Raw genomic sequence first — 60752 nt, 5'->3', positions numbered from 1 at the left:
GGGGCCCTGTGTCCTGCCCCGGCCCTGGGGCCCTGTGTCCTGCCCCGGCCCTGGGGCCCTGTGTCCTGCCCCGGCCCTGGGGTCCTGCAGCTCCCAGGATGGGGCAGAGGATTCGATCCACAGGTAAGCCCGCCAACCTGGGTGTCCCGCTGTCTCCAGGGCCTGGAGTCGCTCGGCTGCATTAAGAAGTGCTTGCTGAGAAAGCCCGCGGCCGTCTCTCTCTTCTCCAAGCCCCGGGTCCAGGAGGCCCAGACGCCCTCCAGCCTGAGCGACAGCCCCACGGTGTTCTACGAACCCACGCTGGACTGCACCCTGCGACTGGGCCGCGTGTTCCCCCACGAGGTCAACTGGAACAAGTGGATCCACTTATGAGGTGCGTGTGGTCACCACGACCCCCCCCTTCGCACCACTGGCTCCTGAGGAGGGGGTGACCGGTGTGGGGGAGGGCTCCACTTCGCCCCCGCGCGCACCCCACCCCGTCCAGCGCACAGGGGCGGGTCGGCGCCAAGCCTCCCCTCTGGCCCAAAACTCAGAAGAGGGCCACTCGCCTGCCCGCTCCGGGGCTCCCTCCGGCTGGCCTGACACCCCGCTAGGTCCCAGCAGGAGCTGTCAGGGAGCAACTGCCAGGAGACTCCGGCTCCCACTCTCCCCCTCTTGTTCCCAGGGCATCTCGGCCCTTGCTGCCCGCACAGACACTGCCCTCGGCGCTGCAGCCTGCCTCCTCTGGGGAGGCCGGGTTGTGGCGAGTTTGAGCGGCCCTCGTGGGCCTGGACTCCGAGGGCTTCCGAGTTGTGGCCGCCGTTGGGGAACAGAGCCGCCTGCCCGGGCCCCTGGATCTTCGGTGTGGACCTCGGCCTCATTGTCCTTTGGCCAGCGAGAGATCGGGAGCCCACGCCGCTCATGCCTCCGATGCAGATTACAGCCACCGTGGCAGAAAGCCCGAGTGCCCCTGAGTGGCAGGGCCCCAGCGGGGACTTCCTCCGCTCCGGGCAGGACATCTGACCCAGCCCCCCAGAGAGGACCCTGCGCTTCCCTTTTTATTAGCCTGGCGAGCCGCCCGGCAAGCCTGCAGCGGGATGGGCGCTCCTTCCTGCTGGCTGCAGCCCAGCAGCCATGGAGGCCTTGGATTTGTTTGTTCTTTTCACCTCTTTTCTCTTTAAAAAAAAAAAAAAAAAAAAAAAATCTCTTGGCATTTTTTTATTTTGGTGTTTGTTTTTTTTTTTTTTAATTAAAGTGAAGTCAAATGCATTTAGTTTGATGTGTTTCCTAGAGACTCTCTGATCCCCTGGGGGATCCCCTGCTTCCACTCGCAGGACAGCCAGGAATAAATGTTCCCAGTAGAACCAGAGGAAGAGGGGGTGGCCAGCCCTGGGCACCGCCTCGCCCGCCTGCCTCTGCCCTGAGAGCCTTCCTCCTCCTCAGCTGGGCCCGGTCCTGTCCTTGACAGAAGTGACTGGAGGTGTGCCAGGCCAGCAGGCCGCAGAGGTCACAGGCCTGTAGTGTGGGTTTAGGGAATGAAGTTCTCTTTCGCTCTCTTCCCTCCACTCCCCTTCCTTCCGTGTGTGTGTGCACATGTGTTAATTGCCAACATTTTTTAAAAATTGAGCATTTCACATTTTTTAAAAATCCAGAGTTTTACTTTCTTAAAAAAATGGAGAGATCCAGCAACAACTGTATCCACAGCCAGAAGTGTGGCACGTGCCCCCCTGGTCCCCAGGGTCCTGGCCCGGGCCCGCCCATATGCCCAGAAGCTTCTCCAACTTAAAAAGCAGCCCATCTGGGCCATGTCTGACCTGCAGCACCTGACCTGGCCCAGCTCATGGCCCAGTGTCTCTATCCTGGGACCTGGACCCTGGACCCTAGTCACTCCGGGCCAGACTCCAGGGTGACAAAGGGCAGGATGGGGCACAGGGTGGGGAGTCAGGGTGAACCCCAGCACAGCCAAGAGCGGGCCACGTCTTACCATCATTTTTTTTTTCTTTTCTCATTTTTACTCAAATGTAAAAAATAGCATTTAGGGGGATTTTTTGAGATCAAATAGAATAAGAAGTGTTATCTGCTCTACAAACAGAAAATACTTTACAAATGCCAGGTGCTTCCTTTGGGAACACATCATGTGGTAGAAGGAAGGTGGGGTCATGGGAACCCAGTGTTGACATTCGCATCTCAGAGCCTTAGTTTTCTCACTTGAAAAATGGGGTAGACTACCTCTCTCATGGGAGGACCAGATACACTGAAGAACTCCCAACTGTGAGCACATGGTAGGGTTCAGCAAAGTTTATCTTCTCTTTTCTTTCTCTCCTGCCCCCTGCCCAGATGAATGATGGTTTGGGCCTGTGTTTGGGGGTTAGCACATAGGGATGAGGGGTGCAGCCCTCTGGTGGAGAGATGGGCTTCTGTGACCACTATTCCACATTCCACAGCCAGCCATTCTGTGCAAGGATGATCTGTTCCTCCTACTACCTACCTGTGCATCTGTCCATCCACCCATCCACCCATCCATCCATCTGTCCACCCATCCATCCACTTGCCCACCCACCCATCCATCCACCCATCCACCCACCTACCCATCCATCCATCCACCCATCCACTTGCCCATCCGTCCATCTGTCCACCCATCCATCCATCCACCCGTCCACTTGCCCATCCTCCCATCCATCCATCCATCCACCTACCCATCCACCCATCTACCCATCCACCCATCCACCCATCCATCCATCCACCCATCCACCCATCCACTTGCCCATCCTCCCATCCATCCATCCATCCATCCACCCATCTACCCACCCACCCATCCACCCATCCATTCATCCATCCATCCATCCATCCATCCACTCACCCACCCAGTCATCCAGCCACATCCATCCATCCACTCAAGTTCATCCATCCATCCTTCCAAGTTCTACAAAGTGTTCTAGGAACCACAGCAGAGACCAGAAGGTCTGAGCACAGATGCCTTCAGGGGTCAAGCAGGTAACATAAATGACAGGAAGAGGAGCCCTGTGTTAAATATGAGCGCTAGGGAGTGGAAGACTAAAGTGTGTGTGTGAAGGGTGGGAAGAGTTCACGTTTGGACTGAGCAGCAAAGGCGGGGGGTGAGGAGGGACGCTGAGCCCAGAGGGCAGACATCCTGTTCACCCTGGCTTGCCCCTCACTGGAGGCTGGCACCACAGGGCCCGGACACCCGTGCCTCTGTCTTCTTGGTGTCCCCAACCTGCAACACGGTAATCCAGTCTCTTTAAAACACTTAGTACAGTAAGACTTAAGCCTCCGAGTTCCTTTCCCCTGAAGACCTTTTTCTTTGTGCTTCCCTTTTATGTGCCCCTGGAAAACAGGCCTGTGATGCCATTTTTACATAAAATGTCCCAGGGATAAAGCTCACTTTGCTCCCCCCGTGGGCTCCCTGGCACACCCACATCATCACATCTCCCGCTAACCGGCAGGAGTCCTCGGCACAGGCTCCCATGTCCTGAATGTCCCCCCTCCTTTCCCTGAGGGTGAGCACCGTCGTTCCTGGTTTCCCCCACCGAGCACCCTGGCAGCTGCCTCCCCGAACTCCGCCTCCCTTCTTGTCCAGCCCTCCTGGGTGCCTCCACCTGAGTCCTTCCTCCCCTTCCTGCCTCGTTTCTCACCTGGGCTGAGAGTGATCTTTGCCTTCTGACCCTTGACCCACTTCTGCCAGAGATTTTCCAGTTGTGCTTGTATGCGTGGATCTGTGTGCAGACGTGTAGGTGTGTGGACGTGCATGTGCGTGGGTGTGCGTGCACACGTGCGGTCTCCCTGCTTGGTGAGATTTCACCACCCCCACCCTCCAGGGCCCTGTGCATGTCCAGCCGCCCAACGCGTAGCAGTCAGCCCGTATTGAATTAACGAAAGAACCCCATCAGCTCACTTTGTGTCCTCACCACCATATTCCCACTGCGGAGGGTTGCTGTGACCATCGTACAGGGCCATATAAGCCACCTGACCCCAGCCTGAGGCCGCTGTCCTCCAGGGACACGTCAGCCTAGTTCCAGTGGTCACCAGCAGGTGGCAGCACTGCTCGCTGCTCGTTCAGCGGGCTCTCCAGAGGTCTGTCCAGCCTGGGCTGCGGTTGAGATCAAATCTCAGCCTCGAATCTCTTGCCACTAAAGATGGGGGAAAGACCCCATGGTGTGAGCAATAGGGGAGGGTCTCCTGCTCCATTTACAGACTTCCAAGCAGGCCCCTGTCTTCATCTCTGTATTCTGTATTCTGTGGCACTTCCAGGGTCGGGGCCAGGTGGCCCTCTCCTGGTCTCGGTCCCCTCCTTCCTCTCTGCCCACTGCCTTGTCAGCGGATATTCTGCCTTTGATTGATTCACTCACTCACTCATTCATTCATTTACTCAGTATTTGCTGAACACCTGCTCTATGCCAGGTGCTATTCTAGACTCTGAAACATAGAAGTGAATGAAACAGACAAGACCCAGGGCGCCCGGGTGGCTCAGTCGGTTAAGCATCTGACTCTTCATTTTGGCTCAGGTCGTGATCCCAGGGTCATGGGATCGAGTCCTGCGTCGGGCTCCCTGCTGAGCATGGAGCCTGCTTGGGATTCTCTCTCTCCCTCTCTCTCTGCTCCTCCCCCATCCTCTGAAAATAAATAAATATTTTTAAAAACTTGTAAAAGAAAGCAAAAAGCAAAATTATCTTTAACAACAACAACAAAAATCCCAAAAAACAAACAAACAAAAAAGACAAAACCCCTGTGCTAGTGGGATAGACAGTAAAGAAAATAAATCAAAGATATAGTTCAGAGCTTAATAAAAGGTTATGGAAAGAAAGAAAACTACATCAGCGGGGGGTGCTCTGGCTTTGAGTGAGGGGCCCTGGGCAGGTCCTGCTGAGAAGGTGACATCTGAGCGGAGACGTGGTCCCCCTTGTTTCCCATTCCAGGGTTGATGTTTCTTGAGTGCCGAAGATCCCTCTCCCGTTTCCTTCCCGCTGAGAACGCAGCTTGCTTCCTCCTGCCTTCTGGGTGTGATGGGCTCCCGGGACAGGAAACGCACGTGCTGATTCTCCCATGTTTCCTGTCCCCGGTTTTCCGAGAAACGTCCGGAGCAGCTGCGGTTGGATGTGCCCTACACGGTTCCGGTGGCCAGTCCCAGGTGGGAAGGGGGCAGAGGCTTCCCCTGCAACAGGGAGCCTCCAGGGAGAGGCTCTGCCCCTGCTCTGCTTTCTTGTGTGTTGGCCTCATCCCAGGTGAGCGGTCCCTCCCAGCAAGCTGAGGGACTGGTGGCTGTCCCCCACCCCCTGCCCAACGACGACGGGGAAATTGAGGCTCAGAGACAGAGAGCGACAGCCCAAGGCTGTTCGTGAGAAGGGACGGAACCTGGTCCTCTGGTCTCAGGATGGGAGGGGAGTCCTCACGAGGCTAGGACACTCCCCACTGCAAGCGACACAAAACCATCTCAAACCCACGGAGGCCAAAAAGGGAAACTCATGGCCCCTCAGCCCAGTCGGGCCAGGCTGGGTTGTGCTGAGCTAACAAGCAGCCCCCCAATCTTGGTAGGCTACAACAGGGATTTATTTCTCACTCACGACTCGTGTCCCTCTCGGGGGACCTGGAGACTCCGCTCTCCGTGTCTCCTGATGGAGCAGCCACCAGCTCACCCGTCACGGTGGCAGAGAGGAACAGCGCTCTGGAGGACATCACGATGGTCAGGGAAACGCTCCAGTCCAGAAGTGAGACGTCACCACTTCTCCTTACGACTCACTGGCCAGTCCCGGTCACGTGGTACCACACAAGAGGAACCAGAGAGGGAAGAGCTGGAAATACTTGGTCAACAGCATAATGACTTCCGCACCCGTGGTTTCAGGCATGGCTGGATCCAGGAGCTCAAGAGGTATTACCAGGAATCTCTCTCCACTCCCGGCTCTGCTTTCTTGGGGGTTGGCCTCATCCCAGGTGAACTGTTCCTTCCTGGTGCCCCCCACCCTGCCCCGCGGCCCCAGGCTTTGTTTAGTCCGTCCTATCGTTCAGCGGTTCCAGCAGAAAGAGCACACTGAGCTGCTCGGGTCATGTGCATGTCCCTGAACCAGCAGCGTGGCTGGGAGGGGCACAGAATGCTCTGTCAGCCAGGCCCGGGTCATGCAGTGGCCACTCCCAGAGCTGGGGTCAGCAGCCCCACACGGACGCCGCACAGGCAGGAACAACAGGCAGCCTCGGGTGTTTGCTGAGAGTTTGTTACCTCTTGACCTCGGTCCCTTCCAGCAGAGCAGAGCTGTGCTTGGGACCAGGAGACTAGAGCCCAAAGTGGGGCTCGAACACAAGAACCCTGAGATCGTGACCTGAGCCGAAGTCGGATGCTTAACCCACTGAGCCACCCAGGCGCCCCGATCCTCCTGACTCTTAAAAGAGTCTTAGCGGGGTTGAGTGTCTGACTCTCGATCTCAGCTTGGGTCATGATCTCGTGGTTTGTGGGTTCGAGCCCAGTGTCGGGCTCCGTGCTAATGGGAAGGAGCCTGCTTCACATTCTGTCTCTCCTCCTCTCTGCCCCTCGCTTGTTCGTGCTCTCTCTCTCTCAAAATAAATAAATAAACTTAAAAGAGAGAGAGAGAGAGACTCATTGGCAATTCTGGCCTCACCTTCCCCACCTGCAGATGCTCAGGGCTCCAACATACCTCCAGGTCCTTCCTCAACCTCTTCCTTTTGCCTGAAGGGCTGGTGAACCGAACAGCTCCTATTCGTGTTTCAGAGTGCAACAAACACCACCTCCTCTCTGAAGCCCCCCAGCCCCTCCTGATGCCCCTCTGGGCTCCCATCAGTGGGGCGTGCTGCCGGGGCTGGCCGGGCCCAGCCGGGAGAGTCGATGGCACGCCCCCTTTTCCCGATCCCATTTAGAGTTGCCGGGTGAGTAGCTGGGAATCAGCCGTCTACACCATGGAAATTAGCACATGCCACACACTATACAAATCGGGCTGTTTTGAGGGGCTCGGATGTGCCGGGCTGCAGATGGAGCAGTGAACAAAATCGAGCAAGTCGCCCTCGTGGAGCTTAGGGTCGACTTGGCGTCTTTGTCTCCAGCGCCTGTTTCCAGAGTTCTTCCTTCGAGGCTTTCGCTGTCCCTGTCTCCACCCATCCGTGCACCCACCGGCCCCTCTGTTGTCCATCCACCCACCTCTGCTCATCTGTCCTCCCAGGAGGGCCAGCTCTTCCTCTGTTTTGCACCCGAGTTTAGGAGCGGAGTCCCCTTCAGACACAGAGGCAGTGAGGAGCCGTGGCAGGGCCAGGCCCGAGCCCCCCACCAAGCCCCAGGCCTGGCCTCCATGACCCTGGTGCCCCTCCCCTGCACCCCAGCCCAGAGCTCTGTCGCTTGGAGAGCTGGGCTGCCTCCCCAGGGAGCTGGTGGCTCAGGTGGCCCCTGGACCCCATTGCCCCCGAGAGGATGTGAAAACCACAGCACAACTTGGCCCAAGTGTCCCCGGGGGGATGGTGGGGGATGGTGGGGGGGTGGTGGGGGATGGGGAGGGCTGCTCGCACGAGCAGGGCCTCCGGTTTCAGACTCCAGCTCCTGTGTGAGCCTCGCTCACTTTGATCCCGGGTCCGCAGCCCCACGGTTGAAGCCATCAATGTTCTAGAACTTTCAGCACCAAGGAGTTTCATGTGTGACTCTCTCGGGGACTTCCCCACTCACCCCATCTTACAGATGAGTCACAGGGAGGCTTTCAGCAGGACCGACTGACATCTACCAACTTGTAGGTCAGATTCATCCAAGAGGAGAGACAAACCAGAGCTTTCTCCTTTAGAAAATGTCACCCTGCGGCCTGGCCTCTGGGGACAATGGCAGGAGGACGGGCTCAGACAGTTCCAGGCAAGAGTGGGGATGCCCCCAGGGCTCTGAGAGCAGGCCAGCTGAACCCCACTCTCTGCCTCCTTAACCCTGCTTGGTGGTCTTGAAAAAACCGTCTCTAGGGGCACCTAAGGGGCTACGTCTGTTAAGCACCCGACTTTGGCTCAGGTCATGATCTCGGTCTGTGGGTTCAAGCCCCGCATCAGGCTCTGTGCCGACAGCTCGGAGCCTGGAACCCACTTCGAGTTCTGTGTCTCCCTCTGCCCCTCCCCTGTTCAGTCTCTCTCTCTCTCTCTCTCTCAAATATAAATAAACATTTAAAAAAAATTTTTTTAAAGGAAAAAGCCATCTCTAAAGGTGAGCACCCTTATTGGAAAAACGATCTATGTTCTTGTGGGGTTTTTTGTTGTTGATGTAAAAGTAGGAGTTGACTGATACCCAGCTCCCGTGCAAAGCTCATGTTCAGGAAGGTGCCTTCAAACGTGGCTAAGAAGTGTTTTCTTAGCTTCTTAATTCACATTTGAACAGGCTCTCTGATAAATCATCAACAAGAACTTGACTTCCCCCTGAGTCCCCGGAGGGGAACGGAGGGCTACACCATCACTGCCGATTCCTGCCCGCCCCTCCCCCAAGGGAGGTTTCCACCCCCAGCGCTCCCCCCGCCCCGCCGCCCCCGGGTACCCCAGAACCCGGCACGTACTTGTGCCCCATGAATATTTCTTGGGTGCGTTAAAGGAATAACTAAGTGGGCAGCAGGAACCAGAAACAGAAATCTTGGTTGGTGGGGGCTGTTTCTAAGAGACAGGCTGATGTTAAGCCTGGAAACCCCCCGTGTGCCCCTCAGCCTGGTGGGACAGCCCACAGGCGCCCGGGCTGTGGCTGATTTCTCAACCCCGCCCACCTCCAGCACCAGGCTTGGTCTGGGCAGCAGAAGGAAGGAAACTGAGTTTATTGAGGGTCTGCTCTGTCGCACCCTGTACCCTGGGTGACCTCACCCATTTCTCCCCAAGATGGGTCACGCACCCCCCACACCCTAGTCCAAACGGGAAACTCCAGCCCAGAGAGGGGAAGCGGCTGGCCCAAGGCGGCACAGCCCAGAGGCATCACAGTTAGGAAGCAGATCTTGACCCACCAGGCTCCCCCCAAACCTCCCCACACCCAGGATCACGGTGGGCCCCCTCCATCCTCTTCCCCGCCCCGAGAAGTGAAGAGGAACAGTATGGACGTCCTGCGGCTCCTGGAGGCCGGATCCGGAGGGCTGGAATTCGGACGCCGCAGGCAGTGGCCTGGTCCCGGCAGGGCCGTGAGTAACCCTGGACCAGCCCCTCGGCACACAACCTGGGGCCACCCCACGTGTCTGGCGAGGAGCGAGGCTGGCATCCCGTGCACACAGTCACGGACACATGTGCTTCTCACATCCGTACACACGGCAACCTCGTGTGGGCACAGACGTGTGTGGCCTCGGGCACGTGGCTTCACCGAGGCACGCCCTGTGCCCTCTGGCAGCTGTGCTGGTCACACACGGACACAGCAGTGTGCACCTGGGTCGCCGTAAACACCGGGCCCGGGGGCCCCGTCGGGGGGACAGGAGGTTGCAGGCCGCTTCACCCTCCGGCCCAGGGGTCCCCAGCTCTGGCTCAGGGCCGAGTGGCTCGGCCGGCTCCGGACGGCCAGTCGGCCTCGCTAGCTGGCCTGCGGCCCAGACCCCTCAGGTGGAGGGGTCATGACCACCCACTGGCGGAGGTAGCTCCTGGGGGGCCCTGCGTCCCCGGGGCTGGCGAAGTCACACTCCACAGGGCTCCCGCAGTCAGAGCCCGCGAAGCCGCTGTCAAAAGTGTCCATGTCTAGGCCGGCCGGGGGCGAGCCTGCCTCGCTTCCAGGCACCCCTCGGGGTGGCCCGCCGCTCCAAGGAGGCCCCGGGGTCCAACCCGCCTCATCTTTGAGGGGCAGCTTCAGCCTGTCGAGGAGGCTGCCCAGAGGGCTGTCCGGCCCGCCAAGGCCACCAGTCGAGACGCAGCCACAGGACAGGACTGTGGTCTCTGTGTCCAAGAGCGGGTCCCCAGTGCTCGAGCCAGGCTCCAGACTGGCGTCCAAGTTCAGGGCTGGGTAGCCATCATCTCCGCAGGTGCAGGACCAGGCACAGGGCCCCTCGGTGCCTGCCACGGTCACCGTGTCAATGGACACGAGGCCGTATGGCCGGTCCCTCTCCTGGCTGTAAGCTGAGCCACCGAGGCTGCTGACGACGGAGTGGGCTGGGCCCCAGAAGCCCAGCTCGGGCAGCCCGTCCGCCTCCACCAGGTCCGCGGGCTCCGGCAGCTCCGTGGGCTCCGGCCCCTTGCTGGCACCCTGCGGCGGGCAGCCGGTGTGCATCTCCAGGGACGAGAGCGCCTCTGGGCTCCAGGGCACCAGCTCCAAGCTGGAGGCAGTGAAGGGCGTGCCCACCCATTTCTGTACAAGAGAAAAGGGGCCGGTCATGACGGGACACGGGCGAGGATGGTGTGAACAGACACAGAGACCAGACAGAGACAGTAAGTGACGGGGACACCAGTAGATAAAGAGAGTGATGGCGGCCAGAACCCTGGTGTGCACCGTCCAGACACGCTCCTCACCACCGTCCCCTCCTCCGCGGGCCTCGGTCTCCCCACCTGCAGGGGCCTGCCAGACCACTGGTGTTCAGAGGCCCGGGGCCTGCGTAGGGCCTGGGTAGTGGGGGCCAAGATTCCTGAGTGGCGGGGACATGGGGGCTGGAGGGCCTGAGTCCAGGGTGACAGAGCCGTGGCCTCGTCCCCCGGTTCACTTCCTCCGGGACGCTTCTCGATAATGACCATTTTCCTGTTGGTGTCCCCACTAGTGTGGACGCTTCGGGCACCAGCCTCCATTCTTCCGGTCGCAGCTGCGTCCCTAGAGGCTCACACAGCGCCTCGCACAAAGTAGGTGCCTAATAAATGCTTATTAACTAAACGAACGCACAGAGTGAATCAGCGACAAGCCGCTTGGAAAGGCCTCTGTGCGCTTAATGGGTGAAGGATGTGGGGCGATGATAAACCGAGGCGGCAGCCCCCAAGCTTTGAGAATCCCCCTGCCCTCGCTGGCCGGGGGTCCCACTCATGACACAGGGCCCCCACCCAATGGGGAGTGAAAATCCCTGAGGACCCAGGGCTCCCAGTTCGGGCACCTTCTGCCTCAGAAAACCCATCTCAGGACCCGGCTGAGGCCCCCGTGACTGATTTGAAATTACTTTGGCCTTTCTGTGCCTCAGTTTTCTCCTCTGCAAAACGGACCTACCAGTGGCACTGACCCCACGGGGTTGTTGCAAAGAGTGAACGGGTTCCTATCTCTGAAGCTCCTGAGGGTCGGTCGAGGGAGCACCAAACAGGTGCTCGAGCTTCAGGGCAGGTGCAGAGGGGAGACAAAAGTCTCTCTCCTGTGGGGTCGGGGGTGGGGGGGGAGCCTGGGCCGCTCCCCTGCCTCCCTAAGGCCGTTTCCCCACCCCGAGCCTCAGACGGAAGGGGCAGGGAGCAGAGAGCGCTCAGTGCGGTGCCAGCCAGCCAGCAGGGGCTCAGCTACTGCTCTGGTCCGCGTTTCCTGACATCCAGGTTCAGAGGGAGGAGGCGGGCTGCTCCCCTCCCCGCCCCCCCCCCACCCCCCTCCCCGCCAGTCACCACATCCTCTGTGCGGCGGGCCCTCCCACGCTGGGTGGGTGTCGAGCGGTAAATGGGCACAGAGCCCCGTGGGCGCCAGCGGGTGCCGGGTGGGTGGGGCTCAGCGGGAGATCCCCGTGTTTTGCAGGTAGGGCCAGAGGCTCCCCAGAACCCGCTCCCCGTCTACCTCCCTGTCAAGGGCTCCCGACAAAAGACCCAGGAGGCCAGCCTGTGGCCCAGCTGGGCTCCCCGGTCGGGAAATGCCGCCCGGTGTCGTGTCATTCTTACAACAGGTCTGCTCCACCAGAATGATTTCCTGCACTTTGCAGGTGCGGCGACCGAGGCCTGGCTGGGGCCCGGGGGCTCTGGGCCCACACCTGGTGCACGTACGCCCCCAGGGGACGAGAGGTTTCGAGGGGCCTGTCCCCGGGGGCAGGGCACTCACCCTGAAGTCTCCGCTGTGGCTCACGTAGAGGGGCTGGAAGAACTGCTCTGGGCTGGGCACCTGTACCCACTCTTTACACAGCCTGGGAGGGCAGAGACAAGGTGAGAACCCAGCTCCCCAGCCCCCCAGAAGGCAGCCCGGCCTCCCACTCAGGTGCCCCCCCCACTTTGTCCCGCAGGAGACTCAGCCCCTCCCAAAACACACCCCGGCACCTCCCTTCCAGTCCTCTACTCCCGGGCCTCAGTTGCCACATCTGTAAAATGGGGGCAGGGAGTCTCGTGAAAGTGCCCAGGGTTTAAGTGCCTGACTGCTTATTCTCTGCAGGGCTGGTGCTGCCCCTTCTGAGCCTCGACTCCCTCCTCTGCCACCAGGGACGCCGTAGGGGAGTGAGGAGCGGTCGGTGGGTGTCCGCACGGCGCCCCGGCTCCCCGGCAGCCAGACAGTGCTCCGTGCTCTCCGCTGTTACTCGTGTCGCTCTCTCTCCCCCTCCAGCTTCCCTGCCTCTGGATGAAGACGAAGAATTGAACTGCGCCCGGGGCGGGTTGGGGGCTGTGGGGGCGCGGATCCCCTGCCCAGGGCTCGGCACGCGACACCTGCATTTCCTGCCTCTGCCAGCAGCACTCATGAAGGCCAAGGGCGTTTAGGTTTCAACGTTAATCGGTGGCGACCTTCAGCAGAAACCTTTCACCCCCACCTGGCGGCCCCACGTGACCCCCCGCCCCCAAACCCCGGACTCAAAGCTTAAACTTCACCAGACGAGATCATAGCCTACGTCACCGTCAGGAGCACAGGCTCAGCCCCTCTATTTCAGAGCTGTGCGGCTTTGGGCAAGTTCTTTGACAGCTCTGCGCGTCCTCGGTTTCCCCATTTGCGCAGTGAAGGTTGTCACCGAATATCCAGCTCATAGGGCTGCTGTGAAGGGGTGAGTGGGCACCCCAGCTGCACCGTGCCCAGTCAACAGGAGCCGTTTCCTATCTCCGTCACTGTCATTATCACTGTCGCGATGACAGGTTGTGTCCCCCAACCGTGGGTGGGCACAGAGAGGCCGAACCCCTCCCTGCCTCCCCGAATCCCCGGCCTCACCTCCAAGGCAGGTCGATCTTCAGGCCCAAGAAGACTATGACTACAATGACCAGGAAGATATACAGCAGGTAGATGTGGCCGTCTCCCTTTAGCTCTAGGAAGGAAGCAGACCCTGGGTAAAATGGAACCAACCTCCAGCGGAGGCCACAGGGGGCGGGGGAGGGGGGGTGGTGGTCGACGGGTCGGGGCTGGTGTGGCGGGGCATTGGAGGCTGCCGGTGCCTCGAAGTGAGACGGGCTGGCGGCCTGCTCCCACCCCCGCCCCACACAAGCGACTTCATCTCTCTGAGCCTCCGTGTTCTCAGCTGCAAAATGGGCAGATGCCCCTAGCATGGAGTGACTAGGAGCAACCGGATGCCTCACAGGAGTCCTACCCACCTTCCGGCAGGGTGTGAAAGGTGACTGGGTCACTCCACTCGCTCCACGTCCCCTGGAAGGAAGAGCCGGGCTGCGGCCCCGAGCGCACCTGGACCTCGTAGTCCGAGTCAAAGCGGAACTCCAAGGGAAGGAGAGAGACGCTCCTCGCATCCACGGAGACCAGCTTTCTCCCCGGACTCTGCCAGCACAGAGACAGGATGCACCGGGTCGGCCCAGGCCAGCCCCCACCGGCAGCAGAAGCACCACGAGAGGGTCCACGTCTCTCCTGCAGAGTCCCTGCCCCCCTACAAGGACCAGGCTCAGCCTGAGTCCCGGCCACTGCAGGGTGGGGGCAACACGGAGCCACGGGCACTGCCTAAACCTTGCATGTCATACAACGCCTTGTTCTGTTTCCCTGTGACCCCAGCTGTCCTGGCAGGGGACCCTCGCCGCAGGGGCTGGGGACGCCCCAGGAGCAGGGGTGGCCCCCTCTTGGGAATTTTTACGCAGTGGGCACTTTTGGGATTCTCCCACAGAGGGCCTTCTCAATAGCAGGCATTTCTGGAAGCCTTCAACCACAGGCATCCCAGGAACGGATGCCTCTGGACGTCTTCCCCTGGGGACCGTCCAAACTACCGCACGTATGGAATTCTTCAACCGGGACCCCTCTGAAGGGTGGATGATTCTAGAGGTCTTTGGCCGCCATGGTTCTGAAGAGAGGGCCATCTGGGATCTCTCCAACACTCTAAACAAACAAGGACACCTCCAGAAGCCTTCAGCTGGGAAACAATGGTCCCTCTAACACTGGACATTCTCGGTTATTGAAACCTCCAGCGTTCTTCAATTGTGGCTGTTCTAAGCCCAGCGGGAAGGTTCCGGATGGTGCCCATCTCTGAAACTTCCTCTACTGTGACCGGGCTCAAGGTGGAGCCCGGGGAAATGCCAACCCCTTCCTCTCTGGCACGCTGTCTCTAGGAGCCCCCTCCCCACCGCCAGCACCCAGGCTGCTCAGCCCTGTGCCTCCCCTCCCCTCTGTCCCCCGAGAGCCTCACCAGTGCCCAGGGGTCTCCCTGCCTCCTGTACCGCAGCTCATGTTGTAGCTTGCCCTTCAGCGGATAGGAATCGTGATTGGAGTCCCAGGAGACGTTATAATGTTCCGAGAAGGTCACGGTCACATTGAAAGGGGGGGACGGCTTGACTTAAAGGAAAAAGCCAGAAAGATAAGAAGGGGTGAGACTGGGCAGCAGCCGAGGAGGGTGTGGTGGCGGGAAGAAGTTCCCCGACCCTGGCTGGGCGATGGTGAGGTCGGGATCCGTGTCCCCCACACCCCAAATGACTCTGGGGGAAACAGCCCCTGTCTCTGGGCCTCAATTTGTTCCTCTGGGAAATGGAAGGTTTAGACTAGCCGGGGGCTGCAGCTGCAGGGGCAGGAGGGTGACAGGGGTGGGCAAAGCCTGTCTGGGGACTGAGGCCATGTAAAGGGCCCTCCCAGTGTAAAAGGAGATGCCATCACTCAGGCTGGGCAGGACTGCAGACCAGGGTGGCCAGAGAAGGACAACCTGGAATCCCAGACGGGGAGAAGCTCTCTCAAGCCCTGAAGGAGCCACTAATCCAAAACCTTGCCAAGCAACATGTGAGCCAGAGGCACCCGTGCCTAGACGATGACATCATTTGCTCTTAGCTCCAGCTTCCCTGAGAAGCCCAAAGATTCTCCATTAGCATCGATGCTAATGAACCATTGTTAATATTAATTGATGCTAACGTGCGATCGTTAATATGAATTAATGCTAATGACAAAAGCGATCACTTCCGTACAGGAGCAGAGGCACCACCCGCCCCTCCTCCGGGATCTTAGCTGCGTCGGGCAGAGGTTGTCCTCTCCGGGGTCAGTGTTGCGCCCACGGCTCCCAGGACAGGGCAGGAGCAGGAGAAATATTTGTAGATCAACAAATGAAACTTGCAGGGGCCGCAGGAAGGAACTGGAAAGGTGGGTTGCTGCCTCTCGCTCAGAGGCCGGAGGGTGGCCCTGCTCCGTGAGCTTGCCACGCTGAGATCCAGAGGGCCCAATGAGCACGTGCGTGCCCGTATGCATGCATGTGCACGTGTCTGAGACAGTGTCTCTGTCCATGCTGTCCAGGCCAGGGTTGGGGGGACATCTGTGCATTTGAGGGTGTACTTATGACTGTGTGTGTGTGCACGTGTACAAGTGTGGGTGCGTCTGGATACATGTGAAGCTTTGCTGTGTGCCAAGTGGTGCAAACATGGACCCCCAGAGTGTGAATGACGATGGCCTCTTATCTTCTTGTCCCACCGCCGGGAATCTGGGGACAGTAACTCCCAGACCTCAGGGGCTGAGCCTTCCCAAGGGCAGGTCCCTCTTGGCGGTCTGTCTGCACGCCTCTGGGCACGGGGCTCTCACTCGCTCCCTGGACCCTCCACTTTGGGTACACGCGCACGCACACACACAAGCACACGCACACAGCTGCTTCCTATGCCCTTCCCCGCCCCACCCTGGTTCTGGACCCATAGAAACAACGGTTTCCACCAGGGTCCCTCCCTTCCTCCAGGGTGGAGGGAAATTCTGGGCCCCATAAATGGGAGAAATCTCAGGGAAGTTTTTCCCTTGTGACAGTCTCCCCCTCATGATGGGGGCAGAATCCCAGAGAGTTGGGATTTAAAGGGCCCTCATTCTACAAAGAGTGAACAAGTCCAAGGTCACCTACAGGCAGGTCCTGGGCCCCGGGCCAGGCCCATTTCGTGCCTCTGCTTCCTCTCTTTGGTTAAGGCCCAAGCCTAGTTATCAACCCAACACGACTTCACATCTGCAGAACAAACTCTAAGGGCAATAAGGACACAAGACAGGTTGGTTTCGATGATGGGGGAGGGCCGGCCCAGGGGGCAGGGGGACCTGTGCTCCGGGTCCCGAGGGATACTCACTGCTCTTAGCCAGGACAAAGCTGCCACACTCCTGGGAGCGATTGCCGGACTGATCTGTCATGTTGACACTGAAAATGTCGTCGGCCATGAAGTGGAACACATCCATGTGGCACGTGTACTCTGTGTGTGTGGCATTGTGGGTGGACCGGCGGAGGCTGCAGGAGGTGACCTCGTCCACTAGTTCTCCGTATAGGTCTTGCCTTCAAGGACAGAGCAGCCGATCATGGCTGGAAGCCAGCGGGGCTCAGTGCACAGGGCCAGGGTGGAGGCCCCGAATCTTGGGGCTGGGCGGGATTTGAGGCGAGGCTGGGGGTCACCTGGTCTACCAGCACTTTCCCAGGGAAGGTATTCCTTCCCCTGCAGCATCCCCAATGGGCTGTCTCCAGGCTTGGCTTGCATGCCTCCAAGGAACCAGGAACTCACCATCTCACATAGGGCAGCAACGCTCAGCTTGCCTAGACTGAGCCTAAATCTGTCCCTGTCGATTCCATCAACTGGATCACTGTCCTACGGGAAGGAGGCTAAGGGCCAAATGAACCTCACCCCCTGCTCTGGGTGAATTTCCAGGGAGGCTGTGGAGAATGGGGCTGGGGGGGTGGGATGCTCTGGTTTTTTAACTCCCACTGGGCAATAAACAATGGGTCTTGAAGTGTGCATAGGAGTTCGGCAGATGCTTGTTTCCATGCCTACACCTTCAGGCTCTGAACATGACCACCCTTCAGGGCCAATAGGGACGTGTGGACTCTGTTCTTTGCTAAATATTTCTTAGAATAGAAACGTCCGCTCTGGACTCTGCCTACCTCTTACCTTCTTTGCTTGTTATTCTCGCTCACACTGACTCACTCTACTTGGGCCACACTGACTTCCTCACTATTCCTCAAACTCGGCCGCTCTCCCTCCCTCTGGGCCTTTGCACGGGCAGTGCCCTCTGCCTGGAATGCTCTTTCGCCAGCTCTCCGGCTGCTTCCTCATCCAGAGCGACCTGTCCTGACCACCTGCCCCCATGTCACTTGCTCTGTACCCCCGTGGCCCAGGTTCCTGTTCCCTTTCATTGTTATCAGAAAGCAGCCTGACAGTTGTGTGTGTGATTATTGTCTGTCTCCCCAGATACTTCCCACACTGCAGAGCTTCTGGGACCCCATTGGTCTTGTGCTCTGCTGAGCCCCCAGGGCCTGCAGGGGTGTAGCATTAATTATGGCAAGACTCCTGCTAAGTCAGGTGAGCCAGAATCCCCCGGCCCTGGATGTCTGACGAGGTTCCTCACTTCCCACCATCCCCCTGGGCGACACCTGACCAGCCCGAGCTGCCGTCAGCAAGAACCCTATTAGGTCATTTAGCCAGAAACCCCCTTACCCTGGCCTCGTCCTATTGGTAATTTTCTATCCACTGACCCCACCCCTGCTCCTTGGCTCTAAATCCCTGCTTTTCCTGTCCCACCATTCTTAAACGAGTGTCGTCAGTGAGCTTTTTTTTCACCATACGGACGGATGGGGGCCCCGCGGATTTTGGAATCAAGCGGCCTGTGTTTCAACCCCAGCTCCACCAGTCACCAGCTGTGCGACCTTGGGCAAGTTGCATAACCTCTCTGAACCCCGGAGTCCTCGTTTGTAAAACGGGTGCAATAATCGTGAGGACTGGAAGGGATCATTCACAGGAAGCACGGAGCAGGGAGGCACGGAGGGCTCAAAAAAAAATCACGTGGGAGTCTGGTCATCCGCGGGTCTCAAAATTACAATTGGGCATCCGTGGGCGAGAGAGTACAGCCTTTGGAGCTGGACCGAACTGCCCCGTTCATCTCTCAAGGGCATGCTCCGGACACGTCGGTGGGCCCCATGTGGCCGTCCTTAAGACCGGCACGGTGATTCCAGGCTCACAGTCTTTCTTGGGGCTAAACCACATGCTGCTGGTGACATTGCTGACAGGACCGTCCGGAAGTGGCGGCTGTTATTTTAATTGCTAAGCCACGTGCCCGGCACACAGTGGGTCCAGCTCGGCCTGTGGTCTCCCGCGGTCCCGCTCCACCCAGGCAGTCCCAGGGCCGGTGAGGCCCGGCGAGGCCCGGCCACTTACCAGGTAAGGGTGAGCGTGCCGGGGTGGAGGGTCCATGTCTCCAGGGTGCAGGTGACTGTCTTGAAGTAATCGGTGTAGCAGACGAGGTCTAGGCAACCCCAGGCTGGAAGGTTAGGAAGAGAGAGGCCGCGGTGGGGGGCGGGCCGGAGGTCGAGAGGAGCCTCACTCCTTCACCCCCTCGAGGGCTGGAGGGCGAGTGGAGGCGGGGATCCCGGGGTCAGGACGAATATGGCAACCCAGGAGCCACTGAGATGCGGGCTTGGGGAAGGGGGTCCCTGCCACCTAGGAGTCCCTTGTGTGACCCCCGAGTTTCAAGGCTAGCTATGGAGACAGGACACCCTGAATGTGAAACGTAACAAACGAAGCGGCCCCCACCCCCCTCAGCCCTCTCTCCCCTGAGCCCCGTGTCCAGCCACCAGCTCTGTGTCCCTCCTGGCCAGTCCCCTTCTCGGTGGCAAATCCTGAACTCCCCAGACGCAGGGGTGAATCTGCAGGTCCTGCGAGAGGGATTTGTGAGGTCACCGGGAACAAAGCTGGAAAATGCCCCCAAGCCCCCAACAAGGAGGAGCCCTCTGTTTCACAGCAGCTGGTGCGGGACAGGGCACGGACCTCCGTGGGGCCGGAAGGGCGTCGAAGGAGTAAGAAAACATCCCCCCAAACCAAGAAGCCTTCAAAAACTTTGGCCAAAACGTATTATCCTTCTGGCCACACCGCTGCCTCCGCCGAGTGACGTGGGCCGTTTTGTTGGGAGATTCCATGCTCTCCCACCCCCGACATGAATCGCTCCCCTTTATTCTAAAGGCGTAGGTGCAATCGTAGCCTAAATGCACCTACATGTTTGACAACACATCTAATAACCTTCAGCTTCGTTTGGTTTCGTAAGATCAGGGGCCAAGAGTCCTGTTTCCCCCGCCCCCAACCCCCCAGCTATTTACCAGAAATTCGTTCCCCTTTTTAAGCGGATTCATTCTTAGTGGCTGTTTTCCTATGTGTCCTTCACTAATGAAGGCCCAAGGGGGTGGTGGGTACATTCCCTTCCTGGGCCTCACTTCAGGCCAGAAGCCAGATCTGCAGGCAAGGAGGCTGTTGCCAGAAAACCCTTCTTCGGCTGCCCCTGCCATCTTATAGATGAAGACCTGCAGGCTCTGAGACTGGACCACACCTCCAGCCACTCTGGGTCCGGGTCCGGGTCCGGGTCCGGGTCCGGGTCTGGGTCTGGGTCGCGGGGACGCTCACCCAGGAAAGGAAAATCTCATCTGAGCTACCGACTGACATCCGCAGGCGCAGCAGACATTACTAATCGATCACGGCACTCTCTCCCCTGGGCGACCCTCAGAATCCTCCTCAACACAATTCTCCGTGTGGCCATCACCAAGGGCGCTGAGTTGTGGCGGGGAGTCCAGCTCTAGGAGGAGGCATCCCCCCACCCCCGGGGAGGAACCCAGGGGCCCCGCGCCGACACTTGGTGGTGAAAACCTCTTTTGTCTTGATCTTGGCAGGGCCTAGACCCCGGGGCCACAGAAGCCACCGTGCTGGCCACGTTCATATACTCCTTGTTTATGCTCTGGTTATTCTCCCTCGGGGTTCCAGAACTTGGAGAGGAGCTGCCATTCCCAGCCAGGCTCGAGGTCACCAAGGGACAAAGTTTGTCCCAAACTTAACATGAGACACTGGGGAGGGGACAGCAGCCACGAAGCCAGCGTGGATGTGCTTTCAGGGGCCTAGTCGCCTGGTCGGTAGCCCAACCCCCGGGCCACCCCCTGCCCCGGGTCAGCAAAGCGCACAGGAGGCTGCGAGAGGCCGGAAAAGTGGACGTGTGACTCATGACTGCTCCGACTCCCTGATTGTAAGCTGGGGACACTGGCCCCCGTGGAGGGTGTGGGCGTATGCGGGTGGCATCACACCAGCACAGACCACGCTGCCTGTCCGGGGCACTCAGTTAAAGCAGCAAAGCAAAGAGGCTAAGCCCACAGGGATGAGACAGACTTAGGGTTCCAGCGGCCTGGCTGTGTGGCTCTGGGCCTATCCCTCAACCTCTCTGAGCCTTGGTGTTCTCAAGTGAGAACCGGATGTCCGGGCAGCACGGACTGCACGGACTGCACGGGGCGGTGAGGTGATTCCCGGCACCCAGTACGCAGGGAGGGATTATTATTTGCACCCACGGGGCGTGGCCCCCTGGCGGGTGACCTAGCACGGGTGCTGGTCACTCAGAAGAGGAAAATAAAAGAGGCAGACATCTGTTTCCTGAAGAAACTATTTGAAGCTCTGGGTCTTTCGGTAAAAACCAGAGAGAAATTCAGAGTCAGCAGAGCAGCGGCCGAGGGACCCTGCTTCCAGTCCAGCCCCACTGTTGAGCCTGGATGCCGCGTCCCGCCTCCTCCGGGAAGGCTTCCTGGATCTCTCAGCCCCCGCTGTGCCTCCAAGTCTAACCTCTGGCCTTTCCCAGCGCAGGTCTCTGACTTCTCTCCCTCCGAACTGCAGCGTCCTCTAGTCCCCTGGGGCGCCTTCCAGGGTTTGGCTACTTTGGTCTCCACCTCCCCTCCTCCCCCCCAACTGGGGACCATCCGTGCCTGCTGAGGATCCTGTGGTTGTTGAAAAACATCTCTCAGGAGAGCCAGTCCATCAAGACAAAAGGAGGTTAGCCCAAAGGCAGGACTTCCTCACTCCGAGGAGTGGCAGCTGCAGAGACCAAGGAGTCTCTTACCCCCTCAGGTGGACCCGAAGACCCCAGCTGTTTGCTGCAGAAGCCGGGCCGCCCGCGGGACTCAACACCACCCCCTCCCGGCTAACGGAGCCCTGCGGTTGCACGGGTTCAGCTTGACAGAGCGGGCTGGTCCAGCCCAAGCGGGCAGACACCACAGCCCCTGTCCCGGAGCTTCCAGCCATTCCCCGGATCCCACAGGCCAGCCCGGTCCTCCCCACCCGCAGACCTGGGGGGGGCCCCTACTCACCACCCTGGAGCATCAGCAGGAACAGAGGGGCCGCCCAGCCACACAGCATGCTGGCTCTCGGGATCCTGGAAGAGATGCACAGTGAGAGGGCGGGCCCAGGCCTGGGGACCCAGGGACCCCGAACAGCCTCCCCGTCTCTGGTCCTTTCCCTCCCTTGGAAGCCTGGCCTCGGATTCTTGGAGAAGCCAGAGTTTGAGGAGCCCGTGGACGCTCCCAGGGGAGGGGACACTGGTATTTGACAAGCAGAGATCTTGAGTCCTGTTCTCCACGAAGCACCCGTGTGGATGCTAGTTGGCCGGACAGACGGGCTCCCCACTGAATAGCAGATCCAAGGGTTAGCCCATGAAGGAGAGCCCTCCTGGATTCCAAAGATAAGGTGAGCCCGGAACGAGACTTCCGCGTCGGTCACAGAGCCCAGGTTAGTGAGTACGCTAGGAAGCTTGTGGGGAACCCAGGCCGGACCCCCCGGAGGACCCACACCCTGACTCCGGGACCCGGACGAGACGGAGGAGAGGCCTCTTTGGAGAACTGCACGGACCTGCCCGGGAGGAACGACCCACCAGGCTGGCACTGCAGGCCTCTTGTGGGCACTTTGCCTGCTGCATCCCAGCTCTGTGTCTGCTTAAGCAGGTGCCAGCCAGAGGCCCCGGGGTTCACCTGCCCAGGCCCGGGAGCCCCATCCACACTGGCCCCTGGGGTCAGGACTGTAGCTGGAACGGGAGCCTAGAGGGATGACCCATGCAGGGGCTGAGCTATACACGCGGCTTCTTCCAGACACGATCCCTGAGCCCACATTGGGAAGACACCCCCTTCCCCCGCCATCCTGGGTTTCCCCCCACCCTACTCTGGCCCCACTAAGAGCTCCCTCTGAGCTCCCTAACGAGTCACCAAGCAGGCAGTGGCTAAGCGCACTGAGAGGTTGGGATCACCAGCTGCGTTGCTCTGGGCTGGTCACTTCCCCTCTCTGAGCCCTAGAGAGACGGTAAAGCCTGCTTCCCAGATTCTTGTGAGAGTTCAAAACAGCATTTTGCAGACAACCCTGGACGTGGCCCCTGACACATAAACACTCAACACACAGCTGTGACTCATACACAGACCTTAGAGCATTCGAAGTAGAGGGACCCCGGAATGCTCTAGCCAAGAGGTCTCTAAATTTCTCACTTTCAAAATGTGGGCCGTATTTGTAGGTTGTGTGTACTATCATTTATTTAATGTTTTCTATAAACGAGCTCCCTTAAAAAAATCTAACTCCAGCGGGGCGCCTGGGTGGCTCAGTCGGTTAAGCATCTGACTCTTGGTTTCAGCTCAGGTGGTGATCTCACGGTTCGTGGGTTTGAGCCCCGCATCGGGCTCTGCCCTGGCAGCACAGGGCCAGCTTGGGATTCTCTCCCTCTCTCTCTCTGCCCTTCTCCTGCTCTCTTTGTCTCTTGAAACTAAATAATACATAAAATTGTTTAAAGAAATCTAACTCCAGACTCATCCTAAGCAATAATATCCAGAGCTCTTGGGTTTTTTCCTCACACACCTTAAAATAAATAGCATAGCTATGAAAATAAAATAATGTTGGCTGCTGAGCGCTGGCTGTTGTACGTACGTGAAGATAGAACCGGATAAAATAGTGTTGAAGACAAAAACTTTTCAGTTTTTACCAGCCTGCTGGAAGCTGGTAATCTTTTTTTTTTTTTTTTAATTTTTTTTTTTTTTGAAAGACAGAGAGAGACAGAGCACAAGCAGGGGTGGGGCAGAGAGAGCGGGGGACGCATAACATGAAGCGGACTCCAGGCTCCAGGCTGTCAGCACAGAGCCTGACGCGGGGCTCGAACCCACGGACCGCGAGATCATGACCTGAGCCGAAGCCGGACGCTCAACCGACTGAGCCACCCAGGGGGGCCCCTGGAAGCTGGTAATCTTTATCACCTCTTAAGGACAGCCTGCCTGAAACTTTCTCAAAACCTGAGAAATACAAATCCAGAGTCCCCATGGCATTATTTGAGGACCTGGATCCAGCCGTATCTGATGTCCACCTCTGGCCTTTTCATTTATACAAGCTGGAGAAAAAACACACCCTATTTGGCTCAACCACATTGAATTATATTTCTCTTGCTTGCCCCTAAAGATATCTGGATACAGTGGAATAGAGCAAGGGGCCCAGAATCTGAAGCCAGCGTATCTCGGAGCAAATAACAGCTTATCTCTGGTGTTTCTTCTCTCTGACCTCGGTTATCATCTCTAAAAGGGGGACAATCATGCCCACTGCACCTGGCAGTTCGGGTCAGTGGAAAACAGATGTGACAGTGCTCCGTGAAGTGTAAAATACTATACAAAGGTGTTGGGTTCTTGCAATTACTGGCCAGCTTCTGTGAATTACTCAGCACCCCCTTAGCCCTGAGGCCCCATCATGCCTCTCTGCCTTTGCATGAGGCGAATTCGTGTGCTGAGTCTTCTCCTCGAACACCTTTCCCCCTCCCGACCCTCCAAACTCAGTCTTCATGGCCCCCTTCCTCTACCTTTGTATCCGTGAAGCCTCCTTGGAATGTTCCAGAACGCCTGCCCCTTAACTGCCTTCAAGGTTTTCACGGGCGCTATTACCTACTTGCTAATGATCTTTACCTTGCCTTCCATTTCTGGCTCCAATAAACACGTCCCGAAAGGAAATGAATCCCTGCAATCAACAGGTAACTCGTATGAAATGGAGAGACCGTGTCACCGCGGTGGTTAAAACACAGGCTCAGGGCCAGCCTGCCTCAGCTCAGACCCCAGCACTGCCGTTTATAGCCGGTGTGACCTCAGGGAAACTTCCCGGGCCTCAGAGTCCTCATCAGTGAAATGGAGACAATCCTAACCGTACCCACCTCGGAGGGGCCCTGGGAGAAGTACGTTACTCAGTGTTTGTAAAGCCTCGGGAACAGTGCCCAACATATTTGTAGATGTTCTGTTGGTGTTTCTGAAACAAAATGGTTGCTCGGCTGTCCAACTAAACGCAAGGGAAACAAAAGAGAGCAACTGAATTTGGGTGAGATGCCATCTCCCGCCTGACACGTGCAAGTGGGGCAATCCCGCCCGCGTCCATCGAAAAGGAGGGTTCAAGAGCATCAGAGGGGTGTCGAGGGCCACACAGCGCCAAACTGAGATTCTCCCCACTCCCCGGATCAGAGGACCAAAAGAAGACTGAAAAAGGCCTAACTCTTTCATTCGGGGGTGCAGGGATATTTCACACCTAAAGTCAGCCCCTCCCTTTGGGAAACAACAGCCCAGAGTGGTAAAGGCCTCCTCCCCGGTCCCATCGCGCTCTCCCTGCGCCAGAGTCTGCCCCTCGGTGGGTCTTCGTGCTCAGGCTGAGTCGTAGGGACAACAGCACTTTCTCCCCAGGTGCACACCAAACCTCCCGTGTGCTTTCTGAGCGAAGGGCAGAGGGTCCCCTAGGCGCCTTCCTGCGGTGGGACCCCCTGTGGAAGGGCCTACCGCTGGGGTCTCCCTCCTACAGAGGAGTGAAGGGCGCCCGGATCCCAGCTGTGCGTCCTTGGGCAAGTTCCCGGCCCCTCTGATTCTCTGTGTTCTCATCTGTAAAATGGGGATGGACCGGAGCCCTGGAGGGGTGTTTATCCACCAGGCTCGGAGTTCAGGGGTTGTAGTAGTTCAGACTAAAAGCCGAATTCCAGGAGATTCTAGGGAAGTAGAGAAGCTTGGAGGTCGGAAATCAGAAGCAGGAGAAGGAGGGGCCATGGGATCAGAAAGTGCTTAACCTCACAGTCAAGAAAGACATGCAAATGAAAACCACAATGACGTGCCGTTTAATTTTACTAGGTTGGTGACAATTCAAAGTCTGACAACATCGCGTGGCGCTGAGGACACGGTGTCATGGAAACACCTATCGACGGCCATTCGCGTCTGGGAAATAATGTGGATACCCTTCCGCGAGAGAATGGAAAGACGAGTTGCGGTGTGATCGCTCCGTGTGAAAATGAATCGTCGCTCCGCACCAACAAAGCGAGTGACCCCCACAAGCAAAATGCATGATGAAGATAAAATAAAATAAGCAGAAATTCATGTAAGACCATCTCTGTCACAAAAACCCTGTGTAAAACAGCGCTCTCGCTATCGTTTAGGTGAACATACCTGTGTCCTGGCCGTATAAAGAAATTCAAGGTGACGATAAAAAAAACATCAAACTCTGAATAGTGTAGAAAAGGAAGGGATGGGATGGGGGGGCGGTGGTATCCAAATGTGTCAAGTGAAACCGAGCAAAGCTCCCATGGGTGTTGACTCTATCATCTAATACACCTTTTTGTACGACCGAACTGTTTCATAAAAGGTCACATGTCAGTTAATGTCGTCTTTGCAAAAATAAAACGTGAAGGGGGACTTCCATTTCTGGCTACGGTGGAGTAGCTGTTATCAGATGGAAGCCTTACGGTCGAGAACAGCTACTAAGCAAGAAAAAAACGTGAGAAGACACGAGAGAGAGCGACCAAGTTAGAGAGTAGTTGAGAGGCCGGGGTTCCAGAGAGAGAGCAAAAAAAAAAAAAATGCATTGGAATCCTGCACGCAATTTCCCCTCAAATCATTTGCCAAGTCATTGCAAATGACCCAGCAGCAGAGAGAATCTGGCAAGAGGCCGAAAACCGAAGAAGAGATTTTGACAATGTCACAAGGCTGAGAGAAGTCTTGGAGTTCAGGGCCTGACAAGGAAGATGGGACCTGGTAAATACCCAGTTATTCGGGAAAGGGTGTAAAGGGGAATAAGGAAAAGTCAGGCCCCGTTGAGCTGTGACTGCATCCAAATGACCTGCCTGTCTGCTAGGAGAAAGTTAGGACCTATGTGGAAAAAGTTAGCTTCACTCAAAGCCTCTATATTTTTCATGCACAATGTCCAGCATTCAATTAAATTGACAAGGCAGACCAGGAAACAGTACCAAATGACCAAAAACCAACAGGAAAGTAGAAACGGACACATGGGCGATTCAGAAAGTGGCATTGTCTAACACGATTTAAAAGAACCCGGATGAGGATGTTCAGGAATTCCACCAGAAATCTAGAACCTATTTAAAAGTAGAAGCCCCAGCACTAAGAAAGTTCAATTAATCGCAATTTATAAGAATTGAATGAATTTAGCAACAGATTAGTAACATTAGAAGAGAGGATTGGTGAGCTGGAATGGAAAGTACTCAGATTGAAGCATGCAAAGAAAAAGAATGTTTAAGAATACAGAAAAGAGCAAAAGAGACATATCCATTGCAAAAAGGTCCCATGTACATGGATGTAGAACATAGAGGAGACAGAACAAGTCGGAAGCAATAATAGAGACATTGGTTAAGAATTTTTCAAAAGTAGAAAAAGACATTAATCCAAGATTTGAAAAATCTTACAAACCTCAAGAAGGACAAATACAAAAACGATCAAACAAACCAACAAACAAAACCCACACTCCACACACATTATAGGAAAACTATTTAAAATTTTAAAGAAAAATACATACTAAAAGCCGACTTAGAATTTTATATAAAAGAAAATCCTTCGCAAAAATAAGGCAAGCTCAATATGAAAAAAAAAAAAGATCTACTAAAATCCCACAGTTAACATTACAATTAATGGTGAAAAACTGAAAGCTTTTCCTGTAAGATCATAAACGAGACCAAGATGTCCACTCTCATGATTTCTATTAAACATTGTATGGGAAGTTCTAGCCAAGACAACCAGTCAAGAGAAAGAAATAAAAGTCACCCTGATTGGAAAAGAAGAAGTAAAGCATTTCTGTTTGCAGATGACATGATCTTGTATATACATTCTGAAGAATCCACACCAAAAAGCCAAAGTGAAACAAAACAAACAAACAAAAACTATTAGGGCTAATGAGTTTAGCAGGGTTGCAGGATACAAGATGAAAAACAGGATACAACATGAAAAACCAATTGTATCTTTGTACAACAGGAATGAACAATCTGAATGTGTGATGAAGAAAGTAATTTCAGGGCTCCTGGGTGGCTCAGTTGGTTAAGCGCTGGACTTTGGCTCAGGTCACGATCTCGTGGTTCGTGAGTTCGAGCCCTGGGTCAGGCTCAGTACTGACACGTCGGAGCCTGGAGCCTGCTTTGGATTCTGTGTCTCCCTCTCTCTCTGCCCTTCCCCTGTTCTGTCTCTCTCTCTTTCAACACTAAATATGCATTAAAAAAAAAAAAAGAAAGTAATTTATTTCACTTACAATAATATCAAAAAGAATGAAATAGAAATTTAACAAAAGTGCAAGACTTGCACACCGAAAACTACTAAACATTGTTGAAAGAATGATAGAAGACCCAAATAAATGGAAGGCTATCCCACGTTCATGCATTGGAAGACTCAGTATTGTTAAGATGACTTCTCCAAACGACCAACGGATTCAAAGTTATCCCTATAAAAAGCCCAGCTGGTTCTTTTGCAGAAGTTAAAAAGCTGATCTTAAAATTCATATGGAGACACGGAGGGCTAGCATAGACACAATAATCTTGAAACAGAAGAACAAAATTGAGGGACTCAGACTTCTCTATTTCAAAGCCTACTACAAGACTACACCAATCAACAGAGTATGATATTAACCTGTATATAGATCAATGGAATCGAATTCAAAGTCCAGGGAGAAACTTACACATTTGTGTTCAAGTGATAATTTGACAAGGGTACCAAGACAATTTGCTGGGGGGGAAATAGCCTTTGAAACCAACAGTGCTGGGACAATGGGACATCCACATGCAATAGCGTGAAATTGGACTCCCATCTCATTCCATATACGAAAGCTAACTCAAAATGGATTGAAGACCGCGCTGTAAGAGGGAGAACTATTAAACTTTAAAAATAGAACACAGGCGGAACTCTTGGTGACCTTGATCACATAGTAGTTTCTTAGCTATGACCCCGAAAGCACAAGCATCAAAGAAAAAATAGATACATTGGACTACTTCAAAAGTTAAAACTTTTATGCATCAAAAGACACTAGCAATGGGGCACCTGGGTGGCTCAGTCGGTTAGGCGTCTGACTTCGGCTCAGGTCGTGATCTCACGGTCCATGAGTTCGAGCCCCGCGTTGGGCTCTGTGCTGACAGCTCAGAGCCTGGAGCCTGCTTCGGATTCTGTGTCTCCCTCTCTCTCTGACCCTCCCCTGTTCATGCTCTGTCTCTCTCTGTCTCAAAAATAAATAAACATTAAAAAAAAAAAAAAGACACTAGCAAGAAAGTGAAAAGGCAATATACAAAATGAGAAAAAAAATTGGATTTTGTTTATGTTTATTTATTTTTTTTACAGTTTCTTTATTTTTGAGAGAGAGACACAGAGAGAGGGAGTGGGGGAGGGGCAGAGAGAGAGGGAGACAGAATCTGAAACAGGCTCCGGGCTCTGAGCTGTCAGCAAAGAGCCCGACGTGGGGCTTGAACTCACAAACCACGAGATCACGACCTGAGCCAAAACCAAGGGTTGGACGTTTAACTGACTGAGCCACCCAGGCGCCCCTGAGAAAAAATATTTTTAAATTATATATTTGTTAGGGCTCTAGTATCAGGATATTGAAAGGGTTCTTACAACTCAAGATCTAAAAGATAACGCAATTTTAAATTGTACAAAATATTTGAACGGACATTTCTCTAAAGAAGTTATACTCATGAGCAATGAACATATGAGGAGATGCTCATCATCATTAGTCCTTAGGGAAACTCAAATAACACCCACTAGATGGCGATTTTAAAAACAGAAAAATTAAAAGTGGGGGGAAAAAGATGTAGCGTTTTGGAATCCTTATACGTTGCTCCTGGGATTGTAAAATGATACATTTGCTGGGACGCCTAGGTAGCTCAGTCAGCTGGGTGTCCGACTTCAGTTCAGGTCCTGATCTCACAGTTCGTGAGTTCGAGCCCCACGTCGGGCTCTGTGCTGACAGCTCAGAGCCCGGAGCCTGCTTCCGATTCTGTGTCTCCCTCTCCCTCTGCCCCTCCCCTGCTTGCTCTCTGTCTCTGTCTCTCTCTCTCTCTCTCTCTCTCAAAAAATAAATAAACGTTAAAAAGATTTTTAAAAAATGGTACATTTGCCATAGAAAGCAGTTTAAAAGTTTCTCAAAAAGTTCATATGGGGTTACCACATGGCAAAGCAAACGGACTTCTAGGTACAGAGTAAAAAGAATTGAAAACATACGCCCATTAAAAAAAAACCTCTGTACCTGAATATTCACAGCAGCATTATTCATAACAGTCCCAAACTTGAAGCAGCCCCAATGTCTATCAGTTGAATGGACAAAGCATAGAATATCCATAGAACAGAATATTATTCAGCCGTAAAGATGAATAAAGTACTAATACATGCCTCAACACAGATGCATCTTGAAAATTTATACCGAGGTAAAGAAACCGGGCACAAAAAGCCACATATTGTATGACTCCATTTACATGACATTTCTAGAACAGGCAGATTCATAGAGCCAGGAAAGAGATTAGTGGTTGCCAGGGGCTGGAGCTTTGGAAGGAGAGGGAATGGCGGATGATGGCTAATGGGTATGGCTTTTTTTTCTTTGGGTGATGAAAATATTGTGCAGTTAGCAGGGCTGATGGTCGTACAACTTTGTGAATGTACTAACAACCGCTTAATCGTACACTGTTAAAGAGTGAATAAATAAATCCGTGAATTAGATCTTAATTGCGATTTTTTAAAAATGTGAATCTTTAAAAATAAAGATATTTTTCAAAGCAAACCAAAGCAAAACACCTGAGAGAATTTGTCACTAATAGACCCTAACTTGTCACTGATAGGCTGATAAGGTCTTAGGAAGGTTAAACTTATGCAGAATTAAAACACATTACCATGATGCCCCGAAGGTGAGGAGTGAATAAAGTTAAAGGTTACTGTATTGTCTGGTAAATGATAAAAGGACCAACACAAAGTGGACTCAAAAAAAAAAAAATCAAATATGCATATTGTAATCTCTAAGATAAGCCCTAAAAAATTATGAAAGAAAATAGAGAAGAAACATATAATACTAATGTTTTAAATTTTATTCTTCCAAAAAAGGAAACAAAGAAGAAAAAAGGAATAAAAAATAGATAGACAAAAGGAAAACGAATAGATTTAATCCCAAACACGTCAGTACTTTCATCAAATGTAAGTGAACTAACCCTAGAATGAAAGACATAACTTTGTATCCAAACTTGACATTCAGCTCAGGTCATGATCTCGCGGTCCGTGGGTTCGAGCCCCGCGTCGGGCTCTGTGCTGACAGCTCAGAGCCTGGAGCCTGTTTCAGATTCTGTGTCTCCCTCTCTCTGACCCTCCCCCGTTCATGCTTTGTCTCTCTCTGTCTCAAAAAATAAATAAACGTTAAAAAATAATAATAATAAATAAATGTTAAAAAAATTTTTTTAATAAAAAGAAAGAAAGCAAAAATATAGGTCAATCGTTCTCATAAATATACAGACAAAATATTAACAAATCAAAGGTAACGATATACACAAAATGTGTATATGTGTATATGTGATACACATCATTATCATGTGAGGTTTATTTCAGGAATACAAGGTTAGGTTGACATTTGAAAGTCAGTAATCTATGTCATCACATTAGGAAAATAAAGAAGAAAATGTGTATCATAATTTAATAGGTCCAGAAAACACATTTAAAAAATTGTAACACCCATTCGTGATTTTTTAAAGCACTCTCAAAAAACCAGGAATAGAAGGAATCTTCTTTGATCTGATAAGGAGCGCACAGACATGCATGTGTGCATAATATACACAACCAACATCATGTGTAATGGTCAAATACTGAACATGATATACTTGAGGGCAGGAAACAGACAAGTGTCTTATCCTGGAGGCCCCAGTCAATGCAGTAAGGCAAGAAAAATAAATAAATGTATAAAGATCAGAAAACTATAAAGAATAAAATGATATAAGGACTGAGCACCTAGAAAAGTCCAGATACTTAACAAACTATTAGAATAATAATCATTGAGCAAGGATACTGGATATGAGAACGATATAAAAAAAATCTACTGTATTTCTAAAGATCAACAAAATTGACAAACTTTTAGCTAGACTAACAAAAGTAAGAGAAGACTCAAGTAACTAAAATCAGAAAAGAAACAGAAGACTTTACGACTGATGCCACAGAAATAAAAAGGTTTGTAAGAGAATACCACAAATAATTATACACCAACAAACTCAATAATGTAGAAGTGGATAAATTCTTAGAAACATACAACCCACCAACACTGAGTTATGAACAAATAGAAAATCTGAACAGACCTATAAATAGTGAGGAGGTTGATTCAGTGACCAAAACTGTCACAGCAAAGAAAAGCCCAGGACCAGATGACTTCACTGGTAAATTCTAGCAAACATTTTAAGAAGAATTAATGTCACTCCTTCTCAAACTCTTTTGAAAAATTGAAGCTAAGAGAACAATTCCAAACTCATTTCATGAGGGCAGCACTATACCGATATCAAAGCCAAAGAAAACTCCAAACCAATATCCCTGATGAATACTGATGCAAAACTCCTTGATAACATACTAATAAATGGAATCCAACAACATATTAAAATGACTATATGCCACAATCAAGTAGAATTTGTCCCTGGGGTGCAAAGATGATTCAGTATACAAAAATACACCACATTAATAGAGCAAAAGACAAATCACATGATCATTTCAACTGATGTAGAAAAGGCATTTGACAAAATTCAACATCTTTTCATGATAGAGACATTTAACAAGCCAGAAACAGAAGGAAATTATCTCAACCCAAAAAAGGTCATATATGAAAGGCCACAGCTAACCTCTTACTCAGTGGTAGAAAACTGATGGATTTTCCTCTAAGGTCAGGAACAGAGCAAGAATGCCCACTCTCACCACTCCTATTTAATGTAGAAGTATAAGTCCTAGTCAAAGCAATTAGGAAAAAAAAAAAAAAGGCAGTCAAATTGGAAAGGAAGAAGTAAAATGATCTCTGTTCATAGCTGACATGACCTTATATAGAGAAAACTCTAAAGATTACACACACACACACACACACACACACACACATTAATTAACAAATACATTAACAAATTCATTAATTAACAAATTCACAAATTAATGAACAAATGATATAAAATCAACACTCAAAAATCAGTTGCATTTCTATAGGTTAACAATGAACAATTCAAAAGGAAATTAAAATAATATCATTAATAATAGCATCAAAAACAATCAAATATTTGGGAAGAAATTTAACCAGGGAGGTGAAAGACTTGTACTCCAAAAACCACAAAACATTGCTAAAAGAAATGAAAAGGAAGCACAAATAAATGGAAAGACATCCCATGTTCATGGATTGGAAGACTTAATACTAAAAATGCCCACAGCAATCTACAGATTCAAGGCAGTTTCTGTCAAGATCCCAATGGCATGTTTTGCAGAAATAGGTAAAAAAACCATCCTAAAATTCACATGGAATCTCGAAGGACTCTAAATAATCAAAACAATCTTTGACAATGAAGAACAAAGCTACAGACCTCACACTTCCTGATTTCAAAACGTATTACCAAGCTACGGTAATCACTGTAGGTATAGACATAAAGGCAGACAGGCACATACTGCTGTATAGACAGACAAAGTAGGTATTGACATAAAAGCAGGCATACAGATCAATGAAGCAAAATAGAGAACCCGGAAATAAACCTTTGCATGCACGGCCAATGAAGAAAGGACTCTTTCTTTGAAGAACTCCTTCGGTGAAGAAGGACTCTTCAACAAATGGTGCTGGGAAACCTGAATGTGAAGCATGGACTCTTCCCTCATATACAGAAATTAACTTAAAATGGATTAAAGACCTATAGGTAAGCCTTGAAACTATAAAACTTCTAGAAGAAAACATAAGGGAAAACTTCAGAACATTGGGCTTGGCAATGATTTCTTGGCTATGACACTGACGAGAAAGACGCAGACAGCAAAGCAAACGTAGGCAAACAGGACCGCGTTAAAAGCCTCTGCGAAGCACAGGAAATAATCAATAAGGTGAAAGGACAGCCTAGAGAATGATACCAAATATTTTGCAAACCATATACTGAATACATTCAGAATTATGAACTCCTACCATTCAGTAGCAAAACAAAACAAAACAGAACAAATGGCCCGACTGAAAAATGACTAAAGGTCTTGCATAGATATTTCTCCAAGGAAGATTGAAAAACATGGCCAGAAGGTGTATGAAAAGATGCTCAATGTCATTCATCATCAGGGAAATGCAAATCAAAACCACAATGAGTTATTACTGCACGCCTATTAAGTTGGATACAATGTTGGTGAGGGTGTGGAAAAACCATAACCCTTATGCCCTCTTTGTGGGATTAGTAAAAGGTAAGGGCGTGACCGAAGACAGTGTGGAGGCTCCTCAAAAAATCGAACAGAGAACTCCCATGTGATCAATCTAGCACCCCACTTCTGGGTAGGTATCCGAAAGAATTGAAAACAGAGACTCAAAGGTACTTGCACGCCAATGTTCACTGCAGCATTAGTCACAACAGTCAGGACCTGAAAGGCACCTAAGTTTACCAACTGATGAATGAATAGAGAAAATGTGCTACACACATACGATGGGATATCACTTAGCCTTAAAAAAGAAAGAAGGCTGCAACGTGGACGAATGTTGAGGACATTACGCTAAAAGAAATAAGCCAACCACTAAAAGACGAACACTGCATGATTCCACTTATATGACAGATCTGAAGTCATCAGACTTGTAGAAACAGAAAGCAGAATGGTGGTTTTTCAGGGGAATGGGGGGGTGGTGGTGGGTAACGGGGAGTGGTTCAATGGGTATGAAGTTTCAGTTGTACAAGGTGAAAAAGTTTCAGAGATCGGTCATACAACAACACACATACGCTTAACAATACTGTCCTGTTCTGTATGGTCCCTGCAAAACTTGTTAAGAGGATACAAAACATGTTACTAGTTTATGAAGTCCACAGCTGGGGATGCTCTGTCTTGCACTTATGATCTCAGCAGATGGGGGGGGTCTGCAAACCCCCCTGCAAACCTTACGAGGTAAGAAACAAAACAAAGCTACGGAACAAAGGTAAGAAGTCCCCAGCTGGGGACTGGGTTTGGTAGCTATTTCTTTCTATATCTGAAGCTCCAGTTTGAAAAAGCGTGTTAACAAAGTTAAGAAAGTGTGAAGAAGATCTGGTGTATTTCTATATACCAAGAGCAAGCATGATTAAAATGATACCATTTGCATCAGCATAAGAAATCAAATACTCTAATGAGCCCCATTGAACGACGTGCAGGACCTCTACACAGACACCTACAAGATATTAGTTACATACATTTTTAAAGATATCAGTAAATGGAGGGAGATACATGGTCACGAATTAGAAAATTAAGCAGTTTCAAGATGTCCATTCTCCCCTTGTTGGACTAAAGTTTCAAGTGAAATCTCAAGTTTCAAGAAAATCCCCAGCAAGATTTCCTTTGGTGGAAATTGACAAGCCAGTGCTCAAATTTATACAGAAATGCAAAGACCTGAGAAGAGTTTAGAGAATCAAAAATAACGTGGTATTGTTGCAAAGGAAAAAAACCCTTGCCAATGGAAAGGAATAGAGTCCAGAAATAGACTGGTGTTTATAGTCATTTGGTTTTCAAGAAAGGCACTACCAAAAAGTCACGGCGAAAGCATGATTAAAACAAACAAACAAAAAAGATGCTGGATCAATTGGATATTCACATGAGGAAAAATGAACCTTGACCTTCCACTTTATATCATACACAAAAACAAATCTAGATATTTTGTAGACCTACTGTCAGAGGTGAAACAATAAAACTTCCACAAGGAGACAGAGGATAATATTTTCATGACCTTAGGGTCGATGACACTTCCTAAACAGCACATAGAAAGCTCGAGCCACAAAGAAAAAGACTGATAAATTGAACCGCATTAAAATTAAGAATTTTTGGGGCGCCTGGGTGGCGCAGTCGGTTAAGCGTCCGACTTCAGCCAGGTCACGATCTCGCGGTCCGTGAGTTCGAGCCCCGCGTCGGGCTCTGGGCTGATGGCTCGGAGCCTGGAGCCTGTTTCCGATTCTGTGTCTCCCTCTGTCTCTGCCCCTCCCCCGTTCATGCTCTGTCTCTCTCTGTCTCAAAAATAAATAAACGTTAAAAAAAATTTATTTAAACACAACGATAAACAGCACAAAACTCCGTTTGGCAAGAAAGGTAAAGAGCTTAAAGAGACACTTCACCAAAGAAGACCTTCCAAATGGCCAAGAAGCATAGTAAAAGTTGCTTGAAATCATGACTCATCATGCAAATTTACATCTCTGTATGACACCACTACACGTCAACCCGGAAAGGCTAAAATGAGAAAGGCAGACACCGTGCCGCGTCTACGAAGGACGCAGGGTAACCCAAACTTCTCAACCTCCCCTCAGTCTTCCGGGGTGCGTCCCATTCGGCACGGCCACCCTGGGACGCTTCTGCTGAACAGAACCCCACTTCTAGACCGGGCATCGAAGAGAAACGTGTACACGCGCAGACGTGGGCCGGAGGGTCCCCGCAGCGGCATTCACAGCCTCCCCAAACTGGAAAGAACCCGAGCTTTGGTTACCCTGTGTCTTTCCCTCACTGACGCTTCAGGAATGGGATAGTGGAGGGTCACAGGTCAGCCGTCATCTCCAGCAGGGCCTCGGGCGGGGATTGGGGCTGGAAAGTGAAAGGTAGGTGAGGAGTGTGGTAAAAGCAAAGTGGCCCGTTTCCCAGAGGGACCGAGGAGAAACGAGGTGGGTGAAAAGGGACTCCCCAGCCATGCCAGAAACAAGAGCCAACGGGTAGCCAGATGGGGAAGTGTCAAGACTGAGGGACTTCCCGAAAGGGAACATAGGCGAAAGGGCTCCCAGCTTACCCCTGGTCTTCAAGGACTTCTGCCCACCTGCCCTCCGGCCGGCCTCCTCCCTGATCTCTCCAGCACCCAGCTGTGGCCCTCCCAACCACGTCCCCGTTGCAACTGGATCATTCGGTGGCTCCCCATTGCCCTTCAGGGAAGACCCCAAATTTCTTAGCGCAGCATTCAACACATTTCGGGATCTGCCCCCCCAACATTCGTTCCCTCTGGCCCCCCGCACCCATCCTGAGCTGCAGGTACCCCAGGCTCCCGACAGCTTCACCAACAGTCCCCCTGCATCTGGCTTCCACACCTCTGCACGAGTTCTTTCAGCCACCGGACCGTTCTACCCTCCGGGGCGGACTGACAGCCTCCTACTCAGTCTTCAAAATCCAGTTCACTTGTCACCTCCTCTGGCAGTCTCCCACCCCTCCAAAGAGTAGGAGTCACTCCTTCCTCTGGGGTCCCTCCCGCCACCAGGGCACCCTGCTCGGGGTGCTTTCACGGACGTTCGCAGCAACAGGCAGGCAAGGACCGTGTCCCTCTTGGCTACCGCTGAACCACGCCAGGGGTGAACCGGTGCCCGACACGCAGTGGAGGCTCAAAACACTTGTGACACGGGCGGCCACGTGAAACGGTAATGGGTTTGGAGGCCCACCCTCAGAGCTAAAACCTACATAGACCGCGCACTCCGAAATGAATTGCTGTTCTTTTCGACTCCACTCTCTTCAATGTGGTGCCTGGAACATCTTTACGTAGTCGGTAAGGGTAAAATCTCCAGTGCTCCCACTGTCCAGAACACTTTTCCTCGTGCTTCTCTGCTTCCTCATCCTCCGGTTTCAACTTCAGTGTCGCCTCCTCCGGGAGGCGATCGCCGCTGGCTGGTCTGGGTCTCCCCTGCAGTGCTCTGGGCCCCACATCCTTCTGTTTCCTTCTCCACGGTTGTAATGTTAGGGTCAGGTCAGTAAACGCTTCTGTTTTTGTGTTTATGACCTGTCTCTGTCCCGGAGCATAAGCCCCGCCCCCACCCCCGGAGGCTGGGAAATCATCTGTTTTGTTCACCAAAGAAAGTATCCTTAGTGCGCAGAACGGGGCCAGGAACTCAGTGGGTGCTCGACGAGTAGCTGAGGAGTTGGCAAACGAACGAAAGAGGGTACGAGTTGCCGTGTCCAGTTACGCGAGGAGCGAGGAGTGGGGCCGCAGGCAGCCCCTGAGACATCTGTTTCCCCATCAGCTTCATCACGGTCCCCAGGAACTTCCCTCCACCCTGAGCAACACCCTCAGCTCCCGGGGTCTGAGCAGTCACCACTGCTGTCATCGGATTAGTAACAAGGAACCTTCAGAGAGGGATGGCGGGGCACCCAGGGTCATACAGAAAGTTCTTAGCCAAGCAGAGCGCTCAGGCTGGGGGAGAAGCAGCCTGGTGGCCCTGGGGCACCCTGAGGCATATCCATTCCTTTCTCTGGGACTCAGTTTTCCTCATCCATAGAATGGGGCAGCGCCCTGGCCTGGCCGAGGTGGTGTGGGGCAGGCACACCGTAGGCGAGTGGGTAACGTCAGTTGTTTTTTCACAATTTTTGTGTGTGTGTGTGTGTGCCAGTGGCAAGGGGTGGGTTGTGGGTGTCTGAGGACAGATGTCCCAAGACCCTGGGGTCGTAGCTTAGGCAGTAGGAGCCGAACAGGAGGGGAAGGTCCCATCCCAACCTGTCAGTCTTCCTCTGTCTCCCAGCCGGGCCGGGATCCCGGTCCACGAAGCCTCTTTTAGCCTGAACGCTACTGCACAGCCTGGGCAACCGTTCACTCCAGCCGCCTTCCCGCCAGACCAGGAAGGAGAAAGAAGAGAGGTTTGCAGCTGCGGGGTGAGGGGTGGGGGCAGGGCTGGCAGCCTGCCTTCTGTCCGGCCCCCTGCTTGGCAGGCCCCCCCCACCTCCCCACCAGGCTGCCCTGGCCAAAGTAGGCTGAGTGTCACGGATTCGTACAGGAGAAGTTTGGCAGGCCCTAGTCCCAACGTACACCATCAAGCCCCCTTGCAGATGAGGAAATAGAGGCCCAGAGAGGCGCAGTGCCTTGCCTATGGTCACACAGCGAGGAAGGACTGGGGCCTGAGCAGGGAGCCAGGTTGGGGTATTTGCCCCACCTCTCTGGAGACACTTCAGGTGGCCGGACCCTTCCTGGGGGCTGTGGGGACCAGCAGGCGAGGCCCCTTGCTGCAGGTGTCCTGGCCATTGGGGGGCATCAGCAGGGCCCCTGCCTGCACCCTGGGGAATATTCTCAGGTTGTTTCAGAAGTTCCAAGTTTACTCAGATCCTGCATATGAGCTGTCATCAAAAGTCCCTTTGGCCAGGCGCCCAGGCAAGGAGTGGGGGCGGTGGCACCTGTGAGCCAGGGGTGGGGGTGGGGCTCCTCTCCGCTCCCCCCTCCCAGCCCCACCTCCGCATTTCGGGGTGCCCTAGAGAGCAAGGGAGAAGGGGGCGAGGAAGGGGTCTCTCCTCGAAGTGTCTGTTCCCCCCTCTCTCCCCAGTTTCCTTCCCTCTGCTTGCGAATGACTCCCTGGGTGACCCTGAAAACCCTACCCCTCTCTGAGCCTCAGTTTCCCCAGCTGTGCGAGGGAGCGTAAAATCACCATGCAAGCTATCGTTTATTGAGGGCTTAGTGCATGCCGGAAGGGACGCCGTGCGGTCTAGCGAATAACAAGGCAATTATTACCAGCCATCCCTAAGGTAAAGCGTAATTACTACTATTTCTTGTGAACCACTGCTCAGGGCGCTGGCCCTGTCTCCGCCACTGAATCCCCAGGACCTAGGACAGTGCCTGATGCCCCAGTGGGTGCTCAAAAACTACACATAGAATAAAACCTCACGACAAACCGGAAATGGATGTTAGAGACGGGGAAACGGAGGTTCAAGGGAGGTGAAGTGGTTTACTCAAGGTCACCCCAGAACTAGGGGGCGGAGCTGGGTCTCCACCCAGTCCTGGCCGCCTCCAAGGCCCCGGATCGCCCGTGGAGGTGTGTTGGCACGTGGGTCATGGGTCCCACAGCCCCCCACCTGACCACAGGGGGGACCTCCCAGCCATCACTCCTGCCTGCAGGGATTCTGAAGGCACTGGCTCTCCGCCCTGCGTGGAGGATGCCTTCTTCCCTTCATTCATTTATTTATCAGGCACCAGGGAGGGAAATGGCGCCTCCCCAAGCTTCTGGTCCCTTCCCTCTTTCCATCTCCTCTTGAACGGGCCTCCTCCACCTGCCCGCCCCCCCCCCCCCCCCCCCCCCCCCCCCTCACGGGACGGGGGGGGGCCTAGGGCTCAGGCTTTGTCTTGTTCACCCCACGCCTCCGGGCCCTCGATTTTGTTCTTCTCCTAACACTCGGGTGCTTGGTTTCCTCCACTGCGGGGTGGTAAGGATCCAGACACCCTCCCAGGTGTGAGGTGGGCAGGACCAGGGCTCCCTCGAGTCCACCATGGGGAGCAGGTCATCAGGCCTGCCCCTCCCCTTCTCAGAAGGGTTCTCGAGACTATGAGTCTTGTTTTTATGCCATCCTGTCTGGCAGGTGTGGCCCTGCGGCCAAGCGGACCGGCGGCCCAAACCCAGCTCTGCGTCTCACGGCCACGTGGTCCTGGGGTCCCCGATCTCCTCATCTGTGAAATGGGCTGAAGGGGCTCCCGGCCTCACCTGATGTTGTAAGGATAACGGGAGCCCCTCGAGTGCCAGCGGCGGGCTGAGCCCCGGCGCTCAGAGGACCAGAACCGCGGGGGCTGAGGCAAGCCGATCGCGGGTTCTCAAATGTGCCCCCCGCACCTTCCACCGCTCTTGGACCCTGGCCCTCCTCTGCCACTGGCCCCCCTTCCAGGTGGAACAAGCTGTCTTCCTGGGCGGATCTCCAACCGGCAACTTTCATATTTTTATGCCCCCCAATCTTCACAACTAGCCCCACGGGGATGGAGCTGCCTTCATCCCCATTTTAGAGATGAGAAAACTGAGGCTCCATGAGGTTGGAAGAAACACAGAGACTTGCTCAAGTTCACCCAGCTAGGGAGTCGCATGGCCGGCTTTTGAACCCGCCAGGTTTTCCCCATTCGGCCATGTGCTTCTAAACCCATGCTTTCCCCCCCCCCCCCCCCCGGGGGAATACAAATGTCCTCAGGGGAGCAGCCTGTGACTTTTGAATGCCCCTGGCCCCGGGGCCGCTGCTCCCACTGCGCAGGCTGGCCGTTCCTTCTCGAAGTCCAGGGTTCCCACCAGAGGCCTCTCCCCACCCAGCTGCTCTGCCGGGAAGGTGTCCGCCTCCTCCTTCTTTCCTCTCCTGTCCACATGTCAAACTTCAACCCATGCCTCCAGACTCAGCCTCCCCGCGCCTCCCGGCTTCCCTCTCTTCCACGCACACAGGGCCCTTGGCTTTTCACCATCCGCCCATCCCCTGTGCTTTGGTGAGAAGGAGACAGCGTGGAGGACAGGGCCAGCCTCCGAGTCACCTGCCCGCCCTGCTCCGCGCTCTTGAGTCTCCTTGGGAAAATCGCTCTACCCCTGGAGCCCCTGTTCTCTGTCTGTGAAATGGGCACAGAAATCCGTGTGGAGGGGTTACAGGACACAAAGACGCTAAAACCCAGAATCTGCCCCCAAAATCGATGCCCCTCCCCAGAGTGGGCCCCGTAGAAATGCCACACCATCACGCCGTCACCCCCGTGCCCACCCCTGCCCTCCTGGGCTGCCGGGAACCGCGGTGACTGTGGCATCCCGTTTGGTCTGGGACCGGCTTTCCTCCCGCAGCCCCGGCCTTTTGGAGCTGGTTTCCACAGACAGCTCATGGGGTCATCTCAGCCGTGTCCCAGCCTCCAGACCTCCAGGCCTCCTGCAGACGCACAAAAAGGCACTTTGGGCGTCCTGGGCTGGGCTGAACAGGAGACTCCAGCCCCAGCTCTGCCGGCCTCACTGTCCCCAGCTGTGAGGAGGGTGCAAAACCCCTCTGTGTCCTCCCACCTCGGGCAGAGAAGGCGCCAGACCCCCCGCAGAGAACAGTGGCTGGAGGTGAGTTACCTGCTGTCCTAGCTTCTCCCTCAGGAATCCATTCTGTGTGCTCGGGGGCAGGGGAATCCAGTGGCCTTCCAGGGGTGGGGGCGCGGGACAGGAGTCAGAGGGAGCAGGCAGGTGTAGGGGGTGGGGATCCACAGCCTGTCCTGAGTCACCAGCCAGACAAGCCTACGACCTGTCACCGGGACGGATGGCCCCGGGCCCTAGGCAGGCAGGGCACACAGAGAGAGCCAGCCGGGGTCACAGGCAGTGGTCGGTCACATCCCAGGGAGGTCACACACAGACAGAGGACAGAGATCGACTGCACCAGGGAGAGACCCACAGCAGACCAGGGCTGGTCAGACAGGCAGAAGAACAGACAGGGGAAGGGAAGTCGAGCAGACAGGCAGGTGGCCAGCGGGGCAGACGCAAAGAGAGACAGGCAGGCAGGCAGGCAGGCAGCCGTGTGGCTGTCGGTCACACTCAGGGAGGAGCAAACAGTCGGCCCCGGAGCCCATGGGTCACTCGGCAGAGCCCCAGGGGTCTGTCAGAGCGCGGCTGCTGCCCTGCCGCGTGCACAGGGTGGGGAGGCAGGGGAGGATGTGGCGAGCAGCAGCTCTCCCCGCAGGCCCTGCCCACAGAGCAGCTGGCCCCTCCCTGAGGGAGTGAGAAAGAGGTGGGAGGGGGCCGGGCCCCTGGCAGAGCCCTCGCTCACCAAAGGTCACCTGCTAGGAAGACATTTGGGGCCACCAGGGTGATGGTGCCTCTTGCGGATGGATGGTGTTACCCGCCCCCCGCAGGTCTCACGGTCATGACCTATGAGGCAGGCAGGGCCCGTGAGCCACTGCTTCTCACAGATGCGGCGACCGAGGCTCAGAGGGGTGTGGAGGTAGGTTAGTGGGCCCAGGGGGCCCCGGTGGTCCTGAGAGCCCAACTCTGAGTTCAGAGAGAAAGTTGAGGGCCCAGGGCCAGAGACCCCCTCCCCCCGGAGGTCCCATGCTTCACTCACGCACACCACCTGCCTGGCCCAGGAGGGGGCTGCGTTTGGACCCCCCGACCCCCACCCCAGGCAGACCCCTCTGACTTCCCTTCCTTTGAACCCAGCTTTGCACTGCAGGGTTGCAGGGAGCAGGACCCTGTCCCCAAGCCCTTCAGAAGACAGTCCCTCGGGCGTGTCACATCACCTCTCTGAATGCCTCTGAGTGTCAAGCGGGGATGCCTAGCCGAGGGGAGACGGCAGCCATGAGGAACACATGAGAACTCAGGCAAAAAATAGAGAAAAGCAATTCTCAAGAGAGTTTTCTTTCATCCTGCGGACGAGCCGGGGGCCCATGAAAGGGTCAGACGTCTCTCTCTGGCAGAAGTTTAAGAAGTCAGAGACAAAATCCAGCAGGCTCCTGCCCAGCAGCCTCCCAGGGAGAGCCAGAGAACTTACCACAACCCCTACCATTACTCTCTTGCATTTTTTAGGCCCCTACACGATCTCGTCTTATGCCCCAGACCCTGCCAGGCAAAGCAGATTGCTTCCCTTTTAGAGATGGAGCAAACAAGGCTCGGAGAAGTGAAATGTCACACAGGCTACGAAGTGTCATAGCTGGCGTTTGGACCTGGGGGGTATCTGATGCCTAAGCCCGCACCAGGCGGTGACGACGAGCCTGAACCGGCACCAGATGCTATCAGGGTGGATGGGGGCTCCTTTGTGCTGTGTTGATGACACAGGTTGGCTTGGAAACACATGCCATCTGCCCCCCCCAGCTGACTCATTTTTGGGAAACGATTTGCAGCTAACCCACATGACCGCTCCAAAGGAAAAGAGAAAGCATCTTACTATTTATTTCTTCTATTTTTTTTTTTCTTTTTCTAGCTGTTTTTGAGGAACTTGGTACAAATTCCCCTGTGGTTGATCTGAAGGATGTTTGCCCTATAGAAATTCTGTTCCTCACTGCTGAAATATCTTGTGTTCTCTGGAGAACCCACGTTAGGAGGAAGCCAGATTTTCTTTTTCTCTCTCTTGATCTTCAGGGTGAGTTTTACGATCCCATGCATCAGTAATCTGAGTGGTTGAAAGATCAAGAAAAGGAATAGTGCACTGGACCTAATATTTGCTGAGAGTTGACTCTGTGCCAGGTTGTTTGGGTTTTTTTTTTTTAAATAAGGTTGGTTTTTTTTTTTTTTTTTTTTTTTAAAGTAATCTCTACACCTAGCGTGGGACTTGAACCCTCAACCCCAAGATCAAGAGCCACACGTTCCACTGACTGAGCCAGGCGGGCACCCCTGTGCCTGGGTTTTTAAGGACTTTAAAGATGTATCATCTCCCTTAAAACTTATCGTCATTGTCCCTATTTTACAGGGAAGGAAAATGAGCCTCGGAGAGGGTAAATGACTTGTCCAAGGTCACATAGCTGGTGGGTGGCAGAGTTGGGATGAGAGAGTGGCAGACTTCAGGCTCCTATGTTCTAGATCATTCACAGCACTGTTCTTGAATGCACGTTAACCTAATGATATTTGATCTCTCCGGCCTGCCTCCCTTCTACCTGCCTGCCTGTCTGCCTCCCTAACCTTCTCTCCACCCACCCATTCACCCACCTACCTACTCATCCATCCTTCTATCCACCTGCCCACCCAGCCATCCATTCTCCCATCCCTGCCTTCTGGCCACCAATACTGAGCAAGCCCTTGGCTTTGAACTGGGGGTGCCCTGCAGAAATATTCACAAGCAACAATCCTCATGTGGCCTGTATTCTAACGGGGAGAGACAGACAAAACGAAGTGATGGGCAAATGAAATGCAAACTGTACTAAGCGTCACAGAAAACTGATGAGAGGTCAAGGCATCAACTCAGCCGTAGGGGAAATATTTTAGGCGGAAGACACTGGACGTGCAAAGGCCCTGAGACAGGAAGGAATGTGGCCTGCTCCAGGAACACTGAGGTCAGTGGCATGGAACAGAGCAAGGAAGCAAAGGCATACAAGGAGGCGGGCCACAGAAGTCACACACCCTGCACGCCGCCTAGGACCGTGCAGGACAGCAAGGAAGGTAGATTGGGTTCCAGGGGAAACTGGAAGACATCCGAGATTTTCATCAGAGGAGTGGCTTCATTCGATGAACCTTTTCAAAAGATTGCTCTGGCCATGACTTAGGGAGGGGGTGGGGTGCAGCAGGGGCCATTTAACCCCTCATGTTTAAAAAGCAGATACTTTTTTTTGGAGGTGGAAATTGAACAGCTACCACATCCACTGGGGTGACCACGAGTCCCCTCAGAAACAGATGTGTGTTGAAGGAAGGTTCCCTGGGCGGAGGGAGGGCTTAGGGCCTGTCTCACAAGCGTGGCCCCCAAGGTCCGGAAGGAGAGTGTAATCGGATGTCTCAACATCACCCAACCCACCCCACCCCCCAACCCTAGTATTCAGAGCTGGTCAATGGAGAGGAAGTGGTTAAATTTACATTTCAGCCAGAGGCCTACTGGGGAAAAATAATTGAGACAACCCCCTTCAACTCATTTCCTCTTTTTTATTTTTATTTCAACAGCTTTATTAAGATACAACTTACCTAGCATCAATTCCAGCCATGGAACGTGCATCATTCGGTGATTTCTCGGTAAGTGGTGCAACCATCCCCACGCCCCAAGTTTAGAACGTTCCCGAAAAAGATCCCTTGTACCCGCTGGCCAGCAACTCCATTCGCCCTCCCGGCCCAACCCATCTCCTTTCTCTCTTTGCTGATTACCTTTTCCCTTGCTGGGTGTTTCACATATAAACTGAATCGCGTGTGTGTTCATTCATTTGCGTTGCTGAGTAATATTCCATTGCAATGATATTATTGTAACGTAATATAATGTAATAATAATGCAATGATGTACCCGATGGATCTGCCCCCTTTGGCACATCCATTCATCAGCTGGTGGGCATTTGGAATATGTTCACTTTGTCTTTACCCTAAATAATACTGCTGTGAACATCTCCATGCAAATCTTGGCACAGACGTGCATTTTCAAACCTTTTGGGTGCACGACTACCAGGACTGGATTGCTGGGTCTTAGGGTCATTCTATGTGTCATTCCCTGAAGAGCTAACGGTCTGTTTTCCAAAGCAGCTGCACCATTTTATATTGTCACCAGCAATGTACGAGAATTTCAGTTTGTCCACATGCTTGGCGACACTCTTATTTTCCTTTTCCTTTTTTTTTTTACTGTGGACATCCGAGTGGGTATGAGGTAGTATCTCACTGTGGTTTTGCTTTGCATTTTCTTAACAGCTAATGATGGTGAACATCTTTATATGGGCTGGGCACTCATTTGTTTATCTCCTTTGGGGAAATGTCTATTCAAGTCCTTTGCCCATTTTTTTTTTTTTTTTTTTTACATTGGGTTGTGCTATGGACAGAACGCTGTGTCACATAACCGGCCCTCCAATCATATGTTGAAATTCTAACCCCCAGTGTGATGGTAACAGGACATGGGGCCTCTGAGAGATGATTAGGTCATTAGACCAGAGCCCTCATAAATGGTGCCTTTATGAGTATCCTTATAAAAGAGACCCCAGAGAGATAACTCACCTTTCCTACCATGCGAGAACACAGTGGTCTCTGACCCAGGAAGCGGGTCTCACTGGACATCGAGTCTGCTGGAAACTTGATCTTGGACTTCCCAGTCTCCAGAACTGGGTGAAATAAATTTTTGTTGTTTATAAGCCACTTAATCAACTATATTTTGTCATAGCACTCTGAATGGACCAAGACAGGTTGTCATTTTGTTGTTGAGTTGTAAGAGCTCTTTATATATTGTAGATGCTATCAGATATATAATTTGCAAATATTTTCTCTCATTCTGTAGTTCCCCTTTTCACTTTCTTGATAATGTCCTTTGATGCACAAAGGTTTTTAATTTTTATGAAGTACAATTTTTCTCTTTTTTCCTTTGCTGCTCCCGCTTTGGTGTCATCGTCTAGGATCCATCACCAAATCTAAGATCATGAAGATTTACCCCTATGTCTTCCTCTAAGAGTTCTATTGTGATAGTTCTTATATTTAGGTCTCTGATCCATGTTATATTAATTTTTGTATATGATGTGTGATAAGGGTCCAACTTAATTATTTTGTGCGTAGATATCCTGCTGTCCCAGGGTCATTTGCTGAAGACACTGTTCCTTCCCACTGAGTCGTCTTGGCATCTTTGCCGAAAATCATTGGCCATCGATGCATAGATTTATTTCTGGACTCTCAAGTCAATTCCATTGGTCTCTATTTCTACCCTGAGCCAGTATGGCTCTGTCTTGATTACTGTAGATTTGTAGTAAGTTTTGAAATTGGGAGTTCGAATCCTCCAACTTTCTTGTTCTTTTTAAAGACTGTTTTGGGTGTTCTGGGCCCCTCGCAATTCCACATGAATTTTAGGATCAACTTTTCCATTTCTGAGCAAACAAAAGGCTATTGGGATTTTGATAGGGGTCGCGTTGAATCCATAGGTCGCTTTGAGGAATACCTGCCACCTTAACAATACTAATTCCTCCATTACCTGAACACAGGATATTCTTTCATTTATTTAGATCTTTAATCTCTTTTAGTAATGCTTCGTAGTTTCCACCATGCACATCTTTTACCTCCTTGGTTAAATCTATTCCCAAGGAGCCTATTCTTTTTAACGTTATTGCATCTGGAATTATTTTCTTAATTTCCTTTTCATCTTGTTAGTTCTAGTGTAGAGAAGCTAATTTTTGTATGTGGATCTCGCACCCTGCCCTTTTGCTGAGTTTATTAGCCTTGATAATTTCTTTGTGAATTCTTCAGTATTTTCTATTTTAAGTTTACTTTTATTATTTATTTTGAGAGAGAGAGAGAGCACACAAGCGGGGAAGTGGCAGAGAGAGAGAGAGAGAGAGAGAGAATTCCAAGCAGGATCTGCACTGTCAGCGCAGAGCCTAATGTAAGGCTCAAACTCACAAACCGTGAGATCATGACCCGAGCTGAGATCAAGAGTTGGACGCTTAACCGACTGCTTCACCCAGGCACCCCCTTAAGTATTTTCTAGATATGGTATTATGTCATCCGTAAATAGAGGTAGTTTTACCTCTTCCTTTCCAATTTCCTTTTCTTGCCGACTTGCTCTAAAACTTTCAGTACGATGTTGAACAGCGTTGGTACAAGCGGGCATCCTTGCTCCTCGTGTTGGAAGGAAAGCCTTCAGCTTCACATCCACCGAGTGTGATGCTAGCTGTGGGGTTTTTTTATATATATAACAATATCACCACGATCATGTTGAGGGATGTCTCTTCTGTTCCTAGTTGGCGGAGTATTTTTAGCCCAAAACAAAATGTTCGATTTTGCCAAATACTTTTTCTGCACCCATTGAGATGATCACGCGGCTTTCTTTTCTCCCCCCTTAATTTTATGAGTGTGGTGTGCTACGTTGATTCATTTTCTCGTGTTGAATCTCACTTGCACACCTGGGATAACTCCTGTTTGGTCATGGTATATAATCCTTTTAACATGCGCTAGGATTCGGTTTGCTAATGTCTTGTTGAGAATTTTGCACCGTTATTCATAAAAGATACTTGTCCATAGCGTCCTTCCTCCCTCCCTCCCTCCCTCCCTTCCTTCCTTTCCTATTTAAATTAATTCTATTTATTTCACTTTTGGGTATGGTCCATAGTGTTCTTTTCTTCTGATGTGTAGCTCTGGTATTACAGGATGATTGAGGAAATGTTCCTTCCTCTTCTATTTTGGGGAAGAGTTTGAGAAGGATCGGAGTTCATTCTTCTTTATTTTTTTTTTTAATTTTTTTTAAGTTTATTTATCTATTTTGAGAGACACAGACAGAGCACACGACTGGGGGAGAGGGGCAGAGAAAGAGGGGGACAGAGGATCCAAAGCTGGCTCCTTGCTGACAGCAGAGAGCCTGATGCGGGGCTCAAGCCCACAGACCGTGAGATCACGACCCAAGCCAAAATCAGAAGCTTCACCGACGAGCCACCCAGGTGGCCCTATTCCTCTGTAAATGTTGGGGAGAACTTACCAGTGAAGGCGTGCAACTCTAGATTTTTGTTGTTCTTAGGAGGTTTTTGATTACTGATTCAATTCGCTACTTCTTATATGCCTGTTTAGATTTTCTATTTCTTCGTGAGTCATTTTTGGTAATTCGTGTCTTTCTAGGTATTTGTCCATTTCATCTAGGTTATCTAATTTGCTGCCTACAATTGTTCATAGTATTCTCTTATAACCCCCCCTTTTTTTTCTGTAAGTTTGGTTAGTAATGTCCCCATTATTTCCATTTCCAATTTTAGTTGCATTTTTCATTTCTTCTTCTTCTCTCTCTCTCTTGCTCTCACCCTTGCTCTCTCTCTTTTGGTTTTGCTGAATTCAGTTAAAGGAGTGCCAACTTTTTTTTTCAATGAATAATTCTTAGTTGTGTTGGTCCTCTCTATTGTTTTTCTATTTTTTATTCCGTTTGTCTCATCTTTATTATCTCCTTCCTTCTGCTAGCGCTGGGTTTAATTCGCTCTCCTTTTTCTAGTTCCTTAAGGTGCACAGTTAACGTTACTAATTTGGAATCTTTCTTATTTTGTAATGAAGGCATTTGTAGCTCCAAATTTCCCTCTTAGCTCTGTTTTCACTGCATCCCATACATTTTGGTATGTTGCGTTTTCATTTTCACTCATCCTTAAGCATTTTCTAATTTCTCTTGTTATTTCTTATTGTGTTCCTTAGTTGTTTAAGAGCGTGTTGTTTAATTTCCACTTATTTGTGAGTTCACCGGTTTTCCTTCTGTTACTGATATCAAGCTCCATTCCACTGTGGTCAGAGAAGATATTTGTATGATTGTAATCTTTTAAAATGTATTGAGATTTGTTTTGTGGCCTAACGTATAATCTGTATAGAGAATGTTTCGTATGTACTTGGAGATCACTGCTGGGCTTGGATGCTGTGTTCTACACGTGTCTGTTTGGCCTCTTTGATTTATAGTATTGTTCTAACCCTCTATTTCCTTAGGAGCCTTCTGTCTACGTGTTCTATCTAGTATTGAAAGTGGGCCCTAAGGGGGCGCCTGGGTGGCTCCGTCGGTTAAGCCGCCGACTTCGGCTCAGGTCATGATCTTGCGGTTCGTGAGTTCGAGCCCTGCATCGGGCTCTGTGCTGACAGCTCGGAGCCTGGAGCCTGTTTCAGACTCTGTGTCTTCCTCTCTCTCTCTCTCTGACCCTCCCCCGTTCATGCTCTGTCTCTCTCTGTCTCAAAAATAAATAAACGTTAAAAAAATATATATTAAAAAAAAAAGAAAGTGTGCCCTGAGGTCTTCAGCTATTACTCTAAACTGTCTATTTTCTTCTTCGGTTCTGTGAGCATTTGCTTTATTATTTTGGGACTCTGTTAGTTGGTGCATACCTACTCGCAGTTGTTATACCTTTTTGATACATTGACACTTTTAGCAACATATAATGTCCTTCTGGGTCTCCTGTAAAAATTTGACTTACAGCTCATTTTACTGATATTATTAGAGCCTCTCCAGCTCTCTTCTGGTTACCATCTGCACGGAATATATTCTTCTATCCTTCCGCATTCGTCCTCTTTGTGTCTTTGGATATGAAGTGAGTCTCCTGTAGACAACATAAAGCTGGACCGTGGTTTCTATCTGTTGTCTCAGTGTGTTCTCTGTTCTCTCAGAGACAAAAAGAGGAGTTACAAACCAAAAATATAGTAATACTGGCTTTTACATTACCTGTGTATTTACCTTTACTGGTATTCTTTACTCATTCATATGGCTTTGCGTTACTTTCTAGCTAGCATCCTTTTATTTCGGCCTGAAATACTCCCTTGAGCATTTCTCATAGGGCAGATCTCCTGGTGATAAACTCCCTCAACTCTTGCTTATTGTATTTTTTTTTTTTTTTAATGCAGATTCTGTGTGTGTGTTCGTGGGCGGGGGTTGTGGTGAGGTTCTGCATGTCTTTTCTTTTCTTTTTTTTTTTTTAAATGTTTATTTATTTTTGAGAGAGTGCAAGCAGGGGAGGGGCAGAGGGGGGGGGGCAGAGGATCCAAAGCAGGTTCTGCCCTGACAGCAGAGAGCTGGATGTGGGGCATGAAGTCACGAACCAGCCGTGAGATCATGCCATGAGCCAAAGTCGGACACCTGGGGCGCCTGGGTGGCGCAGTCGGTTGAGCGTCCGACTTCAGCCAGGTCACGATCTCGCGGTGCGTGAGTTTGAGCCCCGCGTTGGGCTCTGGGCTGATGGCTCAGAGCCTGGAGCCTGTTTCCGATTCTGTGTCTCCCTCTCTCTCTGCCCCTCCCCCGTTCACGCTCTGTCTCTCTCTGTCCCAAAAATAAATAAATGTTGAAAAAAAAATTAAAAAAAACAAAACAAAACAAAGTCGGACACTTGACTGAGAGGTAACAGATATCTTCTTTTTTAAAATTATTATTCTTTTTTTTTTTTATTTTAAGTAGGACCCCTACCCGACATGAGGCTTGAACTCACAACCCTGAGATCAAGAGTGGTGTGCCCCACCAGCTGAGCCAGCCAGACACCCCAACAAAGACCTCCTTCATGTTGTCTTCTATAAGTTTTACTGTTTAAGTTCTCATGTTCAGAACCATGATTCATTTTGAGTTACTTTTTGTGTGTGGTGTGAGATAATGATCTAAATGTGTCTTTTTTGCCTGTGGCTACCCAAGAGTCCCGGCACGATATGTTGAAAAGATTATCCTCTCCCCACTGAATTACCTTGGCGCCTATTTTGAAGATTAATTCACTCTTACATGTATGGGTTTATTTCTGGACTCTCTGCTCTGTCTCATTTCTTTATGCCTATCCATATGCCACTACCGCATTGTCTTGATGAGAGCCTAGTAGTTAAGTTTGGGAATTGGGAAGTGAAAATCGTCCATCGTTGTCCTGCTTTTCCAGAATGGCTTCGGCTACTCTAGGTCCTTTGCATTTCCATAAAAGTTATTAGGATCAGCTTGTTAATTCCTGCAAAATTCCCTGCTGAGAATTTGACAAGGAACGTGATGACGGTAGGTCAACTTGGGGAGATATTGTGTCTTCCAGTTCAGGCAGGTGGACTAGCTCTCCATTTATTTAGGTCTTTAAAATTTTTCTCTCAGGGGCGCCTGGGTGGCTCAGTCGGTTAAGTGTCCGACTTCAGCTCAGGTCACAATCTCACGTTCCGTGAGTTCGAGCCCCGCGTCGGGCTCTGGGCTGATGGCTCGGAGCCTGGAGCCTGCTTCCGGTTCTGTGTCTCCCTCTCTCTCTGCCCCTCCTCCGTTCATGCTCTGTCTCTCTCTGTCTCAAAATAAATAAACGTTAAAAAAAATTAAAAAAATTTTTTTCTCTCAGATCCCTCCTTCCTCATCCATTCCCTTTTGTGGCCCAGCATTGTGGGGCTCCTCTGATGGCTCAAATGGTCTACTGAGGGTCACAGTAGACCCAACGAAGGGCAGGAGGCGTTTCACTGGGAGCTCAGCTCACAAGAAGGCAACATCCAAGAGGGTCATTACGGGAGGGCTGGGCTGTACACACATGTGGCTGAGATTGGAAACCCCCTTTTCACCCAGTTATCTTGACACAGTGGGTTCACTGCAAGAGCAGTGGCTGAATATGAAGGCAAAATGAATACATAGTACCCTCAGTTATCAGCGATGCAGAAGGGATAGGATTATCCTCCTTCAGAGACTCACCTTGTTTGTATCAGGCTCTGGACCCATAGCTGTGTCATTCAAGAAGATGATAAGAATGTTTTCGGATTTTGTGAATCCATGCCTCAAATTAAGCTCTCTGGTGGGCTGATCAGACCCCCCCCAGCCATTGATGACATTGACTGCTATTTGCGGATGAGGGCTGTGTTGGTCGGGTTCCCCAGAAACAGTTTCTAATTAAGGCTTTCGGTGCAGGTAGTGGATTTGGGAGGCGGTCCCAGGAACCGCTTGTAGGGGAGTCGGGAAGTGAGGCAGGGCAGGGAAGAAGGACAAATAGAACGTTCCTCCAAAGCGTCCCAGATGTGGAACAAGGAAGCCGGGTTATTTCTTCACGAAGACCCAAGACCCCGTCTGCCAGGAGTAGAGGGTTGCTCCCTGAGGCAGAGTTCTGGCACTTCCAGATGGCTAACCATGTGCACCTGCAGCCAAAAATAAACCCTGAGGCAGAGAGTTGATGGTTTTTGCAGTAAGAATGCCTCAGTGTGTAGAGCTGAGAGGGTAAGGGTGAGGCTCCGACACCCACTACGATGCAAATGGCAGCAACCAGTTGGCTCCAGTCTCCCATGATGCCCTTCTTTCTCCTATGAGAACCAAGGTGTAATTCTGGACAGCGACGTGCCCAGCTAACAGACTACCCCCCAGTCTCTGTTGCAGCTAGCGATGGGAGTGTTCAGATGGAGCTTCTGAGAGCACCCTTGACCCCTTCTCTCTTTGCCTTCCTCCTTTCTCCTGCTTAAAGGGTAGATGTGATGGCTGGTGCTCAAGCAGCCATTTTGGAACCAAAGGAAAAGACCAAGAGAATCACAGAGAACTTGGCCCTAATATCACGGGCCGTGCACCAATGTCAGTAGCTACTTGCCTCCAGGCTTCACATTCCACAGGAGAATAAACCCTTAAGGGTTTCAGCCACCAGAGTTGGCCTTGTGACAGCCTCTGAAGGCAACTTCCAACCACACGAGGAGCTTGAATGACTCTCAAAAAGACAACGGAGCTTATTTGTATGCCCAAACTGGTGAAGCAAGTTATTCCAGGTACGATTAAAACTACCGACAAAGTCTAAATGAACCAGGAAAAGAGGGTTGAATTCATAATTTATAAAGCATCTACAAAACGGAATACTCTGCAGATATTAAAAATGGATGATTTGTCTATAAACATTGATGATAATAGAAATGGATATCCCAGGGGCACCTGGATGGCGCAGTCGGTTAAGCGTCTGACTTTAGCTCAGGTCATGATCTCACGGCTTATGAGTTCGAGCCCTGCATTGGGCTCTGTGCTGACAGCTCGGAGGCTGGAGCCTGCTTTGGATTCTGGGTCTCCCTCTCTCTCTGCCCCTCCCCACTCACACTCTGTTTCTGTCTCTCTCAAAAATAAATAAACATTAAAAAAAATTTTTTTTAAAGAATAGAATAGAATAGAATAGAATAGAATAGAATAGAATAGGGGTGCCTGGGTGGTTCAGCCAGCTAAGCGTCTGACTTCAGCTCAGGTCATGATCTCATCGCTTGTGAGTCCGAGCCCCGCATCGGGCTCTGTGCTGTCAGTGCGGAGCTGGCTTTGGTTCCTATCTCCCTCGCTCTCTGCCCCTCCCCAGCTCGTGCTTTCTCTCTGCCTCAAAAATAAATAACCACATCAAAGAAAAATTTTTTAAAAAGAATAAAATAAAATAAAATAAAATTAAATTAAATTAAATTAAATTAAATTAAATAAGTAAAGCACATTTTCTTGCTACCTGGAGCGTGGGTGTGGTGGTGGGCATCTTGGACAATGTAGACGAAGGCAAAAATCCTAGGGAGGGCAGAGCAGCCGGCATGGGTCCCTGGGTGACCTTGTGGAGCACCACTCAGCCTTGGACGCCTACCTCCACACTGTGACAAGGGGGAGGAACCTCTCTTACTTGGGCCACTGTCAGTTTGGGGCTCTGTATATGCAACTGAGCCTACCTTTGAGCTCGTGCTCACAGATACAGATTTTAGACACGCACGTGGATGTGGGCACAGAGGTGGGTGGAGCCATAGACTGATGGCTAGACGGCTGTCGGGGTCTGTACAGACTGAAGAAGAAGGACAAGGCTGATGCTGGGTAGGCAACTAAAAATCGCTGTCACGTCCCGGAAAATAAAGTAAATCACATGCGATCCCTCAGTGCCCGTGAGTGACAACAATTATTTCAGCGGCAGTCCTAGAAAACCAAAGCGAGTACGCTTAGCGAAAATGGGACTGTGCTGCAGAGAAGGAGGAGGTGCCCCAGGATACCGCCGGGGCTCAACAGAACTGCCAACTCACCGGCAGTCCGGGAGGGGGGGGGGGACAATGGCTCCCGTGGCCTCCCGCCAGAAAAGTCCCAGGGAATTCTTTGATTGGCTTGCATTGCCTCACAAGCCAATCTGCGCACCAGTCTGGGGTCAATGGTGGCTCAGCGTGAGTAACCTGGTAATCCCTGGACGAGGGCCCGTGGCCAGAGGGAGGGGGACTCTGGGTAAATGCCAGCCCATCTCTGCGGCTGTCACAAAAAGAAGGCGGCGAGGCAGTGCGGGGTCATTCTGTGCAACATTCCGTGCAAAGACAATAGCCACTGTATATACTGATGTTGTCGTGACGGACAGAACCGTGTCTCCCTCCCCCTCCCCCACCCCCAAACGCATATGTTGAAGTCCTAACTCCCGCTGTGATGCTCTCTGGACACAGGGCCTTCCGGAGGTCAGAGTCAGAGAAGATCGTAAACGTAGAGCTCCGAGCCAACAGGCCTGCGGTCTTTGAAGAACGAGAAGAGACACCAGGGTTCCCTCTCTCCACCGTGTGAGGACGCACCAGGAAGGAAGAGGGCCCTCCCCAGAAAATGACCACGGTGACACTGTGATCTTAGACTTCCAGCCTCCAGAACCGGGAGGACATCGGTTTCTGTCGCTTCGTGCTTTGTTCTAGCAGCCTGAGCCGACTGAGATAGACTTAATCTGTATTAGTCAGGGCTCTCCAGGGAGACAGAGCCAGCCCTGGTTTCTACCATTATTAGTAACATAGCTATCAAACTTGTTTACAGTTTTAAGGGGCTTACCGTGGAGCAGGCCCTGCGTAAAGCTATCCTAACCACGTATTAATATCCACATTTTAGACAGGGGGAAACAGAGGTACCAGAGATTGAGCAACTTGCCCGTGACCACAGATCATAGGGAGTGGAGTCAGGATTGGAACGTGGACAGTCTATCTCCAAGTGGTAACAAGGCTATTTGTAGGTCATGGGGGTTTTTATGGCTAATTTTCTTGTACTTTTCTGTATTGATTTTTTTTTAATTTTTTTTTCAACGTTTTTATTTATTTTTGGGACAGAGAGAGACAGAGCATGAACGGGGGAGGGGCAGAGAGAGAGGGAGACACAGAATCGGAAACAGGCTCCAGGCTCTGAGCCATCAGCCCAGAGCCCGACGCGGGGCTCGAACTCCCGGACCGCGAGAGCGTGACCTGGCTGAAGTCGGACGCTTAACCGACTGCACCACCCAGGCGCCCCTGTATTGATTTTTTTAAATGATGTATTACTTCTAGAACAATAATAAAGCTATTCAATTTTGGAAATTCAAGGAAGGAAGGTCACAGTGTACCTGCGTGCTGGGGAAAGGGCACAGCAAGAAGGGAAGGCATTAAAAAAAATCTATGGAGGTGTGAGTCAGGGGTCCTTCCAAAACCACTGACCAAGGATGAGTGCCATGCCCTTTACTTTAGGTCCAGCGGTCAATTTCACAGGTATGAGGATTAGAATCACTGAAGCAACATGTGCTTGGGGGCTTTTCCCCAACTCAAGAGTGTCTCATGGCCCAGAGAAACCTGAAGCCCCCTGGGATTGCATTAATAGAGGTATGAAGCACAGAGTAAGGGAGGTTATCCTCACCACAGTGGCCAGACCAGCAGCCTATGTCCAGTTCTGAGCCCTCATTTTAAGAACATTGGTAAATTGGAGTATATTTAGGAGAAGGAACCAAGAAGCCGGGGGGTGGGGGGTGGGGGAAGGGGTGTGGAGAGGGTCTGAAAACCATGAGCGAGCAGAGGTATGGAGCTTGAAGAAGAGACGATCCAGGGTGGGAGACATGAGAGCTGACCTTCAGGCTCAGACCAGTGCAGTCAGAGTTGCCTCACTGAGGGACAGTGAGCTTCCTGTCTCTGGTGGTATGCAAACCAAGGCTTGGCCACCTGTTGATGTGGGTATATGGTTGGATTGATTGAGTGTGTGGTTGGACCACAGGGCCATAAAGGCTCCTTTCACGTTGAGTGTCTACGTGACTCTGATTTCTGGAAAGATGTGGGAGGGCTTACCCTGGAAGGCAAGTGCTATGCACCAAATCGTGTTCGTGTCTCCCCGCAAAATTCCCGCGTTGCAACTCTAACCCGGCTGTCACTGTCTTTGGAGATGGGGCCACCCAGGAAGTCGTGAAGAATCGGATTAGCTTCCTCGTTAGAAGAGCCACCAGTGAGCTTGTGCCCTCTCTCCACATGCACGGAGGAAATACCACGCGAAGACACAGCAAGCAAGTGGCTGTCTGCACACGAGGGAGCGGGTTCTCACCAGGAACTGAATCAGCCAGCACTCTCTCTTGGCCTTTCTTGCCTGCGGCACCGCGAGAAAGACGTGTCTGTCGTTAAAGCCACCCTGTCCGTGGTGTTTTGTTACAGCAGCCCGAGCTGACTAAGACAGAGAGTTACCGCAGTGGGTGCACACATCAGATGCCTCTGCTTAGCCTCCCCCAGGGGATCCTGGGGCTGAAGCCCCAGCCTCAGGGTGCCAGCCTCCAAGGTCCGGGGAGGTGGGCTGATCAGGGGAGAGGAGGAGTTGCCCATCTCCCCCCGCCCCCCACCCCCCCCACACACCCAACTTGACGTTTGATTTTTTTTCAGTAGGTAGAACAGATCTTCTCTTTACTGTTGAGAGTCTCAAGTCCAGTGGGGAAGGGACACACAGGACTGAAAACAAGGCACTTGGGATAATGGCATGTGGCAAGTGTAAGCGGGCCCTTTAGGAGTTGTTGTGGTTAATAATGGGCAGCATTGCCTTGTTTTTGGCTTTTCAGCATTGGAAATGCTAGCATTGTATCCTGGTAATTGTATCCTGATTTTTTTTCTGAGATGCCACCCCTCCTCCTTGCTTAGTTTCTCTCCCCAGGAGGGCACGTGACCCTGCCCTAAGTCGATTCACTCTATTCTTCAGGCCATGTTCATTGATCCCATTAGAGTAGGTGACCCAGTCAGAACCAATGAGACCCCAAGAAACTTTTGATTGGAATGATTGGGGCAAAGACTGGGCTCGGAGCAGAGAGGATGTGCTATCTGAAGCGACTTTAGATATCTTGTGGCCACAGTGGGAGAACTTGCCTCAGAATAGAATGGAGTCAACATACAAGAAGTGACTCATGGCAGGAATTGAATCATCGGGCATTAGGACGCCTTGATCCAGTTGTGCCTGAAAGCCAGACTTTTTAGTGAAATGAGACAGTAAGTTCCCTTTTGGTTTCAGCCAGCTTGGGTCAGTTTTCTTTCACTTGAAACTGAAAAGTTCTTGACAGATATATCACTGTGTGCCTACCAGTGTTACACGATGATCTGTACAAAGTGCCACGGGAAAAGAGGGGAGGCAACTAATTATATGCCTGGAGTGGTGTGGAGGGAGTGTCCAGGGAAGGCTTTGCAGAGGAGGGGTCACTTAAACTGGATTTGGGAGGAAGAAGAGCAAGCAGTTCATCTTGTCAGAAAGACAGAAGTGACCGTTTCAAAAACATGGGCGGGGAGACCAAGAAATACACTTATAAATAATCTAAGGGATAATGAGAAAAACCACAGTGGGAAAGTCAGAAAACATTTTGAACTGAACGACATAGAAAATGCCTATCAAAACTTAACGGGTGCAGCTAAAGTAATACTTAGAGGGAAATTTGTAGCCTTAGAATTTGTAAATGAGAAAAGAAGACACACTAAGAATGAATGTTCTGAGCATCCCTCTCAAGAAGTTAGCAGCAAGATAAACAGAAGAAAGTAAAAGAAGGGAAATCATCGTGATAGAAAACAGACCGAAAGAGGAAGGAAGCAGAGCCTGGGGAGGATCAACAAAGCCCCAAGTCTGCCGCTGGTGAGCCAGAGACTCAGGGGCGTGGCTGCATGGCCTATTTGGGGAACAATACCCGCCCCCCCCGTGCCAGAATGGGCGGACTGGGCAGAGGAGGCCGCCAGCAAGAGGGAAATGGTGAGGCTGGAGACTGGAGAGGTCAGTGGTGCCCAGAGCCCAGAGGAGCAGGACCAGGACCCCGCCCCGTGGGCCGTGGAAGCCATGGAAGGTTCTCAGCAGGTTACTGGGCTGGGGACGTATCTGGCCCTTGGGGACCCTCTGCAGGTGAGAGTGGTGGCTCAGATGCTGGGGCTGATTGAAAAGGAGAAGAAAAGCCACAAGGATGCCATGTTCAGGTTTCCAGGAACCGGCCTCCGTCACGGGGAACTGTCACCACCACTGTCTGCTCCCACGGCCACCTTGCACGTGGCACGGTCTCACTTCCCTTTCAGGCAGGGGCTGCCAAGCCCCGAGGGTGGTCTCTGAGAAGGCCCTGGAAGGTAGGGAGAGTCTGGTTTTTCAACCTCAGCACCTCTGACATCCGGGCTGGACAATTCTTTGCGTCGGGGGCGGTCCTGTGCATGGTGTATCCTGGGCCCTAGGCACTGAGGGCCAACAGCACGTCTTCCCAGTTGTGACAGCCGACGGTGTCTCCAGACGTTGCCAAGCATCCCCTGGAGGGGCCCCTGATTTGCTGTTGCAGTGGAGGGGCGGGCTAGACCCCCTGCCAGTGACACTTCCCCCCCACCTGCCGAACGGGGCTGAGGAGACCCGCCGCACAAGATAATAACGGGGATGCGGCGGGGTCACCGAGCCTGGCAGAGGAGGGGCTCAACACACAGCAGGGCTCACGATTACGCGCCTGGGTGATAACTATTTCGCCTGCCTCTGCGGTGGGGCCGGAGGGGCTGGACCGCGAGTGCGGCCGTGTCCCCAGCACAGCCACCGAGCTGGCTCAGCCGTGCCTGCCGCTGTCTCTCAGGACCCTACACCCGGCCTCAGGAAACCTCCAGTTGAAAGATGCCCGGAATCCACAGCGACGGCCACCGGCGTCCCTCAGCGACAGCAGGCCGCTAATCCCCCACCTCCATTTCTGGGCCCCCAAAAGCCACTGTTCTCCTCACTGCAGCGATGGTTTTCAAGCTTTTTTCAAATGTTTTATTTTATTTTTGAGAGCGTGCAAGTGGGGGAGGGGAAAAGAGAGAGGGAGACACAGAATCCAAAGCAGGTTCCAGGCTCCGAGCTGTCAGCGCAGAGCCCCAGGCGGGGCCTGAACCCACGAACCCTGAGATCGTGATCCGAGCGGAAGTCGGACGCTCACCAGACTGGGCCACCCAGGGGCCCCTGCAGTGATCATTTGAAAGCAAAACCTCCAAAGTCTCCCTGCCACTCTCGAAGAAACGGGAGTCCTCACTGTGACAGGACTGTCACCCATCATCTCATTCTGCCTCCCCAGACCCCTGCGAGCTGGGCAGGCAAAGACCGGCCCATCCAGCCTGGGAGGGTGGAGTCAGGTGACCAAGGAGAGGCCAGGTTCTCTGGTGAATGGGTGGGAGAGACCGCTGAGGGGAAGGGACAGAATGCCCTGCCCACTCCCGCTCCAATCACCTTCGAGCAGGAGCCTCTCAGTTCCCCGTAAACCACATGTGAATCTCGGTGCCCAGCAGAGACAGGGTCCTCCTTTCTCCAGGGCCGGGGCGGGGGGCTTGTCGGGGGTGACAAACGTGCATATCCAGGTGTGTGCAACGCAGAAATAAAAACAGCAGCAGGTGGCCTGCTGGGAGGCTGCTGTGTGCCAGGTGCTGGTATCTGATTTAGTCCCCAGAACAGCTCTAGGAGGCAGGTGCTGTTCTTACCGCCACCGCACAAAGAAACGGAGGCACGGAGAACGTAAGCTGCCCGTCCAGGGCCGTGCAGATAGGAAGGAATGGAACCGGAATTCCAACCCCGGGCAGTGTGGCACCAGAGCCTGGGCTGTCACCCACCGCCCCACGATCCCGATCACGAATGCCCGCGCAGGACCCTGTAGGAACACAGCTCACACACGCACAGGTGCACATGAAACCACACCCTCGCTGGCGCACTCACGTGCCGCTCACGCTCAGAGGCGGACGTTCCCACCCGCGAGAGGTGCACCGCGCGCGCGGTCACGCAGGCCTGGGAGGCCCCGCCCTGCTTGCTCGCGCATGCTCTTTGAACACAGCCGCACACGCCTGCGTAGAAAGCGTGCAACACCGCCGTCCCCCCAAGGGCACACGTGTGCAAGCACACGCTCGTTGTCCTGTCGGCGCAGACGTGTATACGTGCACGTGGGCGCACTTGCTTAGAAGTATTCGCGGAGCACCTGCTAGGCGCCAGACGCTGTGCAGGGGGAGACGGCGGTGAGGAGCACAGTGGCCGCCTTCCCAGGGCCTGCGTAGGTCCGCGCCTGCGATGGTCCCAGCCGGTCGATCGACCCTGGCTCTCACGTATTTACCGCGTGTCAGATGCAGAGCTGAGCGTTGGGACGCCGCGGGAGCACCGTCCTCGCGTGTGCACACGCGTGAGTCCAAGCCCCTTTTTGGCAGGAGCCGCAGGGCACAACCTGGGTCTTGGCAAGAGGCGAATGCGGTGCAGGGAACAGAAATCAGTGTTACTTTCAGCAGCCTCTGTGGTCTGAGGGTCCCGGAGCCTCCTTCAACCCGTCTGAAGCCAGACCATGATCCGAGTGACAAATGCCATGTGCATTTGCAGACACGGGCACACGCCCCCGTACGCTGGTATATGGGCACATGTGTGTGCCAGCCCCCCAGCCCTCTCAGGGCCCCCCACCCCATC

At 52.3% G+C, this 60752-nt stretch overlaps 1 protein-coding gene across 2 annotated transcripts; it reads right to left on the bottom strand.

Annotated features, from left to right (window-relative positions):
* Window positions 1-8734: 8734 nt before the first annotated feature.
* On the bottom strand, window positions 8735-41776 carry IL21R (interleukin 21 receptor). 2 transcript variants are annotated; one of them, XM_040463594.1, is made up of 9 exons: window positions 41192-41776; window positions 21294-21358; window positions 18343-18445; window positions 16273-16472; window positions 14388-14533; window positions 13357-13534; window positions 12980-13073; window positions 11897-11978; window positions 8735-10258 (listed from the first exon to the last, which is right to left on the bottom strand). In XM_040463594.1, exons 2-9 carry the CDS (start codon window positions 21340-21342, stop codon window positions 9494-9496), a joined length of 1617 nt encoding a protein of 538 aa, XP_040319528.1. In that variant the 5' UTR covers window positions 21343-21358; window positions 41192-41776; the 3' UTR covers window positions 8735-9493. The 2 variants fall into 2 exon arrangements, with proteins under 2 accessions (XP_040319528.1, XP_040319529.1); XM_040463595.1 differs by lacking the exon at window positions 41192-41776 and adding an exon at window positions 35887-36948.
* Window positions 41777-60752: the final 18976 nt, after the last annotated feature.

This window comes from Herpailurus yagouaroundi, unplaced genomic scaffold, assembly GCF_014898765.1.
Source record: "Herpailurus yagouaroundi ecotype Mexico unplaced genomic scaffold, PumYag 410, whole genome shotgun sequence".
NCBI lineage: Eukaryota > Metazoa > Chordata > Mammalia > Carnivora > Felidae > Herpailurus > Herpailurus yagouaroundi.
This window is presented reverse-complemented; position numbering and strand designations above follow the sequence as displayed.

What these genes read in the sequence shown, in the direction of transcription:
- IL21R (XM_040463594.1), bottom strand. Translation starts at nt 21,342, where the DNA reads ATGCTGTGTGGCTGGGCGGCCCCTCTGTTCCTGCTGATGCTCCAGGGT. An exon ending in AGGGAGACCCCTGGGCACTG is followed by an intron (nt 13,535 to 14,387) that starts GTGAGGCTCTCG and finishes CTGTGCTGGCAG; the next exon opens with AGTCCGGGGAGAAAGCTGGT. An exon ending in CTTTCACACCCTGCCGGAAG is followed by an intron (nt 13,074 to 13,356) that starts GTGGGTAGGACT and finishes CTTCCTTCCTAG; the next exon opens with AGCTAAAGGGAGACGGCCAC.